The sequence below is a fragment of the Bubalus kerabau genome, chromosome 2, assembly GCF_029407905.1.
Source record: "Bubalus kerabau isolate K-KA32 ecotype Philippines breed swamp buffalo chromosome 2, PCC_UOA_SB_1v2, whole genome shotgun sequence".
Lineage (NCBI taxonomy): Eukaryota > Metazoa > Chordata > Mammalia > Artiodactyla > Bovidae > Bubalus > Bubalus kerabau.
Genome location: NC_073625.1, coordinates 159,261,795 through 159,333,883, shown reverse-complemented (window position 1 = coordinate 159,333,883; position 72,089 = coordinate 159,261,795).

Sequence of the window (72,089 nt, the reverse complement as noted above, 5' to 3'; positions counted from 1 at the left end):
CCTCTGTTAATGGACATTTAGGTTGCTTCCATGTCCTGGCTATTGTAAATAGTTCTGCAAAGAACACTGGGGTATGTGTATCTTTTTGAATTATGATTTTCTCTGTGTACATGCCAGGAGTGGGATTGTGAGGTCATATGGTAGTTCTATACGTAGTCTTTTAAGGAACCTCCATACTCTTCATAGTGCCTGTATCAATTTTCATTCCCACCAACAATTAAGAGGGTTCCCTTTTCTCCACACCTTCTCCAGCATTTATTGTTTGTGATTTTTTTTGATAGTGGCCATTCTCACCAGTGTGAGGTAATATCTTACTGTTGTTTTGATTTGCATTTCCCTGATAATTAGTGATGTTGAACATCTTTTCATGTGTTTGTTGGCCATCTGTATGTCTCTATGGAGAAATGTCTATTTAGGTCATCTCCCCATTTTTGATTGGGTTGTTTTTTTCTGATATTGAGCTGCATGAGCTGCTTATATACTTTAGAGATTAATTCTTGTCAGATGCTTCATTTGCACATATTTTCACCCATTCGGAGGAGTGTGTTTTCATTTTGTTTATGGTTTCCTTTGTTGTGCAAAAACCTTTGTGTAATTAGGTTCTATTTATTTTTGTTTTTATTTTGTATCTGATCAATTTTCTATTAGATTGTTCCTTTTATATGGCTTTGTACATTATAAGTTCAGAATATCAGAACTTTGTAATATGTATTGTATATATTGTTTTTCTTTTAATCTTGTTTGTATTTTTTTTCTTGCCATACGGAGTTTAAATTCTTTGTAATTAAATTTATCATATTATTTGACTTTATAAATTCTAGCCTTAATATTGTGCCTTCTGCTCCAAATGGAGAAATATTTATATATTTTCTTTTTCCTACCAGTCTCATTGCAATATAATTGACATATAACTTTGCATTAGTTTAAGGTGTACAACATAATTATTACACATATGTATACACTGTGAAATGATTACTACAGTAAATTTACATTGATCACCTCATTTCCTTTGCTCTGCAGAAGCTTTTTAGTTGATGCAGTCTCACTTGCTTGTTTTTGCTTTTATTGTCTTTGCTTTTGGTGTCAAATCCAAAAATATCATTGCCAAGACTAATGTCTAGAAGTTTACCTCTTTATCTTCTCTTACAGGAGTTTTATGATTTCAGGTCTTATGTTCAAGTCTTTAATTTGTGTTGAGTTGATCTTTGTGTAAGTTCTAGTATAGGGGCCTAGTATAGGGGCCTAATTTCATTCTTTTACATTGTTATACAGTTTTCCCAGAACGATTTATTGAAGAGACAGTCCTTTTCCCATTGTATATTTTTCACCCTTTTGTGGTAAATTATTGTCCGTATCTGTGTAGGTTAATATTTGAGCTCTCAATTCTGTTCTGTTTATCTATGTGTCTGCTTTATGCCAATATAAAATGTTTGATTACTATAGCTTTGTAATACAGTTTGAAATCAAGAAGTGGGATGCCTTCAGCTTTCATCTTCTTGCCCAAGATTGCTCTGGCTACTCAGGGTCTTTTGTGTTTCCATACAAATTTTGATTGTTTATTCTATTGCTTTAAAAAAGTACCATTGGCATTTTGATAGGGATTGTATTGAATTTGTAATATATGTTTTCTAATTTGAAGAAAATTTATCACCAGACCTTTGATATGTGGATTATATTATTGTAGGAACTCATTATTTGGATAAAATGGTTACATATTTTGATTATTATGCGTATTAGCTGGAGTCTACTCATAATGAAGAGATACAGTTCTGAAAATAATAGATGAAAACTACACAAGTAACTGCCAGCTTTGCAAAATTAGAACAGCAGGCTTAGTAATCATCTGAAAAAAATACTGGAAAAGAAATTTATTCTTTGTATTTGTAGAGTCAAGGTTGGAAAAAATATTGATAGTCATATAATCTAAGTTCTCATTCAAAACAGAAAGCTTCTGATTTTATTGTTAGTTTATTCTAACTTTATTTGGTAGAGGTTCTTCTGTAATTCTTATCTGTGGCATCTATATTTGCTATCTGAAGTTCCACACAATATGTCTAATATTTTCTCTTTCACCTCATAGCTTTTAAATCTTTGAAGATAGTTTTGTAAGTTAAATTATATTTTCCATATCTTCGTTCATGTTCTTTTGTTAATTTAATCAACATATATTTGTTGAGCACTTGGTGTGTGCCAAGTAACATTCTAGATACTGAGTAAACTATCGTGAAAAATATAGCCCATGTCATCATGGAGCTTACATTCAAATAGTTTAAAATTCCTCATATTACATAACTTTTTACTCTTTATCACTTTACTGAGACTACCGTATTTGTCAATTTTCTCTTTTAGTGCTTTATCTAGAATAAACACAAGATGATATTAATATATAAATGATCTAACCAGTGTATCTGTGGTCATGATCCATGTACTCTTTGTTCACATTTTTCCACTGAAATCAATTACATTTCAACAAGTAAACTCAAATGTAGTAACATGATGGGCTTAAATTTTTAAACAGCAACATGAAAAAATATTGTCTGATGACAATTCATATTGTATCAGGAGTTTGCGTAGGAAAAAATAATTTGAGATCAGAAGTCATAAAATGAGGGAAGTGTTACACTGCAGAACTTTCTGGAATACTTTTTAGCAAACCAATCTGTAACAGAGCTAGTGTCTATCTTCATGTACATACATACAGCCTAGGACAGTTACTGGAGGGGACTTGTAAATTGGATGTCTTCTTACCTTACAGCTGACTTGCTTTCTGTCCATGTTGTATGTGTCATTTATATAGCATCATGTTGTTTGAAGTTGTAGCTTTGCATTAAAATAATCCACACAGGTAGGATAGGAACCTGAAGTCTTATCTATTAAAAATTAGAGTGATAATGATTGAGAACTTATGAATGTGATGTCTTCAGTGACTTGAGTATGAATGCTTATCAATCAATAAATAATGGGCAATTATAATAGGAATGGAATGTCCTATTCCATATTCCAACTAGGGCTGTGATTATGTATTCAATTGCAAATTTTTTCTTATATTTTTTCCTCTCATTATGGTATTAAAATTAAATCTTAAAAGTCATTAGTTTAGAATGAGTTAAAATGAGAAGGTCATTGGATAAGAATTTAAATGCCTGCTGCCTGTCTCTGAGGAGGAAGATAGAGGGCAGTTAACCATAATTGGCAGTTCACTGACTTAGGCAGTGGCTTTTTTGTAATATGAAACTTCCCTGGGAAACAACTGAAAGCTCTCACATGTCCACACAGATTCATGAAGTGCTGATGGGATCTGCTCATATTTCCATAGAAATATAGTATAATAAAGCAAGCAGTCCTTAGTATTCCTTCAAGAGGCTATTTTTCATCTCTTGAGGCAGCAACTCTTTTAAATTTCTTATGAAACAAGCAAAAAAAATTTCCTCTATAAAGCTGAATAGGCAGTGGTTTTGTTCAACTATGCAGTTATATAAATGTCCATACCACACACATTTTATATTTTATGTGCCAAAGTAAGTTATCCTGAAACCATTTGAGTTTGTTTTACAAGGAATAAAATTGCACATTCTCTTAGTAATAGAATTTTAGTAAGAATATATTGCTACTTTTTATAGTTTTAAACCTATAACATTAGGATGATCACTTTACTATTTATTCTCCTTTCTTTATAATTGTAGTAAAATTATGTTGTCCAATTGTTGATTTTTTAAATTTAAGTAGTTACTTTTTACAATGGCTTGCCTTATTTATTCATTTATTTACCCATTGATTTATTTAATAATTATTTATTGAATACTTACGTGCCTAGAATAGTGTTAGGCACCATGGATACAATGGAAATTTTCAAATAGGAATACATAGAACAGAAAAGTATGCAAGATTGTAGAATGCACTGGTAACAGATGGAGTAGTTAAGATCTGGAGCTAAAGATTTTAACAGAAGCCGGATCTTGAAGCTGCAACTGAGAATTTGTGCTTCATCTTGAGGGCAATGGGGAACTCTTAGGACTTAATCAAAAGATTGCCATAATTAGGACTATATTATAATCCATAATAATGGATTGGAAAGAAACTGGAAGTACAGCAACTAGTTAGGAGGCTGTTATAATAATTCAAGCAAAGATGATGATGTTTACAGTAGGAAGAGGCAACTTGTAGATAAGTCTGTTTGTCAGAGAGTGTGTAGAGTTACAAGGGAAGAGAATCTGAAATTCTTAGCGAAATAACATTTGATATTTGGGCTGATAAGAGAGAATGCAAAATGAAGACTAAAAAGAGTGGCTAGAGACATGAGAGTAAAACTGGGAGATTGTTTTGAGGGAGCTCAAATCTAAATGATGCACACATTACTTATGTGCCTGGAGATAAAAGAGTTTTGATATTTGTATTGGGCTTCCCTAGTGGCTCAAACTGTAAAGAACCTGCCTGCAGCGCAGGAAATGTGATTTCGATCCCTGGGTTGAAAAGATCCCTTGGAGAAGAGAATGACTATCCGTTCCAATATTCTTGCCTGGAGAATCCCATAGACAGGGGAGCCTGGAGAGATGTAGTCATTGGGGTCACATAGAGTCAGACATTCCTACTCTTTACATTCTCTTTCATCAACCCAAATTTCAAATGCTGTTTTGCGAGGAATTTGTTTCTCTTCCCTACTAACTTTACATGTATTCTCTGATGAGCAAACTCATTTATAAATTGCCTCTTCCTACTGTAAACATCATCATCTTTGCTTAATATTTATATTAGGTGAAAATAAATGAACGGTTCCCTTTTTAAAACAAAAGCATAGCATCTAATAAATTATCACTACTCCTTTGTCAATTGTCAATAGGTGGATAGGTTTTTCAGGAAAGGGAATTGGAGAAAACCTAGCAAACCTCCTTGATGGGAGACTCTCTAAGAGACGTGTTGGGATTTGTCCGGGTAATTAAGCTAATCTATCAGCATCATTATGCTATTTCAGAGATGCAGTGATGATAAATGTAAATGGGATAGTTCCAGAGACTCTCTATAATTAATTACCATCTTCAAGTTAACTTCAGACATTTATTAACAACATTTAGATTTCGTTTGAACAGTCTATCACAATCCTTTTAAGTAGGAGGCTTCTAAAGCCTAGCAGTTGTTTTCATTTGCTGCCAAATAAATATGACCGTGAACTCTGCAAGTCAGAGAAGCTAGCAGCACTTCTGCTTCCCCAAATGTTCCCTCAACTTCAGGAAAAGCAACAAAATTCAAAATGGACTACTTTTAATTCAGATCTTTATTTCAAAGAGCATTTTAAATATCATCTTTACATTTTTCAATAACATCTAATCGGTACAATCAGATTGTGATTTTTACAGTGTATGTATAATGAACTTCTTACAAGAATCCTATGAGGTCGGTGTTTGCTGTATCTCCAGTTAACCACTAAAGGGCCAGAAGCTGCAAATTGTTCCCTTTACACATCTACAAGTGCAAGGACTGGTTTTCAAACTGGTATTCAAATGCTCTAGTCTTTGGTCATTGGACTTTTCTAATGGTTTAAAATGTGCTTGTTTGTCTTGTGGATCCAGATTCCTGTCTATAAAAAGCCTTTTTGTGACAGCTCCTGTCCTCATTGCAGGGCTTCTGACATGCCTTCTCAGATTCTTATAGCTCCATAAAGCTAATTTAAATTATGTGCCAGCAATGAGCCAGCCTCTTTGAGGAACTGACACTCTAATGGAGGGGAAGATGGACAGATGAAAAAAATTAATTTGATATTTGGATGATTATTTAGGAATGTTTATGCTTATTGGATACAGTTTAGTGTAGTCTAGAAATTTTCTGAAAAATATTATACTTCTGTCATCGCTTTTTAAAATAACATTTAATTTTGAAATGATTTTAGACCTAAAAAAGTTGCAAAAAATGGATCAGAAAGTTCCTATATTCTCTCACCCATGTTAACATCTTACATAACCATAGTACATTAGTTGAAACCAGGAAGCTGATTACTATTAAGTAAACTATAGACTTCAGTTTTGCACCATTTTTCTCACCAACATCCTTTTTCTGTTCTGTAATCCAGACCCACATCCCACAGTGCATATACTTATTCGGTTTTGTCAGTTTCCTCTGATCTTTGACATTTCTTCAGTCTTTTCTGTCTTTCATCATCTTGATATTACAGAAAGTACTGATCAGTTAATTTGTAGGATATCCTTCAGTTTGGGTTTGTGTAATGTTTCTCATGATTTGATTAATGTATTTTTGGCAAGAACACCACTGAAGTGATATTTTGCCCTTCTCAGTGAATCACATCAAGGAGTGCATAATGCCATCGTGTCTTATGATGATATTGACTTTGTTTACTTAGTTAAGGTGGTGTCTGTCAAGTTTCTCCCACTTAAAGTTGCTGCTTTCCCCTTTATAACAATAAATGTCTTGGGGGGAGGGACACCTTGAGACTATGTAAATATCCTATTTCTCCTGAAACTTTCATCTATTAATTTTAGCATCCATTGGTAGACATTTCTTGAAACAATATCACCTTATCCCTGTGTTGTGAAAGAGGAGAGTGAAAAAGTTGGCTTAAAGCTCAACATTCAGAAAACTAAGATCATGGCATCCAGTCCCATCACCTCATGGCCAACAGATGGAGAAACAGTGGCAGACTTTATTTTTTGGGGCTCCAAAATCACGGCAGATGTTGACTGCAGCCATGAAATAAAAAGATGTTTACTCCGTGGAAGAAAAGTTATGACCAACCTAGATAGCATATTAAAAAGCAGAGATACTACTTTGCCAACAAAGGTCCATCTAGTCAAGGCTATGGTTTTTCCAGTGGTCGTGTATGGATGTGAGAGTTGGACTCTAAAGAAAGCTGAGTGCAGAAGAATTGATGCTTTTGAACTGTGGTGTTGGAGAAGACTCTTGCGAGTCCCTTGGACTGCAAGGAGATCCAACCAGTCCATCCTAAAAGAGATCAGTCCTGGGTATTCATTGGTAGGTCTAATGTTGAAGCTGAAACTCCAATACTTTGGCCACCTGATGCAAAGAACTGACTCATTTGAAAAGACCCTGATGCTGGGTAAGATTGCAGGCCAGAGGAGAAGGGGATGAACGAAGATGAGATGGTTGGATGGCATCACCAACTCAGTGGACATAGGTTTGGGTAGACTCAGGGAGTTGGTGATGGACAGGGAGGCCTGGGTGTGCTGCAGTTCATGGGGTTGCAAAGAGTCAGACATGACTGAGCAACTGAACTAAACTGAACTGATCCCTATGTCGGTTTCAGATAATTTTATATTACTCCTCTACATTTATTAATTAGAATTCTTCTGTATGGAACAGTGGCTTTATTTATTTATTCTGTTATTTATATTTATCACTATAGCTTCATGAGTATATGTTTTATGCTATAAGTTATCTAAAATCATTGTTATTTATTTTATTAATCATGTCATTCTAGCTTTGGTCATTGGAGCTTTTTCAGGTTAATTTATGTGTCTTTTTGATATGCTCTCATTCCTTTCCTTTTAAAGCACTTTTTACTTCCTGAAACCACAAAATGCTTCAGGCTCATTTTTCATTTTTTCCTGCTTCAATCTTGGAATCAACCCATTTTAAAGAGCTCTGGTTTCTTTTGGGGGGAATGATATTTAAAAACCAGGATCTGAGTGACAGGTATATGTCATTGTTCCTAGGCCCTCTCAGTGGATAAAGCTTAGGAATAAATATATATATGCACACATCTATATTTCTTTTTGTATCTATCCATTGAATAGACAAGCAAGCAAACACAAGTTTATATTGATACCTTGATCACCTGGTGGGCTGAAATTGATTATAAAGCTTTTGTAATTGAAGTCCAAGTTTTCCAGCTCTAAGAACACTAGTCCCTAAGTGAAGAATTTGTTTTGTTTCCAAATTTTCCAGAAACCAGCTGAATCACCTTGATTGCTCCTTTTCTGCCTCCTGACTTGTGAAAGTAGAATAACAATGCCCACCCTACCTAAGCTCCCAGTTGGTTGTAGGGATTTAATAAAAGTTTCCATTTTGTCTCAGTTTCTCTATTGGTGTTGTTCTGCTTTCCTTCATGGCCAGTCTTCTCCCTTGCCTCCAGTCTTCCTCCTCAGAAAGCTCTTCACACTGTAGTTAGAATGACCAATCAGAAATGAAAACTGGGTCTCATTGCTATTCTTATTTAAACTTTCACTGATTTTTTATCTGCTAAAAAGTAAGTTCTAAGGACATGACATGGCAAACAAGACCTGCTATGGTCTGATACTTTCCTATGAGTCTCTTATTATTTTCTATCCTCTTATTCTATGGTCTAATATTACAAGGTTTCTTGATATCATCTTACCTTACCAACAGAAGTTTTTCTTCCAGCTCTTTACTTTTGTGATACTATTTGATCAAGTTTGGATCAGGATGTTCTTGACTGTTTCTCCTAGCTAACTCTTCTGTAAATTTCAAACATCAATCTGAGGTCATATGCCCATCCAGCTTGTCATGTGCTTGGTACCTAATACTTGATCAATACTTGATGGGCTTCATGAGTTGTCTTCTTTTTCTATTACTGCTTCCTTATTATTTCTGATGTCTTAGATTTCAGACCTCTGTAGTTTGTTTGCTACCACCATTAAGCACCTAAAATTGCTTTTAATAAGGTACTAATCACCAAATTCACAGACACTTTTTAGACCTTATCTAACTTAATATATTCATTGTGACTGCAATGCAAAGAGTCATAACAGTGATGAATGATGGAAGTGGCTTAGTTGGGAGAAAATCAGTACTGTGAAAAAGGGTTGGAGAGGTAAACCAGGGCCACTTGTTGTAAAAGTGAATAGGCCATGTTAAGGAGATGAAATCAATGGAGAGTCCTGCAAAAGTTTAAATAAGGAAGGCTGTATTTTAGAAACATAATTATGAACAAATTTGTCAAGAAAGCATATCAAAATGGATTAGGGCAATCCTGGAAGGAAGAGAAATTAGGTTGTTGCATAATTCTCAAATAATAACATGGTTTAAATGAACTATGGTAGCGGAAATATGGGGGAAAATGGAAGCCTTCAAAAGATATAGTAGATAGAATCACCATGATTTGATGGTGAATTGGAAGTGGAGGATGAATGGGAAGAAGTAATAATAGATTTTTAGTTTCCCATTAACTAATAGAGGAATATCTGCAGTTGGGATTTAGGAGTAGGAATAGCTTTGAGAGAAGAAGATGATGAGTTTATTTGGAAATATTGAATTCATAATGCCTGTGAAACATCTAAATGGAACTGTCTCCCTGGCAGCCTCATATGTGTCAAAAGCCTGAAATACACATGTGGGCAAGAGATGCAGGTTTTGAAATCACTATTATGTTGATGGTAAATGAATCCATGATTGTAGATAAGATATCCTAGGATGTCTGTAAAGTGAAAAGTGATCGAACACTTTTCATTGCCTTTCCCTTTTCACCTTAGTGAATGGAACTACCATTCATCCATTAACACAGCTGGAAACCTTGGGGTCATCTCAACTACATCCTCTCTTTCACCTGTCCGACTCATGCTTAAGTCACTCTCAGGCTTATGTCCTCTTTATTCTGACTATCTCTGCCTTTGCTTGGCCTTTTAGAATTTCCCTTATGGGCTAGTTATTATTATTATTACTGATCTTCAGGCTGTGAGCTTAACCTCTTCAAACCGTCTATGTTATACACTGTATGCTCCCAGAATCTATACATTGTTTATAAAAATTTTCATGAATGAATGAAGGTATTTTTTAAAAGTATAAAGTGCTAAAGAAATAGAAAGTAATAGACTTGAATGGAGGGTGAAATCTCCATTCTCTTTAGAAACACTATTCTCTAATAATTTATAAGTGAGACTAAACAAAAATTAGTATTTATTTCCTTTGTGGGAACTTAAACCACTTATCACTGGTAGAAGGAAAACTATCTCTCAGAGTAATTTTCAAGAAACATAATTATTATGTGGGGTGTAATATGAGAAGCAATCTGGATAAGGGAATAAAAGTTGTCATCTTAAGGCAAGAGAAACAAAGAAAGAAAGTCAGAGAAGACCTATTAGAGTAATTTTGTATCTCACCTCAGCTTTCTGACATCATCTTAAAGGTTCTAAGTCAAGGAGTTATGATGGTCAGCAGCCAATTCGTCTCCTCTTTAGCTCACAGCCACTAATATATGGTAGGGAGTCTGCTGTATACCACTTTACCACAAATCAGTACCTGTGATGACATACATGGTCATCTTTTGATGATATTAATGGCTCATGGCTTTAAGAGAATGGATTAAATAATAAATGTAAATATTTTTAGGTATTGAGGTGGTCAAAAAGTTCATCTGGGTTTTTCTGAAAAACCTGAACAAATTTTTTGGCCATCCCAATACTTAACATTATGCTTAGAGAAGGCCAAGGATGAGGAGATAAACTTTAAAATGGTATACCTAAATCCTTTTGAGACTTCGTTGAAAAGCAGGACCAAGAAAAAGAAAAGGGCAAAGAAAATATCTAAACTGATTTTTATTTGAATATGGGCTTGTTTAGCGAGTGGTGAGCGGCAGCTGCAAGCACTGAAGCAGCGAGCGGCCAAAAGGAGATATCCCACGCCCAAGGTTAGAAGCAGTGGCCATGAGGAAATACCCCATGTGCAAGGTAGGAGAAACCTCAGTGAAATGGTAGGTGCTGAGAGAGGGCATCAGAGGGCAGACAGACTAAAACCACAATCACAGAAAACTAACCAATCTAATCACATGGACCACAGACTTGTCTAACTCAATGAAACTAAGCCATGCCGTGTAGGGCCACCAAGACGGACGGGTCATAGTGGAGAGTTCTGACAAAATGTGGTCCACTGGAGAAGGGAATGGCAAACCACTCCAGCATTCTTGCCTTGAAAACCCCATGAAAAGCATGAAAAGGCAAAAACATAAGACACTGAAACATGAACTCTCCAGGTCGGCAGATGCCCAATATGCTACAGGAGATCAGTGGAGAAATAACTCCAGAAAGAATAAAGAGATGGAGCCAAAGCAAAAACAACACCCAGTTGTGGATGTGACTGGTGATAGAAGCAAGGTCCGATGCTGTAAAGAGCAATATTGCATAGGAACCTGGAATGTCAGGTCCATGAATCAAGGCAAATTGGAAGTAGTCAAACAGGAGATGGCAAGAGTGAACATTGACATTTTAGGAATCAGTGAACTAAAATGGACTGGAATGTGTGAATTTAACTCAGATGACCATTTTATCTACTACTGTAGACAAGAATCCCTTAGAAGAAATGGAGTAGCCATCATAGACAACAAAAGAGTCTGAAATGCAGTACTCGGATGCAATCTCAAAAATGACAGAATGAACTCTGTTCACTACCAAGGCAAACCATTCAGTATCGTGGTAATCCAAGTCTATGCCCCGAACAGTAATGCAGGAGCTGAAGTTGAATGGTTCTATGAAGACCTACAAGACCTTTTAGAACTAACACCCAAAAAAGATGTCCTTTTCATGATAGGGGACTGGAATGCAAAAGTAGGAAGTCAAGAAACACCTGGAGTAACAGGCAAATTTGGCCTTGGAGTACAGAATGAAACGGCAAAGCATAATAGAATTTTGCCAAGAGAATGCACTGGTCATAGCAAACACCCTCTTCCAACAACACAAGAGAAGACTCTATACATGGACATCACCAGATGGTCAACACTGAAATAAGGTTAATTATATTCTTTGCAGCCAAAGATGTAGAAGCTCTATACAGTCAGCAGAAACAAAATCAGGAGCTGACTATGGCTCAGATCATGAACTCCTTATTGTCAAATTCAGACTTAAATTGAATAAAGTAGGGAAAACCACTAGACCATTCAGGTATGACCTAAGTCAAATCCCTTATGATTACAAGGTGGAAGTGAGACAGATTTAAGGGACTAGATCTGATAGAGTGCCTGATGAACTATGGGTGGAGGTTTGTGACATTGTACGGGAGACAGGGATCAAGACTATTCCCGAGAAGAAGAAAGGCAAAAAAGCAAAATGGCTGTCTGAGGAGGCCTTACAAATAGCTGTGAAAGGAAGAGAAGTGAAAAGCAAAGGAGAAAAGGAAAGAACACCCATTGAATGCAGAATTTGAATGCAGAATTCCAAAGAATAGCAAAGAGAGATAAGAAAGCCTTCCTCAGTGATCAGTGCAAAGAAGCAGAGGAAAACAACAGAATGGGAAAGACTAGAGATCTCTTCAAGAAAATTAGAGATACCAAGGGAACATTTCATGTAAAGATAGGCACAATGAAGGGCAGAAATGATACGGACCTAACAGAAGCAAAAGATATTAAGAAGAGGTGGCAAGAATACACAGAAGAACTATAGGAAAAAAGATTGTCATGACCCAGATAACCATGATAGTGTGATCATGCACCTAGAGCCAGACATCCTGGAATGTGAAGTCAAGTGGGCCTTAGGAAGCATCACTACGAACAAAGCTAATGGAGGTGATGGAATTCCAGTTGAGCTATTTCAAATCCTAAAAGATGGTGCTCTGAGTGTGCTGTACTCAATATGCCAGCAAATTTGGAAAACTCGGCAGTGGCCACAGGACTGGAAAAGGCCCGTTTTCATTTCAATCCCAAAGAAAGGCAATGTCAAAGAATGCTCAAACTATCCACAATTGCTCTCAGCTCACACACTAGCAAAAAATGCTCAAAATTCTCCAAGCGAGGTTTCAACAATATGTGAACTGTGAACTTCCAGATGTTCAAGCTGGTTTTAGAAAAGGCAGAGGAACCAGAGATCAAATTGCCAACATCCGCTGAATCATCAAAAAAGCAAGGGAGTTCCAGAAAAATATCTATTTCTGCTTTATTGACTATGCCAAAGCCTTTAACTGTGTGGATCACAATAAACTGCGGAAAATTCTGAAAGACATGGGAATACCAGACCACCTGATCTGCCTCTTGAGAAATCTGTATGCAGGTCAAGAAGCAACAGTTAGAACTGGACACGGAACAACAGACTGGTTCCAAATAGGAAAAGGAATACGTCAAGGCTGTATATTGTCACCCTGCTTTTAACTCCTATGCAGAGTACATCATGAGGAACAATGGGCTGGAAGAAGCACAAGCTGGAATCAAGATTGCTGGGAGAAATATTGGTAACCTCAGATGTGCAGATGACACCACCCTTATGGCAGAAAGTGAAGAACTAAAGAGCCTCTTGATGAAAGTGAGAGAGGGGAGTGAAAAAGTTGGCTTAAAACTCAACATTCAGAAAACTAAGGTCATGTTTTAAGCATCTGATCCCATCACTTCATGGCAAATAGATGGGGAAACAGTGGCTGACTTTATTTTGGGGGGCTCCAAAATCACTGCAGATTGTGACTCCAGCCATGAAATTAAAAAACACTTGCTTCTTGGAAGCAAAGTTATGACCAACCTAGACAGCATATTAAAAAGCAGAGACATTACTTTGCCAACAAAGGTCTGTCTAGTCAAGGCTATGGTTTTTCCAGTAGTCATGTATGGATGTGAGAGTTGGACTGTAAAGAAGGCTGAGCACTGAATGCTCATTATGCTCAGCACATAATGCTTTTGAACTGTGGAGTTGGAGAAGTCTCTTGAGAGTCCCTTGGACTGCAAGGAGATCCACCCAGTCAATCCTAAAGGAGATCAGTCTGGGTGTTCATTGGAAGGACTGATGCTGAAGCTGAAACTCCAATACTTTGGCCACCTCATGCGAAGAACTGACTCGTTTGAAAAGACCCTGATGCTGGGAAAGATTGAAGGCAGGAGGAGAAGAGATGACAGAGGATGAGATGGTTGCATGGCATCACCAATTCAATGGACATGAGTTTGGGTAAACTCCGGGAGTTGGTGATGGACAAGGAAGCCCGGCGTGCTGCAGTCCATGGGGTTGCAAAGAGTCGAACATGACTAAGTGACTGAACTGAACTGAACTGAAAATTTCTTAGCTAATTGAATAGAGTTTCATTTTTCTTGCTACTGTACTCTTTTTGTGTGTGTGTCCAAAGCCCAGAGACAATTTTTTGTTGTTGTTGTTTTACTGAGAATCATTTTGATTCCATCAGAGAGAGAACATGGGAAATCAGTAGAATACAGACATTTAATTTTGTCTCTGAATGGCAACTTTTCTTATAAATACACTGGGTTCTACAACCTAAGACTCGCCAACCGCCACATTAGAGTTGTGAATTTGGAGTAAAGAACCCTAATGGTTTCCAAAAAAGTACTATTCATTCTCTCAATGAATAGCCTATGTTTATTGAGAAAAAAGTATGCATCAGATACTATTACTGATGGAGGAATACAGCAATGAACACAGCAATGAGTAAAGCAAAGTCCCTGCCCTTCAATATCTTGTATTCTACAGTGTGAGTTTGACGAAAAGGAAGTTAACAAATACAGGTTATAATGTCAGATAGTGATAGGTGCCATGATGAAAAGAAAACTAGCTTCTTACATAAAGAGTAAAAGGGGAATTGTTTTTGGAATGGAGTCAATGTAATTCCTAATGGAACACCTAAGGCCATTTAAAAGTCTCTTAAGTGTTTTAATCTACCTACATGGAGGGGATATCCATTTGTTGGTGGCACTATATTTGGCAATCTATGTAAAAATGAGGTAGCTTATAATGTGCATTCTAAGATAGCTGGTCCCTGATTTTTCAGAGACCTTGTGATTTTCCTTTTTGACCTAAACATATCATAAAAGGAGATTAATTTATTCCTTGTATCTTGGAAAATTTCTCAAAGAGTTCATGATAACTACATAAATTACTCATGGAGTTATGTCATTTTTATTAGTAGTAGGAAAAAGACTTTAGCCCAAGGATTAAAATGCTAAGTGCACCCTTAGGGAAAGAAGGGCTAAGGCAGGAAGGACAGTTGTCCCTGCATTGACAGTTCCAGAATGAGAGGAGGCTGAGTAGAGAATTCTGAATTCAGTATGCATATTCAGTTTGGCTACATTTTCCAGCATGTTACATTTGTAATCATTTAAAAGCCATACTGAGGAAGTTTTAGGACTCAGAGTTGTCCAATTTTCTTTTTAATGGGATTATATCCTTCCACAGAGTATAGCGGCAGTGCTGTTCAATAGAAAGATAATGTGAGCCTGGGCCTTATAAGTAATTTTCAGTTTTCTAGTAGCCACATTAAAAAGGTAAAAAAAAAAAAAAAAAACAGATAAAATTAATTTTATAACATTTTGTATAAGCCAACATATACAACATATTAGCATTTCAGTTCAGAATCAATATAAAAATTATTGGGTATATTTTACAGTAACAGCACATAATTTAAGTAGCCACACTTCAAGTGCTCTGTAGCTACAAGTGGCTGGTGGCTACCCTACTGGATGGCACGTGGCTAGAAGTGTATAATAAGTACAGCTGAGGTTTGAATTTCTTTATTAGCTCTAATAATTTCTTTTATGGTTGATTCTTTGTGATATCCTACATATAGAAACAAGACATCTGTGAATAGAGATGATTTTACTTCTTCCATTTCAATATGGGTACATTTTATTTCTTTTTCTTGCCAAATTGCTCTATCTAGGACTTCAAAGATGATGTTGAATAGTAGCGGCAAAAGTGAGCATTCTTGTCTTATTCCTGATCTAAGGGAGAAAGCTTTCAGTCTTTCAACATTTAATATGATGTTATCTGTGGCAAAATCAAGCAATATAAAGGATTCTCACTAGTTTAAATTAGGAAGTGAAGGTTTTTGAATAATATTAGGCTATCTCATGAACCACAAAAGAAATGGATAATGAAGAATCAAGAAATACATTACCTTACAGAGCATATCTGAACAATTGTCATTTAAAATGACTCGGTTCTAACACTGTTCTGTTTCTGGGTTCCTTTATTATGAATATCATAGTCCTGAGAAAGAAAAAAGAATATGATTGGTTCAGTTCACATCAGGGGTCCACTGCTGGACCTTTCAGATAAAGTAAGCTGAATATAGGGTGATGTAGCAAGGCGGAGCTATTAGTGGTCCAGCCCTTCTTGCCCGGAACTGTTCTCAGAGAAGGAAGAATTACTGTGGGCTAACAATTTTCGGCCTCATAGAACAAGATCCATTGGAAATACTAACATAGAAACATAATGTTTGCATTGCCAAATTCATACTTCACGTTTTATTTACTATACCATTAGTGTTTGTCTCTTCATCTATGTTGTCAAGAGCACTAAAAATGGTGGCATTTTTTTACTGAAGTCTCTTAGCATTGACTTAATATACTTAGTATATTATATACTTAATATCCTCTGAAAGTGTTGAACTAGTTAATAATTCAAGTGGAAACTCCATTTAAAAATAGATGCAAGAAGCCAAAGAACTGGCACAATTGTAAAGAATAATAATTTTAAAAAAGCTCAGGATATAACAAGTGTAAAGTTTGAAATACTATATAAATAATAATTCTATTATTAAAAATAATTCTAAAAGAAGAGATGTTTGAGATATTGGAGTAGATTCTTATTTCCTCCTTATCCTGCTAAATATTTTTAGTAATGATTATGCAACTTGACATTATAGTTATATTGATTTATGTATTTATTTTACTCCACTAGCAATTAAGCTCTATACCAGTAAAACCTGTTGGTTATTGTCATAACCTTTGTGCCTAGAACAGTGTTGGGCACACAGCAGGAACTCAATAAGTGTTTATTAAATGACCTAAGTAGTGAAAGCAAACATTAAACTCGCTGACTACTTTCTTGTTGCCTAGACCAAATAAAAATGATGTATGGAGACTTAGATCTGAAAATGACTTTGGGAATTTTTACTTCATTTCTTTTTTTAATTCTACAACTGAAATCGGTGAGATCTGTGTAAATATATCCTTGACTTAGGAGACTACAGGAAAAGATATAGAGTCAAATTCAGCAAGTCTCTTATGATTGGATTTCCTTCAAGAATGCAGATGTACTATGCTAATGTCAAGTGAATCATAAGACATCTATCTATTCATTGGCAAGAAAACTGTATAACCACTACTTCTCTGGCTACAACTCCCCACAAAGCACAATTCTGCTCCCAAACCTTCTGAAGTTCTGGATATAAATGTAAAACATAAATATAAAATGTTCATTGAAAGTTAAAATTCAAAGCATCTGAACTGTACTCAATAAAGACTTCAAATATATATTGAAATGTTGAATATATACATCAGTATTTTATTTGCCTAGATTTTATTCAATACAACATTATGCAAAACTTCTGAAAGATCAAGACATTAGCCTGAACATTGGGCCCTCCTAGACAAACTGGGCTTATCTTTCCATCTCCTAATTTAGTTACATCTGCAAAATCCCTTTTACTAGGTAAGATAATATATCCACAGGTTTCAGGGATTAGGATGTGGCCATCTTTGGCAGTTGGGGGGAATTATACTGTATATTTCACATCTCTACAGGACACAAGTCTACAAGTTAACCTCTTCCTCTAAAATTTTTTATATGGCTCAGTCAATAGAAAGTCTAGTCCAGTACTGGATTTAAGAACACTTAGTAATCTCTTTCAGAGAAGGGAATGGCAACCCACTCCAGTATTCTTGCCTGGAGAATCCCAGGGACAGAGGAGCCTGGTGGGCTGCCGTCTATAGGGTCGCATGGAGTCAGACACAACTGAAGCGACTTAGCAGCAGCAGCAGTAATCTCTTTCATGTATTTCTGATTTTCAGATAATTTTAAAGGCATTAGAATCAATTTTTTTAAAAGGGGAAGTCTGCACAAATCGCTGAAAACAACAAAAAATGCATTTTTGGAGGTTAAGACTATCAGAAGAGGAACTCTGGCTTTAATTTACTAAATAATTTTGTTAGATAATTTTGTTTGGAAGTTCTCATGGAATTCTGCTATGGAGATTTTGTAGCTGCCTTTGTTTCACTCAACTTCAAAAGACTTGGTAAATGAACAAAAACAGTGAGTAGTGCCTATACTGGAGAAGGAAATGGCAACCCACTCCAGTGTTCTTGCCTGGAGAATCCCAGGGACGGGGGAGCCTGGTGGGCTGCCGTCTATGGGGTTGCACAGAGTCGGACACGACTGAAGCGACTTGGCAGCAGCAGCAGCAGCAGCAGCAGTGCCTATACAATCCCATGTCCCACACCATCTGAAAAATTATCAGCATATTACAAAGAGAATATTCATAACAGTTGCTCAAAATCATAAAAGGAACAAATCATACCAGATATTTTTAAAATGCTTTCTATTTTTGAAAGACTATTTTTAAAAAGAGATTTATTTTTAGAGTTAAGAAGTTGTGATAAGAAGATCCACTATCAGTTAAAGGGTTCATAAATATTCAATGCTGGATGAAAATTTAGCAATTATTTTGGAAAACTACTATTCAATTTATAGAATATGTGACTTTATTTGTGACCTGAATGTTGGCCTTGATTTATATGGTTTATTAACTAATTATTAGAATATAAGCCATTTGTTAGGGGGAAATGCCTGTATTTGCACACATACATATTTTTAAACTGAAATTAAGTTATTATGAAAAATGGGCATTTTATAGTGAAGTTTTTTGGATGATAACAATAAAAACCTCCCAAGGCAGCAATGTATCCTAGTTTGTATCTATATATGTTGATTTATTTCATTTGTTGTTAATTTCAGTCTTGAGGATACGACTACATGTTATATCTACTTACTAGTAATTTTCAGCTGATGCTTGTTCTAGTGATCCCAGGTCTGAGCTTTGCTGCTTTCTCTGATTCTACTGGAAATTAGAAGTAGACAGTGACCTTAGGTTGGATCTAGGATAGCAGAAGGAACCAAGGAAATTAGTCTCTCTCTCTTTTTTATGATCTTCCACATTCCAGTCTGCAGGATTGTGTGCCCAGTCTTTATGTGTGCTTCTAAAAATTTTGTTAGTGCTGCTGAATATTGTTGTTTATTCACTCAGTCATTTTCAACTCTTTTGCAGCCCCATGGACTGTAGCCCACCAGGCTGCCCTGTCCATAGGATTTCCCAGACAAGAATACTGGAATGGGTTGCCATTTCCTTCTCTGGGGGATCTTCCTGACTCATGGATTGAATCCTGGTCTCCTGTATTGAAGGTGGATTTTTTACCACTGAGCCGCTAGGGCTGAATATTAGATACTCTGAATCCCCCAACATTCCTACAATAAATAGTTTGTTAGCAGTGTAAATGTTTGGGAAGCCATGAAGTAAGCACACAGGGCACTGGTTTTACAGGCATTTGTTCATTTCAGCTGATGAATATTTAATCCTATTGAACACTTGGAAAAAATGCAAAAGCTTTGCTAAAAATCCAATTTTAACAATTAGGGCTTCTTATACATTCTTTCTCTGGAAGTCTTTGAATTTATTATATTGAATGGCTAAGGAGGGAAAATAGGTTTTAAGTCTGTTACTGGAAATTACTTGAGAGTTTTTTGAAGGGTGGTGAACAATAAGTCTAATTGCCCTTGTCTCTCTGTGGGAACAAGAGCCTCTTGGGTCTGCTACTGGTGACTGGCAAAAAGTGCTCTAATGTTCTTATTTTATTCCCAAGACTCTGATAGTGATGGTAATGGAGAGTCTTTGTTATGAACAGACTAAATGACAACTTTTTTAATCATCAAAATTCTTTCTCTTACAAGAATCTTACAAATCCATTAGTCAAAATTACCAAGATGGTGGACATATAATGATAATGATATTTTATAGAGTGGAGGTTGGAGGGGAGTGCTTTCTCTCCTCCAAGATATCCTTGAGCAGTTACCCTATTCAACCACACGAATGTGTGTGCAGTAGTTTGGCCTTCTCTGTTTCACATTTCATTATTCTACACTCTGGTGCTCTAGTCAAGTGATCATCACCTCCAAAATTCCTGTCTTTTTCAATGGTACTCAGAATAATCTCACCCATTTAGTCCTTTAGGTCATGATCTGTTCTCATTTAAAGAATAAAGAATGGTGAGAAAGAAGTAAATGTTTTTCAATACTTATAGGAAATGGAAAAGCATTGAAAGAAAGTAAACAAGGGAATGGCAACTTAGCTGATTTGAAACTTATCTGTTGCATTAAAATTCAGTCTGTTGTGTTGGAATAATTATTTCCATTCACTTATAAAAGATAAGGGAAGATGAGGGAGTAAATGAGAAAGCCCAGAGAACTGAAGAGATCCTGAAAGCACTGGATGGATAAAAGAAGGTCCAGCTTGATCTTGTTCTGAGTCTGTATATTTGCATTCTACAACTTCTAAATCTTTTCTCAAAATGCTTAAGCAATAGAAGAAAGTGCTGGAGGGTCCAAATGGAAGAAAAGAAGGAAAACTAGATGCCTAGTTCAGAGTTGGTTCAGTTCAGTTCGTTGTTCAGTCATGTCCAATTCTATGCAACCGCATGGATTGCAGCACACCAGGCTTCCTTGTCCATCACCAACTCCCAGAGTTCATTTAAATTCATGTCCATTGAGGTGGTGATATCATCCATCTCATCCTCTGTCATCCCCTTCTCCTCCTGCCTTCAATCTTTCACAGCACCAGGGTCTTTTTCAATTAGTCAGTTCTTCACAACAGGTGGCCAAAGTATTGGAGTTTCAGCTTCAGCATCAGTCCTTCCAATGAACATTCAGAACTGATTTCCTTTAGGATTGATTGGTTGGATCTCCTTGCAGTCCAAGGGGCTCTCAAGAGTCTTCTTCAACACCACAGTTCAAAAGCATCAATTCTTCGGTGCTCAGCCTTCTTTATAGTCCAACTCTCACATCCATACATGAACACTGGAAAAACCATAACCTTGACTAGATGGATCTTTGTTGGCAAAGTAATGTCTCTGCTTTTTAATATGCTGTCTAGGTTGGTCATAACTTTCCTTCCAAGGAGCAAGCGTCTTTTAATTTCATGGCTGCAATCACCATCATATCACTCCACAGTGATTTTGGAGCCCCCCAAAATAAAGTCAGCCACTGTTTCCACTGTTTCCCCATCTATTTGCCATGAAGTGATGGGACCAGATGCTATGATCTTAGTTTTCTGAATGTTGAGCTTTAAGCCAACTTTTTCAGTCTCCTCTCTCACTTTCATCAAGAAGCTCTTTAGTTCTTCCTCACTTTCTGCCATAAGGGTGGTGTCATCTGCACATCTGAGGTTATTGATATTTCTCCTGGCAATCTTGATTCCAGCTTGTGCTTCTTCCAGCCCAGCATTTCTCATGATGTACTCTGCATAGAAGTTAAACAAGCAGGGTGACAATATACAGCCTTGACGTACTCCTTTTCCTATCTGGAACCAGTCTGTTGTTCCATGTCCAGTTCTAACTGTTGCTTCCTGACCTTCATATAGGTTTCTCAAGAGGCAGGTCAAGTGGTCTGGTATTCCCATCTCTTTCAGAATTTTCCACAGTTTATTGTGATCCACACAGTCAAAGGCTTTGGCATAGTTAATAAAGCAGAAATAAATGTTTTTCTGGAACTCTCTTGCTTTTTTGATGATCCAGCAGATGTTGGAAATTTCACCCATTACTATCAGTAAATGGAAGCCCAAATTACTAGAAATAAGGATTCAAAGAATAAACAGTAAAGTTTTTTTTTTTTATAGCCAAGGGTATTCTGAGTGGTACATCTATATCATACTTTTTTATGGATTTGTCTCTTTTTTGTTGTTTCTCTTTATCTAATATCTGCTCTTTATTTCTTTCTCTTTTCATTCTTAAATATTAAAAAAAACCTTTCCATTCTCATGAAAAATATATTACCAGAGGATTTCAGAGACATCCACAAAATCTCTATGAAGCACACATATTCTTTTAATATATGCTTTAATTATTAAATCAACTAAGTCTCAGTTCATTAAAGGTTCTTTGAAAATGTACATGTTCACAGCTATATGGATAATTGGATAAAGAATTAATAATGTGTAAGAAGAATTCAGTTTGATGGAATGTAGAACTGTAAAATAAAGGCATCAGACACTGGAGAATAAGAGACGATAAAAGAAGCAAAGCTGTAAAGGTCAGAACGGACTGTGAGATGAAGTAATGATAGGTTATTGAGCCTGTGTAAATCTGCAGAGGAAAAGCTCTGGCTGTCTAGTGTGGGAGGCAATGTTTTCTGCATCTGTCACTCAAAAGTAATGTAAATGTTTACATCACGACAAATGCTGAACTCATTTATATTACTAACATGATCTTCCCCTGTGTATTTCTATTTTGCACTTATATTCTTTACAAAGAAAATAAAGAACTGTGTTCTCTCTTTGCCATTCAATGTCTTCTATGTCTCCCTTTACTCAAGGTAGGAATTAGTTTTTTCTAGCACTTTGGGGTGTATGTATATATAATCCTCATGGGGGGAGACCAGGGAACTGCAGGAGCAGTCAGGTTTTTGCCTTTGGCAGATAAAATGGCAGGGAGACACTCAGCAGTTACACTTCTGTCTCTGCGGAGCTGCCTCACATTCCAATCCATTCTCTCTCCCTGTGTTTTGATTTTTAAATTGGAGATTTGAGGGCACAGAATAACAAGGATGTTGGGTTTCCCAACTCTACAGGGCTTTGGCCATCTGGTCCTTCATCATCTGGGTATTTAATTCCAAAAAATGAGACTGAGAAGGATCCTTAAAAAAGTCACCTTTTAAATTTGCATATCACCTCTCTCTCATCTATTTCTCAGTTAATGTGAAGCTCTAGGCAAAACCATCTTTTAGTTTTTTCAGTGGCAAGAAAGAAATGACTTTATTGAACTCAATCACTGACATTTCTACACTGTGGAAAGTCACTGTGTGTTTTTAAATGTAGGTGGTGAACATGAAAAGAAAACAGAGAAAATACTCATGATTCCTCCTTTTTCTTTAACTTGCAATATCATGTTTGCTGCCCTCACCAGTGCTAAATTGAGAATAAAATTATCAGGAGGAAAGGGAAGGGATTCTTCAAGTAAAAGTTATTTTTGTTTAAAATGATGCTGTATTTGAAAATGTATTTGACCCTAAAACTCATTAAGCATAATATAAAAATGGATTAGCCATGGAAACCACTTTCCAAGTCTAAAGTTCATTTTTAAAAAAAAATCAAAATTGTACAAAATTATTGCAAAAGTAATATATCTGGTAGCAGAACATGATTATATTGAAAAAGTAAGAAATATTGAAGAACAAGGATCAAGAATCTCCTGAAACATGTTTATCTACATATGAAAGTGAAAGTCACTCAATTGTTTCCAACTCTGTGACCCCATGGACTATACAGTCCATGGAATACTCCAGGCCAGAATACTGGGGTGGGTAGCCTTTCCCTTCTCCAGGGGATCTGCCCAACCCAGGGATTGAGCCGAGGTCTTCTGCATTGCAGGCAGATTCTTTACCAGCTGAGCCACAAGGGAAATGCTTATAGCCACATTAATTGAAATACTAATTATATACCAGCTAAATCTCAATTTTGTCTTAATAGATAAATACATGATTCAGCTAATTGATGTTTCAAAGCACTTTTAATAAAACACTGGCTATTCTGCTGGCTATATCTAATTTTCTGTCATTTTCAAATAAGTTGATAAATATAAAAGAATTACTAGCATAAAAATATGAAAGAGTCCTATCTGGACAGAAAATAATTTTATTTTACTAAATTTAGAGTGAAAAGTGGGAGAGAAGAATCATCTAATAAGTCTTCTCAGTCTTTACTGGGTATACAAATCTCTGGGGATCTTGTTAAAGATTCTGATTCCATCTGGGGTGGTCCTGAGATTCTGAATTTCTGACAGACTCCAGCTTATGTCATCACTTCTGGTCTCTGGACCATGATTTGAGTGTCAAGAGAATCAAAAAATTAAGATGTTTATGTAATACCACCCATCTGAAGAAGAACTGTCAGAGAAGGCGATGGCACCCCACTCCAGTACTCTTGCCTGGAAAATCCCATGGATGCAGGAGCCTGGTGGACTGCAGTCCATGGGATCGCTAAGAGTCGGACACGACTGAAGAGACTTAGCAAGCAAGCAAGCAAAAAGAAGAACTGTAATACAAATAGGTAAATGCTACAACTTGTTTTATAGTAACTAAGAGTAGTTTAGAAATTCTTCTGTTATAAAAACATTAAAAATTATTACCTAGATAGTTATTTGGATCAATTTTGCATTGATTTCTCTCCTTAACAACTAGAATACTTTGTTCTTTATGAACACTGACAGTGAAGACAGAGCAAGCAGCCACCTAGTGTGTTATATTAGGATTTTGGAGATCTGAATCTAATTCATATGTATATTAATTATTGACTGAATAAATTGGTTGAATTATCTAAAAAAAGAAGATTTTCTTCTACTCCAGACTAGAGGATATGATATAAAGCAATGGTTCTTAAACTGGAATGATTTTTGTCCCCCAAGGGACAGTAGGCAATGTCTAAAGATGATTTTGGTTGTCACAACTTGGGGGGTGGGTGCTATGGGATACGGAGCTTTGCTACTGGCGCCTCCTAGGTACAGACCAAGGATTCTGCTGAACATCCTCTAGTGCACAGAAAAGCAGCTCACAACAAGTAACCATCAGCCAAAATGTCAGTAGTACCAGAGGAGAAGAGAGGTATGACTGTTTCTCCTGGTTAAGGTGTTCAGGTATTTGAGGATGAAAGATGAACCTAAATGAAATAAGTAGTAAATAACTGTTGAGCAGTGTTGTACATAAGGAAGTAGGAACAAGATAGTGGATGAAATCCACTTGCCATACTACTGTCAGATCAATTTGTGAAAGAGACAAATTCCAGACAGCTCTGGAAGAAAAGTGGACAGGGCTTAGTTTAGAAAAGACCAGTGGAAAGGTGGCAATCCTAAGTGTAGCCAAAGCTTCTTGTATTAAAAAAACAAAACAAAACAAAACAAAAAAACTTCCTTGCAGTGCTGTTTCCAATGGTGAAAATGAGAATGCAATGTAAATGTTTAACAAGAGGGTGAATAGTTAAATAAATGATGGAATCCATCCCCCGCCCCCAAAAAAAGCAAATTAGCAGGTAAAAGAAAGCAAACTGGCAGATGTGATAAAAAAGAAACAGACTCATAGAGAATAAACTAGTGGCTACCAGTGGGGAGAGGAGAAGGGGGAAGATCATGATAGGAGTAGTGGACTAAAATGTACAAATCGCTATGTGGAAAATAAACTACAAGAATATATTGTACAGCACAGGGAAAATAACCAATGTTTTATAATAACTATACACTGTGAATAGTATGCTGTCCACCTGAAACTTATATTATACATCATCTGTATCTCAAGAAAAAAAGAGTTCCCTTTTCTCCCTTTTCCTCATACCCTCTCCAGCGTTTACTGTTTGTTCATTTTTTGATGATGGCCATTCTGACTAGTGTGAGGTGGTATCTCATTGTAGTTTTGATGTACATCTCTCTAATAATGAGTGGCATTAAACATTTTTTCATGTGTTTATTAACCATCTGTATGGCTTCTTCTGAGAAATGTCTGTTTAGGTCTTCTGTCTATTTTTTTTAATTGGGTTGTTTTTCTGATATTGAGCTGCATGAGCTGCTTGTATATTTTGAAGATTAATTTTTTGTCAGTGGTTTTGTTTGCAATTATTTTCTCCCATTCTGAGGGTTGTCTTTTCATCTTGTTTGTAGTTACGTTTGCTGTGCAGAAGCTTTTAAATTTAATTAGGTCCCATTTTTTAACTTTTGTTTTTATTTCCATTACTCTAGGAGGTGGGTCAAAGAGGATCTTGCTGAGATTTATGTAAGAGTGTTCTGCCTACATTTTCCTCTAAGAGTTTAAAGTTTCTGACCTTACATTTAGATCTTTAATCCATTTTGAGCTTATTTTTGTGTGTAGTGCTAGGAAGTGTTATAACTTCATTCTTTCACATGTGGACACAGCAGAGGAAGGAGAGGGTGGGACGAATTGAGAGTAGCATTGACATATATACTATCATATGTAAAATAGTTAGTGGGAAGGTGCTGTAACAACACAGGGAGCTCAGACCAGTGCTCTGTGATAACCTAGAGGGGTGGGATGGGGGTGCAGTGGGAGGGAGGCTCAAGAGGAAGGGCAGATAAATATATATATAAATAGTGTACATATATATATATACACACACACACACACACACACACACACACACACACTTATGGCTGATCACATTTTGTATGGCAGAAACCAACATAACATTGTAAAGCAATTTTCCTTCAATTAAAAGTAAAAATCATAAAAATGAACAAACAAAAGGACTACTGGAACAAAAGATTTACTTTTTCTAACAAAGTAAAGATGCTTCTCATCTTCAAAACTGAAATTGTTAGCTTACTTGCTGCTGCTGCTAAGTCGCTTCAGTCGTGTCCAACTCTGTGCTACCCCATAGATGGCAGCCCACCAGGCATCCTGTGCCCAGGATTCTCCAGGCAAGAATACTAGAGCGGTTGCCATTTCCTTCTCCAGTGCATGCATGCATGCATGCTAAGTCGCTTCACTCGTGTCTGACTCTGTGCGACCCTATGGATAGCAGCCCACCGGGCTCCTCGGTCCACAGGATTCTCCAGATAAGAATACTGGAGTGGGTTGCCATTTCCTTCTCCAGCTTACTTGATAGGGCAGTTTTGGAAATAAGTTTGTATATAATTTTTTACTTGAAGGCAATTGAAGCCCCAACTTAATAAGCATGCAGTTACTGACTACAAGTGTCCATTAACACTCAAAGCATCTAATAATATTGCAGTTTGACTATACAGTCCACAGAATTCTTCATGCCAGAATATGGAGTGGGTAGCCATTTCCTTCTCCAGAGGATCTTCTCAATCCAGGTACTGAACTCAGGTCTCCCACATTGCAGGATTAATTTTTCAGTTTAGTCAGAAAAAGAAAGTTGCGTCCGACTCTTTGCGATCCCAGGGACAGTAGCCTATCAGGCTCCTCTGTCCGTGGGGTTTCCCAAGCAAGAATACTCAGTGGGTTGCCATTCCCTTCTCCAGGAGATCTTCCCAACCCAGGAATCAAACCCAGGTCTCCTGCTTTACAGGCAGATTCTTCACCACCTGAATATAGCAGGGAAGCCCTGTTTTACTCAGAGTAAAACCCGAATTCCTTAGAATGAACACTGAAGCTCCACACCATTGCCCACCCACCCCCCACTCTACCTGTCTGACTTTATCTCCAATTATAATCCCCCGTTCTATGCTATCTCTGTTCCAGCCTCACTGATGTCCTTGCTCTTCTGTCTGGAAACATCTAACCCTGATATCTACGTGGCTTACTCCCCCATCTCCATGAAATCTTGGCTTGAAAATCTTAGTAGACCTCCTCTGACCATTCTATTAAAAATTACAGCCCCCTCCTCTCCTACCCCACATTCTTACTTTCTTTCTGTACTTTTTAAATAGTACTTATCATCTTTTAATGTTGTAAACTTTTAAAATTTATTTATTTTTTGTTTATTATTTGTTTTGAGCTGAAATCTAGAAAGAATATACTTTTGAAAAGAAAATAACTTTTGGTATTTTCTTAAGTTTTTGTGTTCTTAATTTTTGCTCAGTTTTGATAATCTGAGAAAAATTAAACTCTTTAATGTACCAGCTTGTAGCTCCAACAATAATCACTAATAATTGTTATAATATTCAAATAACAAATATTTATTGCTTGAATTATACTTTTGTACTTACTATTTAAAATGTCATATTATTGTAATACACAAACCATACATATAATACATTCTTGCATTCCTGAAATAATCAAATGATTTTAGATTGGTTAATAGAATAATCACCAAATACATATTAAACTCTCCCAAATCCCTATCTGTAGCTCAGTGACCTCTACTGAACATGAATGTTAGTCACCCAGTCATCTCCTACTCTTTGTGACTCCAGGGCTGTAGCCCGCCAGGCTCCTCTGTTCATGGAATTCTCCAGGTAAGCTTACTGGAGTGGGTAGCCATTCCCTTTTCCAGGGGATTTTCCTGACCCAGCGATTGACGCTGGGTCTCCCGCATTGCAGGCAGATTCTTTACCATCTGAGCCACCAGAGAAGCCCCATTGAACACTAAATCTACATAAATGACAGCTTCCATTAAACATCTTAATATATTGAACACTAGACCTATACATTAAGCTGTTTGATGGATGCTGTCGTTTGGAACCTCAAACTCCATACCAGATTCCCAACTACTTTATTTTTCCCCTTGCCACAATAAACTTCTTTCAATACCTTGACCGAGACATGGTCTTCTTGATCAGAGACCTTTGCCTGGAACACTCTCCTGCTTACCCTGCAGGTCTCATCTTCAATTCAGCCTGATTTTCCTGGACTTAGTTAGGTGGGCCACTGTTTCCATAGTGTCCTTTTAGCATTCATCACAGCTTACCTCGCTATTTGTTGAATGTAAGCTCTCAGCAAGAGCAGGTACTCCATGAGTCTGTGTCTAGTGCTTAGCGTATTAGTGCAGAGTAGGTGCTCATTATATATTTGATCAGCTTAAAACAATGGAGAAACAGTAACACAAATGCAGTGAAACATATTTTCAGAGATATTTAATGATGTGGGCAGATGGTCAGATATGACAAGTTAAAAGTATTACACTATTAGATTACATATAATGCAATTTCAGTTTTGTAAAATAAGAAATATGCAAATTTTTACACCAAAAAAGGTTAGAAATATACCAAAATGTTTTGTTGGCAAAAAGACTATGGGATTAAAAAAAAAAAAAACTCTTCATTTTTCATAGTGAATTTATATTCAGTTTACAATCAGAAAAAAAAATTACTGTAAAAGGGAAATCAATATTCTTTTCTGTATTGCTAAAAAAAAAAGATTAAAAAAACATTATTTTACAATTCCTTTTAGTTATTTTTGGTGGAAGGTTTTGACATTTTTATATTCTTTGTGACACATAAAACATTTTTCAAACTGTATCCAGCAATCCTAAACTAATATAGTGCCTCCTAGATTTGGAGAATACTAGGTTTGGAGAACACCCATGAATACTAATGTAATTCTGTATTACATTATGTATCATATGTAATTCTGTATGTACTGTAACTCCATCCTATCAGCTGTCTGGTTTTTTAGAAAGAACTGTTTCTCTTCTAAATAATTACTTCTGAAAATAGGTTTTTTTTTTTTTAACCAGTTAGGACCTCAAAGATTTAGCAGTCTTTAACAGGCTAAAGAATGCAAGAATACAAAATTTTAAAGAATGTAAATTTCCTTATACTTTTGTAGAAAAGATGTGATACTATTAAAGAGCTACAGATTACCATTAAATGTGAATTACTTCACAGAGAAATAATGCACAAAATATGTCCATTTTGCTACTTCATAGTTTAGTGAGTTTGGTTGGTCTATTAATATTCAGCCCTCTCTGTTTTACATCTTAATTGCATACTAAATATTATTCTGAAGTGAAAAATATAAACATTGTTCATTGAGATGAATTTTAACTTGTTTATTTCACATAAGCTTATACAATTCCTTCAGATTCTGCAAAATACTCTGAAAGTAAAAAAGAAAAATGAATGAAATATGATCCCTGTCTTTGAGGTGCTCACAGTCTATTGAAGGAGAAATATTACAAAAATATATATGATAAACAGCACAAAAAAACCACTGGAGAGAACAAAAGTACTTAAGGCTCAATAGGATCTTAGTAAAAGCTCCTCTGTCAATGGGATTTTCCAGGCAAGAGTACTGGAGTGGGGTGCCATCGCCTTCTCCAAAAAAGGTCATTAAAGTCTGTATCTTTTACTTCTTTTCTGGTTCCAGCCATCATTTCTTACCTTGTTTGGTGCGACAGCCCCCACCTGGTCACCATGCTTCTATCCCTGCCTTCCTGTAGTCTATTCTCAACACAATGGCCAGAAGTTACTTTCAAAAATATATTAGACAATGTCCCTCTTTTGCTCAAAACTCTCCATTGGCTCCCCTTTTGTTTAAGAAAAATACCAAAGTCTTTCCAAGTCCCTTCTGTTTGACTTCTCCTTACCAACCCCAAATTGCCTCTTTATTTTCATCTCTTTTGTGCTCCCCTTTGTTGAATCTCCTGTAGTCATGTTAATCATTTGATGTTTTCCAAGTCTATCAGTATATTTACACTTGGGGACTTACACTTGCCTTCCCTCTGCTGGTAGCCCTTGACCCAGCGCAATTCCCTCCTTACTTCTTTTAAATCTTGATCACCTGTTACCTTCTCTGTGCTGCCTACCCTGGCCAGACCATCTAGAATTACAACTTGTGCATTTAAACACTCGCATTTCCCACATCCTGTCCTCATTTTTCTCATTTGTATTTCAATTAGCACTCTCTAACATGCTTATTTTCTCTCTCCCTCAGTCACAGATTATTTTGTTCAATAACATATTGAATACACTTAAAGAAGGATCTTACATATATTAAATGTCAGTAAATTATGAAGTAATGACTGAATCTTGTTTTCATTCTAGTACAATCTTAGTTTTTACAAATGCAGATTTTGTAATGATTCTTCTTGAATTCATTTGAACTTTTTCTTTATATTTTCTGTTAAAAATTGTGTCTTTTGTAACTAAATAACTTTTCAGTTAAAAAGAGAGAAAAAAATTTCTTTTTAGGAAATGTTTTCAATCAATTCATGCAGTCAGTAAAATAAAAGCTGGTTTCTAGCTGAAAAATCCTGCCTAAGAGTTTGGCAGTTATTTGTTGGTATAATTATATGTTACTACTAAAGTAATAAAATTTCATTTTTTAAAACTGGTGAATTCTTCAGACAAAATAATTTTGGACTAGCCTCAGCTAATTGTTCTGCATTCAAGATAATTACAATAATATTAAAAGAAATCATATAAAATGGAATGTTATAAAACTGTAGTCTTCAGTTTCATAAACCTATGACATTCTAGAAATCTTTGGTTGCTGATGGAAGGACTAATAAGAGACTTTAGTTTCACTAATAGCTAAAGCATGTTCTGTTGGAAAGACACATTAGAGACACATTAATTACATGAGGCAACTGGAGCACCATTATTTCACTACAACATTTCAGTGACCTTAAAAAAGGAAAATGGAAACTATGTACTAGTCGCCAAACTCTGTGACATTAAACGGTTTCTGCAATGCCTGGAAAAATTAATGAGTGCATAAGTGTTCAATAGTCGTATAAATTTGGTCCCTTCTGCAATTTTCAGTATGCTGCATCTACTAAACAACTGACAGAGTGGGAAACTTGAATTGACTTGCATATTTTGTGGCAGGGGGATTGCCTTGAGCTATTTACACGTTGGGTAGTTCCAAATTATATAAAATGAAATGTATTTGCAAAGCAGTTGGGCAGAAAAATAGTTTAGTTTCTTACCATGAATATATGATCCCGAGCTTACAACAAGGAATCAGAATTCATTTTCAAGACAACCATAGCTCTTTCTCTCAGTGACACTTAAAGAAGTTAACATTGTTAAGGAAAAAAAAGACATGATGACAATAAAGATCTATTTGGAATTTTGAAAGATCTAGAGCTCCTCCCACTCTTCCCTGGAGAAATTACCCAACTGCTAATGTGCTTTGCAGAGGAATCTTCCAAAGTTCCTGAAGCCTAATTAGCTTTATTAAAAATACACTTCCAACTTGTTTGGAGTGGTAGGTTTACTGTGTGGAAAGTGATACAAACAATTATCAAATGAAAACAAGTAAATTTATCATCAAAGATGTTAGAATTAATCCAAAGAATAGATTAGTAAATTGGTCTTTCTTCTCAAATTGCCTAACAGGTGGGAGGTTTCAGTTGGTGTCTTTTATGAACTCTTGGTTTGAAATGAAGAATGTGAGCTTCTTTCCACCCCCAATTATTTTATGTTCAATTTAATTTTCAGTTCTCAAAGATATTTCAAAGTGAGATACTGTTCTTTCCTTTCTTCTCTCAAAGTTTCATCAATTAGCATTTGACATGTGTATGAAATGATAAGCATTAGCTAGGAACAAAGCAGGAAAGCAATTTGCCTTTTACAGCTATATATTTGAAAAATTAATTAGTGCTTATAAATTCTTCCCAACTCCTTTTTTTTCCCTAAAAAATGAGTTCTGTTCTGAAATTGTGAGATTAAAGACTATGGAAAGGTTTGGCTGAATTGATTCAACTTAGCATTTGGCCTCCTGTTTCCATCGTTGCTAACTAAATGAACTCGGGCTGGAGATGAGTTACTATATGCAACATGCTATGAAATATTTAAGATATTCTAAACTGGAAAGACCCTATACAGTAGGAAGATCCTGTCAGAAGAAACGGAGGATCAAATGCCAATTCTCCCACTTTTTGTGTGGCATTGAATAAACAACTTATCTTTTCTGCATCTCAGTTTCCTCATTGTAGCATGGATGTGATTTAACATTTGAAATGACTGTAAGGATTATGGAATATCATTGCATGGTGCTCTCTCATATTAGGACTTCATCTTGATCGCTTCCTCTACATCATTTTGTCCTCCAGAGGACCAGTACTGACTATTTGATGCAGAGATCAAGGACATGTAACAGCTACTCTCTAGTGTAGTTTTCAGATAAAGAGTATAATGTTGGTGTCTGATAAACATGCAAGATGTGCAGTTTTTATATGGTTACAGCTTTGAAAACTATTTCTTTTGTCTCTATGGGATTATTTTTATATAAATCTGAGTTCATTTGAGGAAAGATTTCAAAAAGCAACTGGGATATTCTTGGGTTGAAGGTATTCAAAGTTCTAAGTAAATCTTAAAAACAGAGTAATTTTCTTCCTTCAGATATCAGTGATGGGAAAGGTTGGTTGGATGACTTCGATGAATATGAAATAGCTTAAATGAAAATATGAGGAGAAAACACCATCATACATATGTATTCTAGTTTACTTATAAATGTTAGCATTCCCTAGCTTCATAAAGAATAAATCCTCTAAACTGAGAGTAAGTCAGCACAAAATCCAAGCAACCAATACCACTGCTTCATTAATATCATAATTCTCCCATTCTTCCTGTATGTTCAGAAGTCCTGCATACAATCCCAAAGTAAAGCAAACAAAAACAAAAAGCAAACTAACCTCCAGTGTAAATAATGAAAAAATAAAACCCAATATCAACACCAACTACAACAAAAAGCCAAGTCCAAACCATAGCTAGTAGATATTTGGAAATAATTGAGATCATTGACATCACCATGTTTCAGTAGTATGAAGACTCAGTTCATATGTAATTAGACAATATTAGGAGAAAATAGGAAGAATAAAACTCTAAATGCCAAAACTTTAATTTCTAAGACCCTTCTACTATGACTTTAGTATACTACTGAAAGTTTTGATCATTTAATATTCATTCCTTAATTTAAAATTGTGTTTATTGAGAACTGTTATTTAAAATTCTTCCATACTTCCTAATAAGTCAACTGCCATTTTAAAGACTATCTTTACTCTTATATCAGCCTACAAAAAGAAGAAATCTAGTTGAACCAATGAGGGAAATCTGGTTTCAGAGTTCAAGTTATATAAATTAAGGAATCAAGTTGCTAAATGGTAGGACCAGCTTCAAACCCTAATTTTAAACCTAGTGTTCATTTCACTCCACTGTGGTTTCTTCCAATAATAACTACCTTGCTTACTATATAGGATTATTGTAAGCATCAAATAAAATAGTGTGTTTAATTTAAAGCATTTTATAAAACTGTGAAGTTCTGTGTATGTATGTTAAATATATATGTGATCTCTCTGTTTTAGGGAGATTTGATGAGAAACTAAGCCACATATTGTCTTATTGAAAGACTTGATTTTTAGGATCAGTTGGGAAGAGGTTAAAATATGGTCTCTCTAAGATGTTATTTTAAACCTTGGAAAGGGATTCATGGTTGTGCCTTTGTTATTTTCCTTGTTTATAACATAAGTTATGGCAGTTGATTTCCTCTTTGTGATTTATATCTCAGGCCTAAATTCTCAGAGCTCCCTTCTCTGAATACCCTATTTAATATGGTCTTTTGGTTTAGACTACTCCCTACCATATTCCCCAGTTGCAACATTTTAATACCACGTTATTATTTAACTTACTGATCCTTGCTATTGTTGTTTGCTTGCTTATTGTCTTCTTCTGGGGATATTGTCTTTTTTCACATCTCTAACCCTTGATATATAGTTGTTATGTTGACTCAAATAGTAAAAAATCTGCATACAATGCAGGAGACCTGGGTTCAATCTCTGGGTCAGGGAGATGCCCTGGAAAAGGAAACCCACTCCAGTGTTCTTGCCTGGAGAATTCCATGGACAGAGGAGTCTGGCGAGCTACAGTCCATGTGGTCACAAAGAGTTGGACATGACTGAGAGACTCACACACAACAAATATTTGTTGGAAGAATATTAGGCTGTTGAGACCTCGGTTCCATTTTGAGGTTGGCCACCAACTAGCCGTGTAATGTAACAAGTTACTTAACTCTTGTGGACCTTAGAATTCTCATCTTTTAAAATAATAGCAAAACTGTGGAATCCACAGAGTTTTCAGATACATTATTTTCTTAAAATAAGGAAATGAGAAAGTGTGACTAAAAAAGAATTTAAATTCTTTACAATTCTAAAATTTAATGTATCTAAGTTTTTGATGTATAGCTGATATTCAGTTGTTCTACATGTAATCACATAGAAATATGTGCAGATATGTATAAAAACATATAGTATTTGGAACACTTATACAGTGTTTCTTTTCTTCTGCCTTCTAGTCATATTACTTATGACCTAGGCATTCTGTGACTATTATACCTGTATATTTGCTAAACAGTGCAAAATTTTTAAGCTTCACAATATGATATTTTTTAAAGTATTTTTTTCTTAGAGTTTTAGTTAGAAACTTGATGAGTATTATGATCAATGATCAACAACGTAAGCCATGACTTGGAGTCTATTCAGATAGTAATCATCCACTCCTCACTGTTTCTTTCAATCAGAATCATTTGCATATCACCCTCCCTCCCTTTTTCTTTTTTCCTAAAATAGCAAGTTAGGCTTCTGTAAGGATAACACTGTGTTGAACACTAATTTAAAAAGTGAAGAACACAAGATTTTTGATGATGACCCTATTGATAAGATTGCTAAAATACATTTCATTATTGAGTTAAGGAATCATGCTCTAGAAGACCAGAAAGACCAGAGAGGAAACTCAGTGAATATAATTTCATTCAATATTTATTTTCAAGTTTCCTTAGGATTTAGAATGTTATCAAATAGTTTTTGGAGTAAACGTAACTGTTTTTCCTATAGCTGTTGCAACTGTTTATCTAAAGTCCTTGGAGAGGTTAGTTGAGCAGCAAATTGTATTTTTGTTTTCAGTCATTTCTTAATTAAATTTTTTTTTTTTACAATTTATGCCTCTTCAAATATACATTTTAAGTGTAAAAATTTAGGATAATCATAATTCTTGTTTCATCACAGATTTACATCAGTGGTCTGTGGTTTAAGGCGGAGGTCCCTAACCTCCACAATCTGATGTCTGATAATCTGAGGTGGAGCTGATGTAAAAGTAGTAGAAATAAAGTGCACAATACATGTAACGTGCTTGTATCATCCACCAGCCGTTCCTGTCCACTTCCCCTTCCATGGAAAAACTGTCTTTCACAAAACTGGTCCCTGGTGCCAAAAAAGTCAGGACTACTAATTTAAGATATTTATTTATTTATTTTACTTGATTGTCTGTATTTACTTTTTTTTATTTTTTTTTTATTTTTAAACTTTACATAACTGTATTAGATTTGCCAAATATCAAAATGAATCCGCCACAGGTATACATGTGTTCCCCATCCTGAACCCTCCTCCCTCCTCCCTCCCCATTCCATCCCTCTGGGTCGTCCCAGTGCACCAGCCCCAAGCATCCAGTATCGTGCATTTACTTATTTTAAAATAAACATCTAAGAACCCATCATCCGATACAAAAACTAGTACCCTACACTGTCCAAAATGATCTCAAACCTGCTTGTATCATAAATTTATGTAATTTCTCTACCCAAATACTCTGTTATCCTGATTTTTATCGTTCCCATATATCTCAGTCTCATCCACTACCCTTAGTCTGTAAGCTATGTCTTGATAAAATGAATGATCTTTTATATTTCTTTGGTTCCAAGCATCAGAAATTGAGGCTAGTTAATCAGAATTCACTAGAATTAATTAGATTTAAGAGAATTTAATGAAATTAAATAGAATTAACTGGAAGAATTAACTTTTAGTCAATTTGAAAAAAATATTGTTTTGGATATGAGAGCTTAAGCAATGGAATAAGAGGTCAGGTATCAATCTTTAAAGGATAGGAACTAAAGAGCAATTGCAGGAATATGCTTTGTTGGAGAGGTTAGGGCAGAAATCACTCCAGAGCTTTCCAGTGTGTTATTGATCTGGCTTGAATCTTCTACCACCCTTCCCAGGAAAAAGAGAAAAAACATCTTAATGAAGTGTCCCACCAGCTTGTATCCAATGGAAGAACAGATCTCCTGATGCAAATTTAGGTTATTCTATAAAGGAGTTGAACACTGGGGCCAAAGGTAACACAAGTTCATACCAGAAATACTTTCTTCACTCCAGACTTTGGAGCTAGCTATTTTAATACACATTTATAATCACCAGCTGAATTTAACATTGCAATCTTTGACCTAGAGCTCAGGTCCCCTTATTTCATGTCTATTCATGTTGAACTATATGTAGTTACCTATATTTAGTTGTGATCTTAAACACTGGACATTTCACATGGTTTAACTAAATACAGTTGCATAAGGAGCAGATTATGTGCAGAGTACGTCATGAGAAATGCTGGGCTGGATGAAGCACAAGCTGGAGTCAAGATTGCTGGGAGAAATACCAATAATCTCAGATATGCAGATGACACCACCCTTATGGCAGAAAGTGAGGAAGAACTAAAGAGCCCCTTGATGAAAATGAAAGAGGAGAGTGAGAAAGTTAGCTTAAAGCTCAACATTCAGAACGCTAAGATCATGGCATCTGGTCCCATCACTTCATGGCAAATAGATGGGGAAACAGTGGAAACAGTGGCAGACTTTATTTTGAGGGGCTCCAAAATCACTGCAGATGGTGACTACAGGTTTGTCTAGTCAAGGCTGTGGTTTTTCTAGTAGTCATGTATGGATATTAGAGTTGGACTGTAAAGAAAGCTGAGTGCCAAAGAGTTGATGCTTTTGAACTGTGGTGTTAGAGAAGACTCTTGAGAGTCCCTTGGTCTGCAAGGAGATCCAACTAGTCCATCCTAAAGGATCAGTCCTGGGTGTTCATTGGAAGGACTGATGCTGAGGCTGAAACTCCAATACTTTGGCCACCTGATGTGAAGAGCTGACTCATTTGAAAAGACCCTGATGCTGGGAAAGATTGAGGGCAGGAGGAGAAGGGGATGACAGAGGATAAGATGTTGGATGGCATCACCGACTCAATGGACATGAGTTTGGGTGGACTCTGGGAGTTGGTGATGGACAAGGAGGCCTGGCGTGTTGCAGTCCATGGAGTGGCAAAGTGTTGGACACGACTGAGTGACTGAACTGAAATGAACTGAACTGAAGGAGCAGAAGTGACTCTCACACAAAGGGCTTCCTCTTTGTAGTTACTATAAGAAGAACTGATTGTTATTTTTTTTAATATTTGAATTTGTAAATTCTATAGTTAGTCTTTCCATCATATACACAGAAAACAACCTCAAATAGTTTTCTAAGAGATAATAAGATAGCATGAGTTAATAGACAGAAATATTTGGTTGTTAAGTGCTCATAATATTATAATTTACAATGTGTGTGATCTCAGGGAATTTGCTTAACTTCTCTGAGACTTGGTTTCTTTATCTATTAAATGGGGACAGCTATTGTTTCTTGTTTTGCACTTTCTTGCTTATTGAATGGAAGATATGCAATTTTTTTGTTTTTCTTTTATGATTTTTTTTTTTTTTTTAAACATCAAACCCATTTTGTATTGGGATATAGCTGATTAACAATGTCATGATAGTTTCAGGTGAACAGTGAAGGGACTCAGTCATACACATACATGTATACATTCTGCCCCAAACATCCCTCCCATCCAGGCTGGCACATAACATTGAGCAGTGTTCCTTGTACTATACAGTATGTTCTTGTTGGTTATCAATTTTAAATAAAGCAATGTGTACATGACCTTCCCAAAGTCCTTAACTATCCCTTCCCATCAGCAACCATGAGTTCGTTTTCTAAATCTGTGAGTCTCTGTTTTGTAAGTAAGTTTATTTGTATCATTTCTTTTTAGATTCCACACATAAGAAATGTCATATATTTATCCTTCTCTATCTGACTTATATCATTGGTATGACACTCTCTAGGTCCATTCAATCAATGCAAAGAAACAGAGGAAAACAATAGAATGGGAAAGAATAGAGATCTCGTCAAGAAAATTAGAGATACCAAGGGAACATTTCATGCAATTTCAGGTCAGTCGCTCAGTCGTGTCCACCTTTTGCGACCCCATGAATTGCAACACGCCAAGCCCAGAGATCAAATTGAAAACATCTGCTGGATCATGGAAAAAGCAAGAGAGTTCCAGAAAAACATCTATTTCTGCTTTATTGACTATGTCAAAGCCTTTGACTGTGTGGATCACAATAAACTGTGGAAAATTCTGAAAGAGATGGGAATACCAGACCACCTGACCTGCCTCTTGAGAAATTTGTATGCAGGTCAGGAAGCAACAGTCAGAATTGGACATGGACCAACAGACTAGTTCCAAATAGGAAAAGGAGTACGTCAAGGCTGTATATTGTCACCCTGTTTATTTAACTTATATGCAGAGTACATCATGAGAAACGCTGGACTGGAAGAAACACAAGCTGGAATCAAGATTGCTGGGAGAAATATCAATAACCTCAGATATGCAGATGACACCACCCTTATGGCAGAAAGTGAAGAGGAACTCAAAAGCCTCTTGATGAAAGTGAAAGTGGAGAGTGAAAAAGTTGGCTTAAAGCTCAACATTCAGAAAATGAAGATCATGGCATCTGGTCCCACCACTTCATGGGAAATAGATGGGGAAACAGTGGAAACAGTGTCAGACTTTATTTTTCTGGGCTCCAAAATCACTGCAGATGGTGACTGCAGCCATGAAATTAAAAGATGCTTACTCCTTGGAAGGAAAGTTATGACCAACCTAGATAGCATATTCAAAAGCAGAGACATTACTTTGCCAACAAAGGTCCGTCTAGTCAAGGCTATGGTTTTTCCTGTGGTCATGTATGGATGTGAGAGTTGGACTGTGAAGAAGGCTGAGTGCCGAAGAATTGATGCTTTTGAAGTGTGGTGTTGGAGAAGACTCTTGAGAGTCCCTTGGACTGCAAGGAGATCCAAGCAGTCCATTCTGAAGGAGATCAGCCCTGGGATTTCTTTGGAAGGAATGATGCTAAAGCTGAGACTCCAATACTTTGGCCACCTCATGCGAAGTGTTGACTCATTGGAAAAGACTCTGATGCTGGGAGGGATTGGGGGCAGGAGGAGAAGGGGACGACAGAGGATGAGATGGCTGGATGGCATCACTGACTCGATGCATGTGAGTCGGAGTGAACTCTGGGAGTTGGTGATGAATAGGGAGGCCTGGCGTGCTGCGATTCATGGGGTTGCAAAGAGTCGGACATGACTGAGCGACTGATCTGATCTGATCTGAAGCCTCCCTGTCCATCACCAGCTCCTGGAGTTCACTCAACCTCACGTCCAACGAGTCAGTGATGCCATCCAGCCATCTCATCCTCTGTCGTCCCCTTCTGTTCCTGCCCCAAATCCCTTCGAGCATCAGAGTCTTATCCAATGAGTCAACTCTTCTCAAGAGGTGACCAAAGTACTGGAGTTTCAGCTTTAGTATCATTCCTTCCAAAGAACACCCAGGACTGACCTCCTTTAGAATGGACTGGTTGGATCTCCTTGCAGTCCAAGGGACTCTCAAGAGTCTTCTCCAACACCACAGTTCAAAAGCATCAATTCTTCGGCACTCAGCTTTCTTCACAGTCCAACTCTCACATCCATACAAGGAAGAACTGTACAAAAAAGATCTTCACAACCCAGGTAATCACAATGGTGTGATCACTCACCTAGAGCCAGACATCCTGGAATGTGAAGTCAAGTGAGCCTTAGGAAGCATCACTATGAACAAAGCTAATGGAGGTGATGGAACTCCAGTTGAGCTATTTCAAATCCTAAAAGATGAGCTGAGAAAATGCTGCACTCAGTATGTCAGCAAATTTGGAAAGCTCAGCAGTGGCCACAGGATTAGAAAAGGTCAGTTTTCATTCCAATCCCAAAGAAAGGCAATGCCAAAGAATGAGCACGATTGCCCTCATCTCACACTATAGTAAAGTAATGCTCAAAATTCTCCAAGCCAGGTTTCAACTGTACGTGAACCGTGAACCTCCAGGTGTTCAAGCTGATTTTAGAAAAGGCAGAGGAACCAGAGATCAAATTGCCAACATCTGCTGGATCATCTAAAAAAGCAAGAGAATTCCAGAAAAACATCTCTTTCTGTTTTATTGACTATGCCAAAGCCTTTGACTATGTGGATCACAATAAACTGTGGAAAATTCTGAAAGAGATGGGAATACCAGACCACCTGACCTGCCTCTTGAGAAACATGTACGCAGATCAGGAACCAACAGTTAGAACTGGACATGGAACAACAGACTGGTTCCAAATAGGAAGAGGAGTATGTCAAGGCTGTATATTGTCACCCTGCTTATTTAATTTATATGCAGAGTACATCATGAGAATCACTGGGCTGGAAGAAGCACAAGCTGGGATCAAGATTGCCGGGAGAAATATCAATAACCTCAGATATGCAGATGACACCACCGTTTTGGCAGAAAGCAAAGAACTAAAGAGCCTCTGATGAAAGTGAAAGAGGAGAGTGAAAAAGTTGGCTTAAAGCTCAACATTCAGAAAATGAAGATCATGGCATCCGGTCCCATCACTTCATGGCAAACAGATGGAGAAACAGTGTCAGACTTTATTTTTCTGGGCTCCAAAATCACTGCAGATGTTGACTGTAGCTATGAAATAAAAAGACACTTACTTCTTGGAATAAAAGTTATAAGCAACCTAGATAGCATATTCAAAAGCAGAGACATTACTTTGCCAACAAAGGTCCTTCTAGTCAAGCTATGGTTTTTCCAGTAGTCATGTATGGATGTGAGAGTTGGACTGTAAAGAAAGCTGAGCACCGAAGAATTGATGCTTTTGAACTGTGGTGTTGGAGAAGACTCTTGAGAGTCTCTTGGACTGCAAGGAGATCCAACCAGTCCATCCTGAAGGAGATTGGTCCTGAGTGTTCATTGAAAGGATTGATGCTGAAGCTGAAACTCCAATACTTTGACCACATGATGCTAAGAGCTGACTCATTTGAAAAGACCCTGAAGCTGGGGAAGTTTGAGGGTAGGAGGAGAAGGAGACAACAGAGGATGAGATGGTTGGATGTCATCACGGATTCAATGGACATGAGTTTGGGTAGTCTCCTGGAGTTGGTGATGGACAGGGAGGCCTGGTGTGCTACAGTTCATGGGGTCACTAAGAGTTAGACACGACTGAGTGACTGAACTGAACTGAACTGAGGTCCATCCATGTGGCTGCAAATGGCAGTATTTCATTCATTGTAATGACTGAGTAATATTCCATTTTACTTCTCTGCTTTATCCATTCCTTCTTTATCCGTTACATACCACACCTTTATCCATTTCTCTGCCAATGGATATTTAGGTTGTTTCCATGTCCTGGCTGTTGTAAACAGTGTTTCAGTGAACTTTGGGGTGCATGTATCTTTTCAGGCCTTTTTTCTCTGGATATATGCCCAGGAGTGGGATTGCAGGGCCATATGGCAGCTCTATTTTTAGTTTTTTAAGGAATCTCCACACTGTTCTCCATAGTGGCTCTACCAATTTACATGCTAACGTAGTGCAGGAGGGTTCCCTTCTCTCCACACCCTTTCCAGCATTTGTATTTATAATGCTTAGCATAGAGCCTGGCACCAAGAAAGCATGGAATTAATGTTAGTTGTTGCCATTGAGTAGTGACACTTATAACTGCCACAATTCAAAAATTCCCATATTAAAGCTTCAATCAGCTCAGGTAATCTAGGATAGAAAATAGAATTTATTTGGGGGAGCATTCTCTTTTCTTCAGATGAGTCCATTTTGGTTGAGACTATAAACTACAAACACTGCTTTGGAGAATCCTCCTTCTGACTCAGAATTTAAATATTTTGTTAAACAAGGAGAATGGTTCTATTCACAGGTAAGTACCCTTGCAAAATTAGGGAAATATGTACACCTGTGTGAAACATTTTAGCGGCAATGTTTTTCTAGTTGAAATTTTATAAGGGACCAGTTCTGAAAATTATTGATTGTGCTTGGGAGGTGGGTCTGTGCTCTGTCCAAGTAATGGCCTTAGGAGATGAGGGCCAGAGACCCCATTACTTTATTAATCCCATACATCTTTCATTTTTCCTCACATGTGAAATATTTTTTCTTGTCTTTGCTTCAAAAAATTGCTTCAACAATTCTTAACTGTAACATAGGAATAACATGGTATTGTATAATTCACGAAATAGTTGTAAAATCATTATCTCATTGCAATAAGGCAATGAATGTAGTGGCATCTTTGCACCATAAATCACTTTATACAACTAAGGTACTATTATTATTTTAATTATATTTGTGCTGTTTAGGTCAAAGACAATATAAAGTAGTAAAGAGCATGAATTCCAGAGCCACAGTGCTTGAATTCAACTCTGTAACCTTGGGCAAGTAACTGCAACTTTAAGTGGCTTATTTTCCTCACCTAAAAATTGAGTATAATAATAACGCCTTTCTTGTGTGATTGTTCCTAGAATTACATGAGTTCATATATGAAAAGCAGTTAGAAAAATGCCTGGCACAAAATAAATGACATAAAATAATAATAAATTACATGTAAGACTTATAGCTCAAATCACCCTAGTTTGCCTTATTTATAAGTTGTTCTGTAATCATGCCGTTGAGTGAATTATTCATATCTTTGTGTCTTGTTTTTGCATCTGGATTATGGGGTCCTTTGGGGGTGATGTGTTGTCTGCACTTTGTTATGTCCCAAAGGGACCAATTCTCTCTCACGTGAATTAGATCCCTCTTCTAGTCTTTTCCACTTGCATATTTGTTTCTCTCAGTTATTTTGTATTTTGGCAGAAGAGTATGGAGAGCTGCTGGATTACATTAAAAATACTTTTGGTATCAATTCCCAGTTCAGTTTCTTTGCATGGAGAATAATAGCTAGGGATGGTGGGCCAATATGAAAAGGTACTCAAATTTGGTTCTATTAGGACAAAGTTGGCCATTACTTTCACAGATGAGATTACTAGAACATTTTTTTGAAGTCCATTCTCAAACTGTCACTGTGAGGAAGACTCAGTTCATGGCAAAAACAAACAAGACATACAGTCTGTCTGTCTCTCACTCCCTCATACAAACACGTGCGCACACACACACACATAACCAAGGACAATAAGACATATAACTGGTTTATCAAAAAATTATTCCCAAATAATTACCCAAAAATCTGGCCTGAAGCTTTTGTCATTAATGAGGTACATCATCAAGCTGGAAAGTTGTATATTAACATTTTTAGCTTATTTAATAACACTTAAATGTTTAGATTTATGACAAGTCAGCCTCCATTTTTACTCTTTTATTGTGTTAAAATGGTTTAATTCTTTAATGACAGATAAATGGATTATGCTTAATGTAGATATAATTTTTGGGGAACTGATTTTAGGAAGAAATGTCATGTTATTACATCTGTATTTTGGAGTTTCATAAGTATTAATGTTTCTTTTTACAATGAATTCATTCATCTAACAAATGTTTATTGAGTTCCAACCATGTCCAGGCATTCTTATAGGTACTGAAGTCACAGCAGTAAACAGAATAGATAAAAAGTCTTTGCTTTGTAGGTGCTTGTGTTCTGGTGGGGAAGAAGATAATCAATAAAAGACAGGTAAATATATTATGAGATCATTTAGTAATAAGTGCTATGGAGAAAAATTAGGCAGTTAAAGAGAATATAGTGCTGACAGTGGGTGTTGCTGGATTATATAGTAGCCAGGGAAGACTTCATGGAAAGATGTCATTTGAGCAGAAGCCTGAAGGAAATGAGGGAAAACTGCAGATACCTGGGCAAAGAGCATTCCAGGAAGAGGCAGTGGTGAGGTCAAAGGTCCTGAGATGAGAGTACAAGAGGTGTATTTAAGGAACAGGTTACTGGAGAAGAGTAGGTAAGGGGGAGATAGGTAGGAATTGTGGTCTGAAAGGGGTAGTGAGCAATAAGGCTCTGATGGTCTTGGTTGTCGCTGTTGTTCAGTCACTAAGTTGTGTCCGACTCTTTGCGACACCATTGACCACAGCATGCCTAGTTTTCCTGTCCTTCACTGTCTCCTGGAGTTTGCGCAAACTCATGTACATTGAGTTAGTGATGCCACCCAACCATCTCCTCCTCTGCCCTCAACCTTTCCCAGCATCAAGGTCTTTTCCAGTGAGTCAGCTCTTCACATCAGGTGGCTGGAGTATTGGAGCTTCAGCTTCAGCATCAGTCCTTCCAATGAATATTCAGGGTTGATTTCCTCTAAGATTGGTTGGCTCTCCTTGCTGTCCAAGGGACTCTCAAGAGTCTTCCCCAGCACCACAATTTGAAAGCATCAATTTTTAGGCACTCAGCCTTCTTTATAGTCCAACTCTCTGAGGGGTATCGTCTGCATATCTGAGGTTGTTGACATTTCTTTGTTGATAGCCTTGGTAGGGCATTCTAAAGATTTTGGCCTTTATTCCAATTCCAAGTGAGATGAAATGCTACTGGTGTTTTGAGCAGAGGAGTGCTAAGATCTGACTCAGGTTTAAACAAATATTTCTGGCTAATATTGCATACATTGAAAGAGGCGAAATCTGCAGGCTGAACAATCTGAATGGTGGAATTGGGTAGGCCTGCGTGCTGCGATTCATGGGGTCGCAAAGAGTCGGACATGACTGAGCGACTGATCTGATCTGATCTGATCTGATCAATCTGGAAACATTCTCCAAACAAGAATCATCATTTTTAAACAAGCATTAAGGATAAGCAAAATCTTTCTTAAAGAGTAAACATTTAGAATTAGAGTATGAGCTATGGCTCCTCAGGTTATTCATGTTACACCAACATCCTTATCAAAAATAATATTTTACCTCAAGGAGAAAAGATGCTAGATGTAAAAGGTCTGAAATAAAGGTTCCTGGTGTTCTAAAGCACAGTAATAATATACCAAATCAAATAAATTATCACATTTAATTTTTCTGATGAAACAACAAACTCTGTATACTCTAGGCTTTTAGAGAATGGATATGTTCTATCATATAAGCAAAGAAACAAAATATTAATGAAAGCATTTTAAATATGGATTTTGTAAAAACATAATTGTGAATTTGGGACAGATTTAAATGCAAAATTAAAATGACTGTCCTGTGGTCTTTATAATGTCAATATCACAATGTAAAAAAGATTCAAGTCAATAAAGAGTGAGTCACTGGTAGTTGTACATGTAACTTTGGTTTACTTTGTTGATGAAACTGAATCAATATAAAAGACTTCTCACCAAAATCAGAATTCCCTTTTCCTTCCTATGTTCATCCCAATCCTTTCTTTTTGGATCTTGAGAATAAATATTACTTGTATTTAGTGCTGACATATTCATTTACCATATGTCATAAAAACTGAAGTCTCTTGAGCAGATTTCAACTTCTCTAGTATGATCTAGAGATTATGGCTCATTGATTCTAAGTTGTTGTCCATTTTGTGTAAAAACTGTGATGATATTTAAAAGAATAATGCACTAAATAAACAGGAGTCCTAATTACGTGCCCTTATATTGGATACTGACCTGTAATTCTTTAGGTATACATCTGCTTAGCTAAGCAAGCAGATTACCATTTGTCTTGAAAATATAGAATGATTTTAGATGCATACTCTTTCTCATATTTAATAGCATTTAATTGTTTCCCATTGTGCATCCATGAGCCAAGAAATAAACGTTTATTAAATTTTCTGTCAGGCACAATGCTGGGTGCTTAAGAGAAAAAAAGAGGATTCAAAGGTTTTGCTCTTAGGGTTATTGTATAATATGGAGGAAATATTTTTCTGGTAAGATTTTAGGTTTTTCTCTTTCCTATTTCTAAATGATAAACATGTTTATCATTTAGAAACTCTGTTGAAGAATTAAATATAATTAGTGTGAATAAGAACCCACTTTTACTCAGAGCCATGCTAGGTGCCAGTTATAAAGACAGGAGATTCCTGTTCTCATGAAGGTTACCATGACTGGATAGAGAACCACACTGTAGTTTGCAAGTAGCTGACTGATTCTACTGTAAGAGCTCAGAAAGGGGCGGGATCGTAATGGCCTTGGTTTGGTCAGGAGTCATGAAGACATGGTTCTGAAACTATGGCTTGAGGTATGGGAAGTATGTATAATGCAGAAAATGTGTTTTCAGAAATTCAGTCTATTGAGAATCAGAAACTATGGTTTACACATGGATGTAGTAAAAATTGATGGGGTTATATAAGCCCTATAATGAGTAATAAGTGGCTTGATATTGCTCCTGCTACTGTTGCTGCTAAGTCACTTCAGTCATGTCCGACTCTGTGCGACCCCATAGACAGCAGCCCACCAGGCTCCCCTGTCCCTGGGATTCTCCAGGCAAGAACACTGGAGTGGGTTGCCATTTCCTTCTCCAATGCAGGAAAGTAGAAAGTGAAAGTGAAGTTGCTCAGTCGTGTCTGACTCTTAGCGACCCCATGGACTGTAGCCCACCAGGCTCCTCTGACCATGGGATTTTCCAGGCAGGAGTACTGGAGTGGGGTGCCATTGCCTTCTCTGTGATATTGCTCTTACCCCCTCCCAACCCCCCAGTCTGGGAGTGAACTGATTGCTGAATGATACTTTTCTGGTACCAAATAAATATAGTTATTTTGTCATCAGGGAGTCATGGCAGAAGTTTTCACTCTTAGCTTTTGTCATTTTCTTACGCCTTAAAAATGTGGAGCACAAGTTATCCTGACGGCTTTTCATTTAATAACACTTTGTAGAAGCACTTTGCCCCAAGCTACCTCTAAGTTACAGAACATAGTTCCAGGCAACCCACTTCTGGCAGAAACTGGAGAGAAGCCAAGAGAAAAATCAATTATAATTATTCTGAAGTGAAGGTTCACAGTGTTCTGTTCACATTTTTATCTATGAGCTCCCTGAGAACACTGACAATGTCTTACTCACCTTTGATTCTCTTGGTGCCCAGCACTATGTCCAGCAAATAATATGACATAAATATTTGCTAAATAAATGCACAATAAAGTAACTTTCAACATCTGTGTCAGGAAATCCAAACATTTGTTCTTTTACTTACTGATTATATCTGATATTTTCCTCCCATGTAGTTCAAAGTGTATGAAATCTACAGACTTTTTTCTTTTTTTTTAATTGGAGGATAATTGCTTTACAGTGTATTGGTTTCTGCTCTACAACAATGTGAATCAGTCATAATTATATATATGTGTGTGTATATGTGTAGATATATATACATACATATATCGCCTCCCACCCTCCTGCTCCCATCCCACCTCTTTTGTGTGTCCAACAAAGTAAATGCTGAAATAAAAGATTGGTTTAAAATTTCAGATTTCTTCCCTGCATGCACTGAAATATACTAAGGTGGCTGGATGTTCTGTAAACAGATTCATTCTTTCAGGGCAGTTGCTAAAAGAGACAGAACTTTGCCTGAAGTTTTCCTTTAGAATATCTTGGAACGTCTTTTGGAAGTGACCTTTGGAGTCATGAAGTTGGAACATTCACAGGGAACTCCACCAGAGAGCCCTTAGGTTCTGACAGACACATAGCTTTCTAGCTTCAAGAAGCATCCAGGGCTGCTGCTTTAAGGTGGCTATCTTTGTTATTTATGAGAGTAGCTGACTTCTCAGAGGTTATGCCTACACCTTCCTTAAGAAGAATTTCGGTCACTAAAATTATCTTTGTACAAGAATGCCAACTGGTCAGAGTCATGAAATAACATATTAGTAAGCAGAAGTCCCTATGGGGATTTCTAATATTTCAGAAAATGGAATACATAAAATACACTTTAAGCTTAAACTATGTAAAAGCAATTTACCCCACTGAAGACTGAGAAAAATTTTCAGGTTTCTGCATTCCTTCAGGATCCTGAAACATCTAATTCATTATCATTTTACTTATGTATGCATAAAGAAAGTGCAGGTGGTTACACTGAATCCATAATAATTCTGTGAGGCAACCACAAAAAATATTATTTTAAAAAATAATTGCCGTAAGCTATTTACATTTTCCTCCAGAAATATGTAACTGCTTAACTTTTACCATATTAGTTGAGATAATATACATTCCTAGTTGACAGATTATTGAATAAGCCTGGATGTTAAAAGAAAGACCATATTTCTATGTTCTTCCATGCTTCCTGCCTTCTACTCAAAAACCGTGTAAAGACTTGAGGATACATTATAGGAAAAAAGTCATATAGAAAGATTATGTCTGAACAGTGAGAAAAATGAACAGCGAATAAAGTTTAAAAAGAAAAGTAACGTCTGCAAAAAGAGCTTGCTCACTTGGGGTGACCATAGAGAAAACAGTAACTGAAAGCCCAGCTACTCAATATAGCATGTTGTTTCTTTTTTTTTTTTTATGGTTCCTATATTATTTTATTTTATTTTTTTTACTTTACAATATTGTATTGGTTTTGCCATACTTTCAGCTAATTTTTTGTTGGATAATGAGAATGAGCTTGCTCTCGGCAGAAATGTATAGATAGTGATTCTTTTCACCTAGATTAAGGGAAGGTCTTTCCTGAGAGAGTTTGCATGTGTTTTGCCTGGAGTTCTATGATCAGCATTGGTCCTAGAATGTAACTTGTATTAGACCCTCTACTAGTTAAACTTCAATGACTAGCTGAGTCCTGTAAATATGAACCTAGGCCTGTGAAGTTTCATTCTTCAATTGTTTTCCTTTGATCCCTGGAATTTTTTCTTTTCATAAGTTCACCTATGCATTTAGGACTTTCCTGGTGGCTCAGATGGTAAAGCGTCTGTCTACAATGCGGGAGACCCGGGTTTGATCCCTGGGTCAGGAAGATCTCCTGGAGAAGGAAATGGCAATCCACTCCAGTATTGTTGCCTGGAAAATCCCATGGACAGAGGAGCTTAGTAGGCTACAGTCCATGGGGTCACAAAGAGTCAGACATGACCGAGCAACTTCACTTTTCATGCATTTAAAAGCATAACAATTACATTTTATTCACTACATTTATTTACCTCTTCTATATTTTTTCTGGAAAGGAACATTAATGCTTTTTATTTCATATATAAATGTTTCAGTATGCTTTATCATTTTATTCTGGGGCCTTGTCTTCTCATTTGTAGTTTAAGATTCTCAGATATTGAAAAAACATTCTGAATTCTACTAAGCCCTTAGTTTTATACATGAATTGTTTCTTGTGCTCCTCTGAAGTTTACAAATCCATTTATATTTAACTTGCTAGAGTATATGCATTTTTTACGGTTAGTAAATATCTTAATAAATGCTTTATAAATGCTTTGCATGGACATATGTTATTCTGTTCACTTTGGTTTGGTCATGTATTTTCTTAAAGGTCCTAGATTTCATATGCGTGCAGATGGAGTTACTATATGAACATTGGCAAACTCAGTGGGTAAAAATTTCCAGGTACCCCTCAAAAGTCACATCTCTAAGTCTGTGGAAATGTAAGGAAAGTCATTTGATGGCATATACTATGGTTTTTCCAGTGGTCATGTGTGGATGTGAGAGTTGGACTGTGAAGAAAGCTGAGCGCCGAAGAATTGATGCTTTTGAAGTGTGGTGTTGGAGAAGACTCTAGAGAGTCCCTTGGACTGCAAGGAGATCCAACCAGTCCATTCTAAAGGAGATCAGCCCTGGGTGTTCTTTGGAAGTAATGATGCTAAAGCTGAAATTGCAGTACTTTGGCCACCTCATGCGAAGAGTTGACTCATTGGAAAAGACTCTGATGCTGGGAGGGATTGGGGGCAGGAAGAGAAGGGGACAACAGAGGATGAGATGGCTGGATGGCATCACCGACTCGATGGATGTGAGTCTGAATGAACTCCGGGAGTTGGTGATGGACAGGGAGGCCTGGCGTGCTGCGATTCATGGGGTCGCAAAGAGTCGGACACGACTGAGTGACTGAACTGAACTGAACTGAACCATGATGACAGCTATCTATAGGGAAGTGTCCTAGGAGTAACTCATCCTTCATTTTTATTTGGAGTGAACTCACAGGAAAGATGTAAATGATACTAGACTGAAAAAGGATTAATTTTCATCTCTGAGAAATGAACTAAGATTAATGTAAACTCATAACAAGCAATAAAAGTATCTTAGATTGAAAAGTGATGATGATTTTATTGAATAATGGATCCAAAAAATGGAGACCAGAGAGGGTTTATCTGGCATGCTATAGAAGAAAGAATGCTCTAACAGAATGATGTTATATCTGCTTTTACCAGAGGCAAGGACTTTAGTCTGTTAAAACATGACTGGAATAACTAGTCCCTTATATATCTTGGGGCTTCCCGGGTGTCTCAGATGGTAAAGAATCCACCTGCAATACAGGAGACCCAGATTTGATCCCTGGATGGAAAAGATACCCTGAAGAAGGGAATGGCTATCCCCTCCAGTATTCTTGCTTGGAGAATGCCATGGGTAGAAGAACCTGCAGGTTATAGTCCTTGGGGTTGCAAAGAGTCAGACACAACTGAGTGACTATCACTTTCACTGCTTTGACTTTTATATATCTATGATTTTCAAAGGTGATGTGACCTAATATATTCTCTAAATTAAAAAATGTAACCCCCTATTTATTTATATATATAACACATACATATGTGTGTGTATACATACACACACATATGTGTGTAAACTAAACATTCTAAACACAAATGAATTTGTCCTTATTGTTCCAGAGTCTCCATTAGGCCTCGGAGAATATTGAAGTGTGAACACCATTTACCTTTCATTGAAAGGGCTTGTTTTATGAGATCTTATGTCTGCTTTTCTTTTTTGAATGGGAGTTAGCTGTTTGTGTCTCTTTTCTGTGTTAGCAATGGTTTCTTGCTTCTGGCATTGTGACTCCTTTTAACAATCCCCTCTGCTTTTAATTTGCTATTTATAATCACCTGTGGCTTGTTTCAAACCAGGTAATCCCAATTAAACTGTGTTCAAAATCTGAAAACAGGTTTGAGTGAATAATTTTCTTTTTTCCTGAAATTGTTAAGATTGATTCAATTTGCCAGCTTTATAACATCAATGGTAAATTTGCCACACTGAGGTCCAGACTCTAAATGACAGGGCTGTAAAACCCAGGCTGAAATTTCCTCTTGTCTTACTCATTATGTTACTTTTTATGGCATTTGTTTTAAATTCAACAACAGTTTGAGAAACAAGCAAAGACTACAATAAACCCAAAACAATCAAGATGATAGTTTTGCTGAATAAATATGCTGTCTGCATCAATCATGATGAACAATGTAAACCTGACATCATTCATCCTGTTTTACTATTTGGCAGAGCTGATAATTTTTAAAATTTTTCTTAAATTTTATGACAGTTTTGTTGATGTGGGGATACAAAAACTGCAAGCCTAGGTGTTGAAAATAAAAGCTTTTGAAATGTGAAGTGTGCAGTATTGAGATAGTTATAATTCCTGAAGTTTCTTCATAAACATTTATTTCTTATTATCTTGGAGGCCCATGTTTCAATTTTTAATTTAAATCCGAGTATATTCAATGCTTTGAATTCAGTTCTGGGCTTAACTAATGAAAGAAGTGAGAGTTGAGCACCGTGTTTCGCAGGCTTGGCTGCACATTAGAATGACCTAATGAGCTTTTAAAATTCTTAATACCCCAGACCAGTTAAATCTGAGTATTCTGGGATGTGAAGCAGGCGAAAGTGCTTTCTAAAGTGCACTAATTGATTTTATCATGAAACCAGAGAACCGTGGCTTAGTGATAAAGCCTTGTAGGATTAGTGCCATCAGAGGGCCTGACAGGTGCCATTGTAAACACACATCTCGGAGTCCAGCTAGGCCATTCAATATGTTCTTTTTTAAATATAATTTTATTTACTTAATTTACTTATTTGGCTGAGCCAGGTCTTCGTTGCTGTGTGTGGGTTTTCTCTGGTTACAGTGAGCAGGTGCTATCCTTCCTTGCAGTGTCTGGGCTTCTCATCATGGTGGCTTCTCTTGTGGGGCATGGGCTTTGAGCATGCAGGCTTCAGTAGTTACGGCACATGGGCTCAATTGTTCCATAGTATGTAGAATCTTCCCAGACCAGGGGTTGAACCTGTGTCCCCTGCATTGGCAGGCAGATTCTTATCCACTGTACCACCAGGGAAGTCCTTTAGTATATTCTTGTTTAACTCCTCATATAATATTATGGATGTCTGTTCTAAAACCTTTATAAATCGTCTGTATCATATCATTTCACCCTGTATGTTTTTACTCTTAGCAGATGATTAAACTTCCTACCCCCGCCTCAAAAAAAGGCAGTCACCTGGTATGAAATTGTTTAATTTTTCCTCATTATCTGTGACCTCCTGGATCGCTCCTTCTTTCTCAGTTACCACCTTGACTGCATCTCTTTGTCTTCTAGGACTTTGCTCAGGTTAATCCCCCATCCTTTTGTCTCCACTCCTGTTTCGATGTTCTGTTCCTTGGCCAGCCTTCCTCTCAAGCTGCACCCCCTCGCCCAATTCTCTCATTCTCTTCTCCTCCAGATCACTCGAATGTCTAATCTGTAGTCAACATCTCAGCGTCCTCAAAATGAACACTAGTCAGGTTTCCACTCTCACACTCTACCAATAAGACACTCCCAAAAGTCACCATCGCTGACTTCCAATGGTCAGTTCCAATAATCTCTTTCACTCTTCTCACTGGTCCTCTCTTGCTGAAACTTGACCTCTCCACCTCTCCATTGCTTTTTACATACTCTCAATCCCTAACTGCCACAATCTCTTTTCTCAATCAACTTCTTTCTTTTTCTCTGCCTGTATCTCAAGTATTTGTGTGCTATGGGGTTCTACTCTCTGCTAATTTCTAGTCTCTTTCTGCATGCTCTCCTTGAGTAATTCCGGCCAATCTTTTGTCTTTGGCTAATATGTACATATTGTTGGCTGATAACCCAACCTGTTTCCTATGTGCTGGGCTACAGACATTGCAAAAATCTCAAAAATCTGTACACCAGGAACCAACCACTGCCACCTCTGTGAAAAGAAATCCCAAACAAACAAAATAAAGTAAAACCAATAAATGCAACAAAGAGATGCCTTCCTTCTCTCTCTTATTTGTGTCATAATTTCCCCAGTCACCTAATCCCCAAACTGCTGCATTTCTAGTCAGTGAGATTTTCTAACACTTTAATGGTCTTTTATTTATTTATATATTTTAAAAATTATGTATTTACTTATTTCGTATTGGCTGCACTGGGTCTTTGTTGCTGCCCAAGGGTTTTTCTCTAGTTGTGGTGTGTAGGTTTTTTATTGTGGTGGTTTCTCTTGTGGACCATGGTCTGCCTCTAGACATGAGGGCTTCAGTAGTTGTGGCATGCAGGCTTAGATGCCTTACGGCATGTGGGATCGTCCCAGACCAGGGATCATATTCAGGTCCCCTTCATTGGCAGGCAGATTCTTAACCACTGGACTACCAGGAAAGCCCCATTAATGATCGTTTAAATCCGTCTCTTTCTCTCTACTCTAATGCCTGAGCTAAAGGAACTCATCTTCTCCCACACAAATTACTAAGGTCTCTCTCTATAGTGCCACCAGGATGATTTAAAAAATAGAAAGACAAATTTTATCGTATTATGTTTTTGCTTGAAAATTGTCAGTGGCTGTCTGTTGCTTTCTAAGCTTCATCATACTCTTCCCAGCAGCATTGACCCTTCCTTTCTCATGTATTCTACCTATCCTTTGCAAGCTTCTTGCTGGCAGAGCCCTCAGCCCCTCCCACCTCATACTCTAATCATCCCCAGGCCCCTCTCCTGGTTCTACAGCACACTGACCCCTCGGGCAGCCCTCCCTGCTACTGCTTCTTAGCTCTAGATTTCCTACTTACTCTTTAAGATTCAGACCAAGTGTCATTCCTTCTGTGAAGTTTCCCCCGCCCCAACGTCATTCTTCTATTTCTGCCTATATTATGGAGTTAGTCACTTCCTAATTTGGGTTCATGCCAACAGGATAATAGAATTCATTACATTGTTTTGTAATTATTTTATCTTAAATTTCACTTGTGAGAATAAGTGTGTTTTCCTTGTATTGATTAAACCACAGATAATGAGAAACTCCACTTTGATTACTAACCCCAATTCCAATCTCTTTCCAAAAGTAACCTTGCTTATTTTTTAATATGTAAGTTTGTAGATAATTGGCATATAATTTGCATACATACATAAAAAATACAGAGTTAATTTTAAAAGCTTTCTTGAAATCTAATTGATTTAAGATAAATTACACATATTTAAAGTATTTGATTACTTTTGATACCTATGTATATCTGTAAAACTGTCCAAGTTTCCTCCTGTCACTTTCTAATTGCTCTCCCAGCATTTTCTGACCCCCAATAGCCAGTCAAACACTGTGTTGTTTTCTGTCGTTGGGTGCATTCACACTAAGTCGCTTCAGTCGTGTTGGACTCTTTGTGACCCTATAGACTGTAGCCAGACAGACTGCTTTGTCCATGGGATTCTCCAGGCCAAACTACTGGAGTGGGTTGCTATACCCTCCTCCAGGGGATTTGCCTGACCCAGGGGTCGAACCCATGTCTCTGATGTCTCCTACATTGGCAGGCAGGTTCTTCACTACTAGTGCCACCTGGGAATCCCCTTTCTGTCATTATGTTTACATTTTCTAAAATTTTATATGAATGGACTCATACAATATGTAGTATTTTCTTTGCTAGCTACTTTTACTCAGCAAAATTATTCTGAGATTCATCCATATTGTTGTATTCTTTTTTATTGCTGAGTAATAGTCCATCATATAGATGTTTATCTATTAACATGTTAATGGACATTGGATTACCTTTGGCTTTGGCTATTACAAACAAAGCTGCTGTGAATATTTGTATACAAGTGTGTAGGAGCACATGTTTTATTTCTCCTGAATAAATACCAAGGAGTAGATTGGCTGGGTCATGTGGTCATACCAGTCTTTTTAAGTACATTTTACATATAATCTTCAGACTTTTTAGTTGTGTTGAGTGAAAGGAATATGTAAATTACATGTACTACATTTTTCTGGGTGTGGAAGTTGAACCCCAAGTTCAGTTTATATATCTGTGGTATTATAGAAAGATACTTGGTCTTTGTCTGTGGTTCTTGGCACAGACATCCTAAAACCTTGAATTTCTTGAGTAAATAGGAGTGGAGAAAGTGCCTTCTCTGCTGAAGAGATGACTACTGCTGAGCCCATAAGTAGTTGCCAGATGGGAGCTGGTTGCCAGATCCGAGACTTAAATCTAAGACTTAATTAGAAGCCTTTAACATTCAGTCTCATCCTTCCCCCCACTATCTGGAAAGGGAAGAGAGAGAAGATTGCTAGTTGTCGATCATGCCTACATGACGAATCCTCCGTAGAAAATCCTAAAGGTGTGATTCAGAGGGTCCCTAGGCTGGTGAATACTTTGAGAAGCTAGAAGGTGGTCACTTAAAGAGGATAGGACAATTCAGTGCCCTCCCTCCATACCTTGCCCTGTGCATCTCTTCCATGTCGCTGCTCCTGACTTGTATGCTTTATAACAAACCAATAGAGGTAAAGAAGTGTTTTCCCAAGTTCTGTGAGTCATTCTGGTGAATTATTGAACTGAAGTGGAACCTCTGTAGTCAGCTGGGAAGAAATATGAGTAGCTGGGTACTTCATTTATGGCTGGCATCTGAGCTGGGAGCAGACTTGTGAAACTAAAAACTTAATGTATGGAAAGAAAGTGTTAGTCTCTCACTTGTGTCTGACTCTTTGCAACCCCATGAACTATAGCCCACCAGGCTCCTTGGTCCATGGAATTCTCTAAGCAAGAATACTGGAGTGGGTAGCCATTCTCTTCTCCAGGGGATCATCCTCACTCAGGGATTGAACCAGGGTCTCCTGAATTGCAGGCAGATTCCTTACTGTCTGAGCCACCAGGGAAGCCCCTAATGTATGGGATCTGATTTAACTCCAGGTAGTTAGTCTTATGGAGTGGCTCATTGGTAAAGAATCCACTTTTAATGCAGGAGACGTGGGTTCAATCCCTGGGTTGGAGAGATCCCCAGGAGAAAGAAATGGCAGACTACTCCAGTGTTCTTGCCTGGGAAATCCCAGGGACAAAAGAGCCTGGCAGGCTATAGTCCATGGGGTCACAAAAGAATCGGACTTGACTTAATGACTAAACAACAACAACGTAAGTCTTATGTGGATTATTACTCAGCCACAGAAAGAAAAGAAACTGGATCATTTGTAGAGTCATAGATGGACCTAGAGTCTGTCGTACATAGGGAAGTAAGTCAGAAAGAGAAAAACAAATATCATATATTAATGCACATACATGGAATCTATAAAAACGATACTGAGGAACCTATTTGCAGGGCAGGAATAGAGATGCAGGTGTAGAGAATAGACATGTGAACATGGGGTGGGGGTGGGGTTAATTGGAGGTAGGGATTGACATATAATATACATACTACCATGTGTATGGAGAAGGAAATGGCAACCCACTCCAGTGTTCTTGCCTGGAGAATCCCAGGGACGGAGAAGCCTGGTAGGCTGCAGTCCATGGGGTCCCACAGAGTCGAACACGACTGAAGTGATGCAGCAACAGCAACAACAACCATGTGTAAAATAGTAACTAGTAGTAACCTGCTATGAAGCACAGGGTGCTCAGTTCAGTGCTCTGTGATTACTTAGGAGAGTGGGGTGGGGGTGGGGGTGGGAGGGAGGTCCAAGAGGGAGGAGATATATGTATTTGTTGTTGCTCAGTTTCTTTGCGACCCGTGGACTGCAGCACGCCAGGCCTCCCTGCCCTCCACCATATTCTGGAGCTTGCTTAAACCATGTCCATTGAGTCAGTGATGCCATCCAACCATCTTATCTTTTGTCGTCCCCTTCTCATCATGCCTTCAATATTTCCCAGCATTAGGGTCTTTTCTAATGAGTCAGCTCTTCACTTCAGGTGGCCAGAGTATTGGAATTTCAACTTCAGCATCAATCCTTCCTATGAATATGCAAGATTGATTTCCTTTAGGATTGACTGGTTTGATCTCCTTGTAGTCCAAGAGACTGTCAAGAGTCTTCTCCAATACCACAGCTCAAAAGCATCAGTTCTTCAGCGTTCAGCCTTCTTTATGGTCCAGCTCTCACATCCATACATGACTACTGGAGAAACCATAGCTTCGACTAGACAGACCTTTGTCGGCAAAGTAATGTCTCTGCTTCTTAATACGCTGTCTAGGTTTGTCACAGCTTTTCTTCCAAGGAGTAAGCGTCTTTTAATTTCATGGCTGCAGTCACCATCTGCAGTGATTTTGGAGCCCAGGAAAATAAAGTCTCTCACTGTTTCCACACTTTCCCCATCTGTTTGCCATGAAGGGATGGGACTGGATGCCATGATCTTAGTTTTTTGATTTTTCAGTTTTAAGGCAACTTTTTCACTCTCCTCTTTCACCTTCATCAAGAAGCTCTTTTATCCATATAGTTAATTTGGTTCATTGTACAACAGAAACTAACACAACATTGTAAAGCAACTATACCTCAGTTATAAAAGAACTGAATTAAATTGTTGGATACCAGTTGTTGTTAGACAATCAGAGAATTGATTGGTATTAGGAGGGAAGCCCCTGCAACATCTCTTTAGTTCTGTGAGATTATCCAAATATCTACTGAAAGCTCTGATTCGTAGCTGAAGTTCCTCTGCTTGGTTTCTTAGTCCCATGCTTATGCCTAGAATTGGCAAATGCATTAAGAGAAAAAGTGGCTTACTGAATGTCAGTTCATTTCTCTGGAGATGCCCTTTTCTTTCTGATCTGAGCCTCCCTCATACTGGTTCTCGTCTTTCCTTTTTCCAACAGATATGGATTTTTTGTTGTTTGTTTTACATCTAGATATATAGTACAAATATTAGTCTGCTTCAACCTATTCCATCAGAGCCAAAAGTAGAAAACATTATAGCAAAGTGTCATCATGTTTTATTAAATAAAAATGCTTGCTAATCTGGTTATTTTTATATAGAAGAACTCTACCAGATGCTACCAATGCAGCAATTTCTTAAGTAGACCCAATTCTGCCTTTATAGAACTTCAAGTAGGAGCAGCAGATGTTAAATAATGACATGGATAAGTACAGAGTTATAAACTATGATACATGATAAGACAATATAATAGCTAAAATGATGAATTTTTTCCATAAGCAGGTCTCTGCTTAAATGTCATGTTATAGGTGTGGCCTTCCTTGCCCATCTTACCTCCAGCATATCTTAGCCTCCTTACTCTGTGCCCTCTGCAATCATTTGATAGATTGCTCTATTTTCTAAATTGAATAAATTGAAGTATAGTTGATTTTTTTTTAATTTTTAATTTTTTGGCATCCTCTATCCCCTCCATTCCTCCAACGCCCCAGTGGGCTGAAGTATAGTTGGTTTACAATGTGGTGTCAATGGTGTACAGCCCAGTGATTCAGATATATATAAATATGCATATATATATATATACACACACACACACATATATATGTATATACATATATATATATCCTTTTCAGTTTAATATATATATTTATATTCTTTTTCAGAGTCTTTTCCCTTGTAGTTTATTGCAAAAATCTGAATATAGTTGTGGTATGCAGGAGGCCCTTGTTAGTTACTGATTTTAGATATTGTAGTGTGTATACATTAATCCCATCTGATTAACTAATATATCCCCCCTCTTCCCCTTTGGCAACCATAAGTTTGTTTTTTATGTCTGTGAGTCTATTCAGTTCAGTTCAGTTCAGTTTCAGTCGTATCCAACTCTTTGCGACCCTATGAATCACAGCACGCAAGGCCTCCCTGTCCATCATCAACTCCCAGAGTTCACACAAACTCATGTCCATCGAGTCAGTGATGCCATCCAGCCATCTCATCCTCTGTCATCCCCTTCTCCTCCTGCCCCCAATCCCTCCCAGCATCAGGGTCTTTTCCAATGAGTCAACTCTTCACATGAGGTGGCCAAAGTATTGGAGTTTCAGCTTCAGCATCAGTCCTTCCAATGAACACCCAGGACTGATCTCCTTTAGGATGGACTGGTTAGATCTCCTTGCAGTCCAAGGGACTCTCAAGAATCTTCTCCAATACCACAGTTCAAAAGCATCAATTCTTTGGCACTCAGCTTTCTTCACAGTCCAACTCTCACATCCATACATGACCCCTGGAAAAACCATAGCCTTAAGTCCATAGATGGATCTTTGTTAGCAAAGTAATATCTGCTTTTCAATATGCTGTCCAGGTTGGTCACCACTTTCCTTCCAAGGAGTAAGCATCTTTTAATTTCATGGCTGCAGTCACCATCTGCAGTGATTTTGGAACCCAAAAAACTAAAGTCTGACACTGTTTCCACTGTTTCCCCATCTATTTCCCATGATGTGATGGGACCGGATGCCATGATCTTCGTTTTCTGAATGTTGAGCTTTAAGCCAACTTTTTCACTCTCCTCTTTCACTTTCATCAAGCAGCTTTTGAGTTCCTCTTCACTTTCTGCCATAAGGGTGGTGTCATCTGCATATCTGAGGTGATTGATATTTCTCCCAGCAATCTTGATTCCAGCTTGTGCTTCTTCCAGCCCAGCGGTTCTCATGATGTACTCTGCATAGAAGTTAAATAAGCAGGGTGACAGTATACAGCCTTGATGTACTCCTTTTCCTAGTTGGAACCAGTCTGTTGTTCCATGTCCAGTTCTAACTGTTGCTTCCTGACCTGCATATAGGTTTCTCAAGAGGCAGGTCAGGTGGTCTGGTATTCCCATCTCTTTCAGAATTTTCCACAGTTTCTTGTGATCCACACAGTCAAAGGCTTTGACATAGTCAATAAAGCAGAAATAGATGTTTTTCTGGAACTCTCTTGCTTTTTCGATGATCCAGCAGATGTTGGCAATTTGGTCTCTGGTTCCTCTGCTTTTTCTAAAACCAGCTTGAGCATCTGGAAGTTCACAGTTCATGTATTACTGAAGCCTGGCTTGGAAAATTTTGAGCATTACTTTACTAGCATGTGCTGCTAAGCTGCTAAGTCACTTCAGTCGTGTCCGACTCTGTGCAACCCCATAGACGGCAGCCTACCAGGCTCCCCTGTCCCTGGGATTCTCCAGGCAAGAACACTGGAGTGGGTTGCCATTTCCTTCTCCAATGCATGAAAGTGAAAAGTGAAAGGGAAGCCGCTCAGTCGTGTCCAACCCTCAGCGACCCCATGGACTGCAGCCTTCCAGGCTCCTTCGTCCATGGGATTTTCCAGGCAAGAGTACTGGAGTGGGGTGCCATTTCCTTCTCCATACTAGCATGTGAGATGAGTGCAATTGTGCGGTAGTTTGAGCATTCTTTGGCATTGCCTTTCTTTGGGATTGGAATGAAAACTGACCTTTTCTAGTCCTGTGGCCACTGCTGAGTTTTCCAAATTTGCTGGCATATTCAGTGCAGCACTTTCACAGCATCATCTTTCAGGATTTGGAATAGGTCAACTGGAATTCCATCACCTCCACTAGCTTTGTTCGTAGTGATGCTTTCTAAGGCCCACTTGACTTCACCTTCCAGGATGTCTGGCTCTGGTGAGTGATCACACCATCGTGATTATCTTGGTTGTGAAGCTCTTTTTTGTACAGTTCTTCTGTGTATTCTTTCCACCTCTTCTTAATATCTTCTGCTTCTGTTAGGTCCATACCATTTCTGTCCTTTATCGAGCCCATCTTTGCATGAAATGTCCCCTTGGTATCTCTAATTTTCTTGAAGAGATCTCTAGTCTTTCCCATTCTGTTGTTTTCCTCTATTTCTTTGCATTCATCGCTGAAGAAGGCTCTCTTATCTCTCCTTGCTATTCTTTGGAACTCTGCATTCAGATCCTTATATCTTTCCTTTTCTCCATTGCTTTTCACTTCTCTTCTTTTCACTGCTATTTGTAAGGCCTCCCCAGACAGCCATTTTGCTTTTTTGCACTTCTTTTCCATGGGGATGATCTTGATCCCTGTCTCCTGTACAATGTCACGAACCTCTGTCCATAGTTCATCAGGCACTGTATCAGATCTAGGCCCTTAAATCTATTTCTCACTTCTACTGTATAATCATAAGGGATTTGATTTAGGTCATACCTGAATGGTCTAGTGGTTTTCCCCACTTTCTTCACTTTCAGTCTGAATTTGGCAATAAGGAGTTCATGATCTGAGCCACAGTCAGCTCCCAGTCTTGTTTTTGCTGACCGTATAGAGCTTCTCCATCTTTGGCTGCAAAGAATATAATCAGTCTGATTTCGGTGTTGACCATCTGGTGATGTCCATGTGTAGAGTCTTCTCTTGTGCTGTTGGAAGAGGGTGTTTGCTATGACCAGTGCGTTCTCTTGGCAAAACTCTATTAGCCTTTGCCCTGCTTCATTCCGTATTCCAAGGCCAAATTTGCCTGTTACTCCGGGTGTTTCTTGACTTCCTACTTTTGCATTCCAGTCCCGTATAATGAAAAGGACATCTTTCTTGGGTGTTAGTTCTAAAAGGTTTTGTAGATCTTTATAGAACCGTTCAACTTCAGCTTCAGCGTTACTGGTTGGGGCATAGACTTGGATTTTTGTGATATTGAATGGTTTGCCTTGGAAACGAACAGAGATCATTCTGTCGTTTTTGAGATTGCATCCAAGTACTGCATTTCGGGCTCTTTTGTTGACCATGATGGCTACTCCATTTCTTTTAAGGGATTCCTGCCCACAGTAGTAGATACAATGGTCATCTGAGTTAAATTCACCCATTCTAGTCCATTTTAGTTTGCTGATTCCTACAATGTTGGTGTTCACTCTTGCCATCCCCTGTTTGACCACTTCAAATTTGCATTGATTCATGGACCTGACATTCCAGGTTCCTATGCAATATTGCTCTTTACATCATCAGACCTTGCTTCTATCACCAGTCACATCCACAACTGGGTCTTGTTTTGCTTTGGCCCCATCCCTTCATTCTCTCTGGAGTTATTTCTCCACTGATCTCCAGTAGCATATTGGGCACCTACTGGCCTGGGGAGTTCCCCTTTCAGTATCCTATCATTTTGCCTTTTCATACTGTTCATGACGTTCTCAAGGCAAGAATACTGAAGTGGTTTTCCATTCCCTCCTCCAGTGGACCACATTCTGTCAGATCTCTCCACCATGACCCGTCCACCTTGGATGGCCCCACATGGCATGGCTTAGTTTCACTGAGTTAGACAAGGCTGCAGTCGTGTAATCAGATTGGCTAGTTTTCTGTGATTGTGGTTTCAGTGTGTCTGCCCTCTGACGCCCTTTCACAACACCCACCATCTTACTTGGGTTTCTCTTACCTTGGAGGAGGGGTATTTCCTCACAGGGCCACCCCTCCTGACCTTGAACGTGGAGTAGCTCCTCTCGGCCCTCCTGCCCCAGTGCAGCTGCCACTCCTTGGACGTGGGGTTGCTCCTCTCGGCCGCCTCCACTGACCTCAGGCCTATTACTGTTTCATAAATAAGTTCATTTGTATCTCTTTTTTTTTCAGATTACACATATAACCAAAATCATATGGTATTTGTCTTTGTCTGGTTACTTCACCTTAGTATGATAATCTCTTGATCCATCCATGTTACTGCCAATGGCTTTTTGTTGTTCAGTGGCCCAGTCATGTCCTACTCTTTGTAACCCCATGGATTGCAGCACACCAGGCCTCCCTGTCCCTCACCATCTCCTGGAATTTGCCCAAGTTCATGTTCTTTAATTGGTGATGCTGTCCAGCCATCTCATCCTCTGATGCCCTCTTCTCCTTCTGCCCTCAATCTTTCCCAGTATCAGGGACTTTGCCAAAGAGTCATCTGTTTGCATCAGATGACCAAAATGTTAGAGCTCAGCTTCAGCATCAGTCCATCCAGTGAATATTCAGGGGTGATCTCCCTTAAGATTGACTAGTTTGATCTCCTTGCTGTCCAAGGAACTTTCAGGAGTCTTCTCCAGCACCACAGTTTGAAAGCATCAATTCTCTGGCATTCTGCCTTCTTTATGGTCCAGCTCTCACAACTCTACGTGACCACTGGGAAGACGATAGCCTTGAATATACGGACCTTTGTTGGCAGAGTAATGTTTCTGCTTTTCAACAGACTGTCTAGGCTTATCATCACTTTCCTGCCATAAAGCAATTGTCTTCTGATTTCTTGGCTGCAGTCACTGTCTGCAGTGATTTTGGAGCCCAAGAAGGAAATCTGTCACTACTTCCCCCATTTCCCATTCTATTTGCCATGCAATAATGGGGCTGGATGCCATGATCTTAGTTGTTTTTTGTTTTTGTTCTTGTTTTTATATTTAGTCTTAAGCTAGCTCTTTCACTCTCCTCCTTAATCCTCATCAAGAGGCTGTTTAGTTCCTCTTCACTTTCTGCCTTTAGAGTGTCATCCACCTATCTGAGGTTGTTGATGTTTCTCCTGCCTATCTTGATTCCGGCTTGTAACTCATCCAGCCCAGCATTTCTCATGATGTGTTCAGTGTATAGGTTAAACAAACAGGGTGACAGCAGAAAGCAGCCATACTACTTTCTCAATCTTGAACCAGTCAGTTGTTCCATACAGGGTTCTAACTGTTGTTTCTTAACATGCATACAGGTTTCTCAGGATACAAGTAGATGGTCTGGTATTCCCATCTCTCCAAGTGCTTTCCATAGTTTCTCATGATCCACACAGTCAAAGACTTTAGCACTGTTGATGAAACAGACAGATTTTTTTTTTAATTCCCTTGCTTTCTCTATAATTCGGCAAATGTCGGCAATTTGACCTCTAGTTAAATGGCAACCCACTCCAGTACTCTTGCCTGGAAAATCCCATGGATGGAGGAGCGTGGTAGGCTACAGTCCATGGGGTTGCAAAGAGTTGGACAGAACTGAGCGACTTCACTTTTCACTTCACTTTTCTCTTCCTTTTCTAAACCCAGCTTGGACATCTGGAAGTTCTTGGTTTGCATAGTGCTGAAGCCTAGTATATTTAAGCATGACCTAACTAGCATAGGAGATGAGTGTGATTGTCTGATGGTTAGCACATTCTTTAGTATTGCCCTTCTTTGGAATTGGGATGAGGATTTACCTTTTCCAGTCCAGTGGCCACTGCTGGGTCTTCCAGATTTGCTGACATAATGAATGCAAAATCTTGATGGCATCATCCTTTAGGGATCTGAATAGTTCTGCTGGAATTTCACCAAATGCACTAGCCTTATTAACAGCAGTGCTTCTTAAGGCCCACTTGACTTCACACTCCAGAATGTTTGGCTCTAGGTGACTAACCACACCATGATAGTAATCCAGTTCATTAAGATCTTTTTTATATAGTTCTTCCATGTATTCTTTCCATCTCATCTCATCTTGATCTCTTCAGCATCTACTAGGTCTTTATCATTTGTGTTTTATTATGCCCATATTTGGGCAGAATGCTCCCTTCATGTTTCCAGTTTTCCTGAAGATAATGTAAATGGCATTTTCTCATTGTTTTTTATGGCTGAGTAATATTCCATTGTATATACATACCACATCTTCTTTAACCATTCAGCTGTAGATGGTCATTAGGTTACTTCCATGTCTTGACTATTAAATAGTGTTGCAGTAAACACTGGGTACATGTATCTTTTCAAATTAAATTTTTCTCTGGATATGTGCCCAGGAGTGGGACTGCAGTTTCATGTGGTTTAGTTGCTAAGTCAAGTCCGACTCTTGTGACCCCATGGTTTGTAGCCTGACAGGCTCCTCTGTACATGGGATTTTCCAGGCAAGAATACTAGAATGGGTTGCTATTTCCTTGCAGTTTCATACTGCAACTCTATTTTTTTTTTTTAAAAAAGCTAAAAATCTTTCTATTTATTTTTGATCATTTGTCTCCCCTACTAAAATGAGACTTCCCTCAATGGAAAAAAAATCTGTTCATGTTTTTTCACTGATGTACCTATAGCTTTCTGTGCATGGTAGATGCTCAATTTTTTTAAAATGTTGAATGCATGACTTTCTACTACATGTGGTTCACTTTGGTAAGAATTTTTTGTGCATGTAGTTTTTGCTTACCCTTTTGTAACGGGTTGAATATTGGCCAACCATATACATCAAGTTTTAATCCCTTGAACCTGTTAAGTGTTAATTTATAAGGAAAAGGGGTCTTATAAAATGTCATTAAATTAAGGATTTTGAAATGGGAATATTATTCTGGATTATCCCAGTGGGCCCTAGACCCAATCACAAGTGTCCTTAGAAGAGAGGCAAAGAGAGATCATGTGTCAAATCTGAGATTACAGAAAAGGAGAAGGAAGTGTGACCATGAAGGTAGAGTTTGGAGTGATATGGCCACAAGTCACAAAATGCTGGCAGCTAGTAGGAGGTGAAAGAGAAAGGAATGGGTTGTCTCCTAGCGCTTCCAGAGGAAGAATGGCCCTGGCAACACCTCAGTTTTGAACCCATGAAACTGATTTTGGACTACTGGCCACCAGAATTAGGACAGAATAAGTTTCTGCTTTACAAGTAATTAAGTTTGGTTATATGATTTCCCAGTCCTGAAACAAATTAGAAACAAAAAACAAGTAGGAAGAACATCTAAGCCAAAGATAGATGTATACACTGAGTAGTGAAATGAGATGTTCTGGCAATAAAAGAGGAGACCAAACAAAATCCATTCAGTTGTCTTCAGAGTCACTGTACTACAGCAATTCCTAATTGATGTTCTTAACTCTGAGGGATAGATATAAGTATATTTATACTATGTATAATATGTATATTTCCTTTTATAAATGCTTCCATCAAATAATGGCTGAAATTAGAGCAGTTTTTACTTGAAAAGCTTAACTTTCAGTCACTTTAGAATTTCACTTTTGCTGAGCTTAGTTCTCCAGGAAGCATTTACCTAGAAAAAATATTTTTATATGTAACCAATATTTTATATGTAACCACCCTTTGAGAGTTTTAAAAGCCAAGGACTCCACATGATTCAGTAGACTCTTGAGTTGGGTATTGTTCCAATAAGTGTTGAATTACTAAGTGAAGGTAATAGATTTTATACCATCACAAGGCCCTCCATTGCTAGGAAAAGCTGAACTTGTATCATCAGAAGTAATTTTTAGGCTTTTTCCCTACTGGGAATGTAATAAATTATTGTTAAATATATAAATATGCAATCCTACTGAAATTTTCTATGGATATAACATTGAGCCCTGAAGGTTAGCTATAAAAGATTTGGGGTAGCTTAATTTCCTACTGCTTAAAGTAATTCAGAAGGTATCCTAATAACAGTAGGAGCTACAAAGATTCAGTTCTTTTGCCACTTGCAACAGCCCATGTAACAAAAGAGATGCTTACTTCATTTTCAGCCCCAGGTAATATCATTCAAAACAAATTGTGGTTTCCTATCTCTACTGGTTTAGGAATTCAGATTTAAGCTAACCATTATATAACATTCCTTTGGTGACTGTTAGTGGTCCAAGATTGGGACAAGATCTTATTTGTCCAGTCAAATTGAAGAGAACCTTTATTATTTGGTTGAAAGATAGGCTCTCCATTTTTCCTGATGGATATGAATAAAGAAGCACCATCTGCCAGAAGCCATCATCTGACGAAGAAGGAAGTGTGTCAAGGTCAATACACAGAGGAAGAAAGAGCTCAATGGATTTCAGAGATGTTACATTGTGGCCTATGTGCACATAAAACAACCACTTCCCCTACCTTTGGACTTTCTGACAGCGAGAACATACCTTTTATTATTGTTTAAACCAAAATCATTCTCATATAAATAATGTAGGTGAAGATGTAGAGACAATATATTTAAACATTTTTTCAAGGTGATTAGCTATGGAGTACAATACAGAGATAATGTGGGTGGTTGAATGCTAAAAGGAAGAAGAAAATGTTGGATGAGGCATAGAAAATCTTTACTGAGAAAGTTCCATGAGCTGATGAGATGAGTGATATCCAAATTACATGGGAATAGGAAAGATGATTTCTCAATTATAGTAAGTGAGTAAAAGCATAGACGGAGATGCAGGAGGCTAGACATATTTATTAGAGAAATTAAATACCTTCTATTTTCTCAGCAAAGTTAGATAGCATGTCTGCTGGAAGATTGAGCTGGCATGGAATACTGGTTTTTAGGAGCTGAAGAAGTCATGAAACAGTAATTAAAGAGACTGGGTATATTAGGTTGCATTAATGTTACCAATTCTTCACTGCTTCATATAGTCACACTCTTTGTCCTATAACGTTGCAGTTATTCCCACAGAACAGGCAGATGATATATTTACTTTCTGACTTTGGGTATAACTGTATGACTTTCTTTCACCAATAGAATAAGTTGGATGTGACTTTATGCCAGTTTTTAGTTTATATCCTAAAAGGTCTTGCACAGTGACCCTGGATCTCTTGTTTTGCTGCTAATACCTTAAGAATATATTTAGAATGGCTTGCTTATTCTAGGAGGAATATGAGACCTATGTGGAGGAGAGCTGCCACAACTGAACCATTCCAGATGGGTCTGGCCTATATTAGACAACCCCCATCTGATTTGTATATTTTGCATTTCTTTTTAGCTGCTGCTGCTAAGTCGCTTCAGTCGTGTCCGACTCTGTGCAACCCCATAGAAGGCAGCCCACCAGGCTCTGCCATCCCTGGGATTCTCCAGGTAAGAACACTGGAGTGGGTTGCCATTTCCTTTTCCAATGCATGAAAGTGAAAGTGAAGTCGCTCAGTTGTGTCCAACTCTTAGCGACCCCATGGACTGCAGACCACCAGGCTCCTCTGTCCATGGGATTTTCCAGGCAAGAGTACTGGAGTGGGGTGCCATTGCCTTCTCTGTCTTTTAGCTAGTAACAGGTAATTGATATACTGGGAAAGTAACTTTATTAGGGAACTTAATATTAAATATTAGGACTATTTGAAGGCTCAGTTAATACTGGAGATTATAAATTAATAGTGATATTAACCTGTCCTGTTAGGAAATTTCCTCCTTCAGAATGGAGCTTCAAGGTACAAGAATACGGAAGGCAGATGAATGAGTTGGAAAATAACAAGAAAAGGTGGCTGATGGATATTGAGAAATTGGCATTAGAAATAATATAGTCATGGGTATACTTAATACAATAAACTAGTGAGTATAACAAAAAATAAGTAGACTCACAGTCATAGAGAACAAACAAACTAGTGGCTACCAGTGGGGAGAGGGGAGGGAGAGGGACAAAATAGGGGTAGGAGATTAAGAAGTATGAACTATGAGGTATACAAAAGCTATAAGGATATTATCTACAAGGAAGGAAATATAACCAATATTTTACAATAACGATAAATGGAGTATATCCTTTAATATTGTGAATCACAATATTGTATACCTACAAGTTACATAACATTGTATAGCAACAATATTTCAATTAAAAATAATAAATAAGTTAGAAAAAAGAAAGTTATGATTAGAAAAAGGAAACATTTGAATAAGTGATAATGAATATAAACAGTTCAAGGTTATGACTACAGAAGAAGGTAGCTAATGTAGAAAAGAAAACCAAGGGATGAAAACATATAGGAATTGAGAGATTTAGAACAGCTAATCTGTGGGACTGTCAAGTCACTCAGGATGCTGCAGTCAGAAGCTGCAGTAGACGAGACTCACTTTGGAGGAGTGCATCGGAGAGTCTTCTGAATTTTTGTAGTTCCTGGTGCTATTTGGATACATTCCTGAATTATTTTAAGCAGTACAAATCTATGCTACCCAAAATCTTTCATAGCTAACAAGTGGCTCGATGTTATATCCACAGAAAATACCAGTAGGTTTGGGTATTTGTATATTTAACAATAATTTATTAAATTCCTAGTAGGGAAAAAAGCTTCAAAATTACTTCTGATGATACAAGTTCATCTTTTTCTAACAATGGAGGGCATTGTGATGGTATAAAATCTATTACCTTCACTTAGTAATTCAACACTTACTTGAACAATACTCAACTCAACAGTCTACTGAACCATATGGAGTCCTTGGCTTTTAAAACTCTCAGAGGGTGACTTTTAAAGGCTTTGGTTACATATAAAAATATTTTTTCTAGGTAAATGCTTCCTGGAGAACTAAGCTCGGCAAAAGTGAAATTCTAAAGTAACTGAAAGTTAAGCTTTTCAAGTAAAAACTGCTTTAATTTCAGCCATATTTGATGGAAGCATTTATAAAAGGAAATATACATATTATACATAGTATAAACATACTTATATCTATCCCTCAGAGTTAAGAACATCAATTAGGTAACTGCTGTAGTATAGTGACTCTGAAGACAACTGAATGGATTTTGTTCGGTCTCCTCTTTTATTGCCAGAACATCTCATTTCACACTCAGTGTACACATCTGTCTTTGTCAGTCCTCCTTTTCTTCCTGTTTTTTGTTTCTAATTTGTTTCAGGACTGGGAAATCATATAGCTAAACTTATTTAATTACATAGAAAGTAGAAATACTAGTCTTTAAATAAGTACCTGAAAGAATTTAATCTTATGAGATTTGTTAGAAATATTTTTCCTCTTTATGGACTTTTTAAATATATTTGCTGGTTCTGAACACTTTAAATTTCTGTTCTATGATTTCAAGATCAGCAAGTTATTACTATACTTTTTACAAAAACTTTGATTTACATTTTTTTGTTATGTGGACTCAAGATGAATAGAATTACTATTAATATTAACCAATTCAAATCTTCATATCTTAGATAAACATAGCTTATTTTATAGGCTATGAAACATGAAATAGTTTATGAAACATAAACTATTTCAAAGCTGAAGAAGGCCTTAGAGAACATTATTCCAAGGAAGATTTTTTTATCTCACTGTAAAAGATAATTTTTAAAAGAGTCATCTAAAAAGGATATTGAATATCTTGCTCCAAGAACGAGGGATATTAAAAAGTGTGATATAAATCTCACTCAATCTGGTTGTCTTGATCCTGGTTGACTAGAAATTGAATCTGGAGTTTCCTAATATTAAAACTAAGTATAGTTTTTATACTGCATTTATTTAAACTTATCTTCATAATCTTCAATAAACTGTCTTAAAGTATCATGACAATGAGTAACCAAAGAAAAAGACACCCTCAACTCACATATGAATATACTTGAAACTGTTTAATTTCAAGCATAGTTAAGGATCTACAAATGGGTCATTCAGCACTTAATATTAATGACAGAAATATGGTTCCTAAATTTAGAAGAGATAGTCACACTCGTCAAAAATAAGACTGTTTTATGTTTTAACATAGAAAGTAGTTTTAACATAATACTATAGAAGATGAGCTACTGAAGTTAGAGGAAGAAATAACCCCAGTGATGGTACAATTACACACTTAGTGAGTTTGAAATCGTTTAATCTTCTTTGGAGAAATTGAATCTTAAAAAATTTGAGTAAATTTTCCATGGTCCATGGAGAGTATTTTCTTTCTTTCTTTATTTAGTCCTCACATATCTATTGTATATCTAGTGTTCCAGGAAGAATATAAGGCTCTTGGACTACACCATTTAAAAAAAGACTTCTAAGATGTTCATAAATCTACTGGCAAAAATGAGACTACCATCCAACATCAAAACTAGACTTCTTAGGCTTGTTCTTGGTTTCTTTCCAATATATTTTGTCACACTTCATTTGCTGGTATCAAATACTTCAGAAGACCCTGATTCTATTCTGAGTACTCTAACTTTGAATAAATTATTTTCAGGTTCTTAGGACCTATTTCCCATTTTTAACCTAAAAATAAGCTGCTTGGTCTTTTTCTGGGCTACTTTAACAATAATAATATAATATGTGTGAAAAAAATTTTGAATTGTGCATATAGAGTAACCTGAAATGGAACAAAAGTTAAAAGATTTATCTAAGTTCACTCAGATAGCAGAATTTCCAGATTTCCTGACCACTGTGTCAGGGAGCTATTGTTCTTACTCTATTGCTATTGTCCTTCCTTTGGTTACTGTTTGGATAACTTTGAATGAAATCTATACAAGCAATGGCTTCTGAAGTTATTAAATAAAATGTTAGTGTATTACTCAGGGGTCACAAGAGAAATATAACCAATAAGATGTGTATATGTAGAAAGATTTATCTTATATAATTGGTTCACATGCCTACAGAGGCTTTGACAGTCCAAAATCTGTCAGGGGAGGTGGCTGGCAGGCTGGATACTCAGGAAAAAGTGGCAATTAGAATCCAAATGCAGTATACCATAAAACCATAAACATCCTGTGTTGAAGATAAATTCTGAAGGCAGTCTTATTAAGAGTTTTCTCTTTCCTGGGGATGTCAGCCTTTTATTCTATTCAGATCTTCAGCTGATTAGATGAGCCCCAATCCCCCAACATTATGGAAAGCAATCTGCTGTACTCAGAGTTCCTAATTTAAACATAATTCTCATCCCCAAATGTCCACAAAGAAACGTCCCAGAATAGTTTTTGACCAGATATCTGGGCACTGTGGTCTAGGCAAATTGACACAAAAAATCAACCATGGTTATAAACATGAATTAATCAGTCATCAATACATGTTTATAACTAGATTCTGGTCTAACTTACTTTGGAATAAATAAAGAAGAAATTACATTTTCCATCCAGGTCAGTTTTTCACACCAAAATTAATTATTTTTAATAGATTATTTATAATATGTTTTATGGGTATCATATTCTAATAGTTCATCTTGGACCCTGAATTTAAACTAATTAGAATTTTATTTAAAATGAGAAAACAGGGCTTCCCTGGTGGCTCAGCAGTAAAGAATCTAATTGCCAATGCAGGAGATGCAGATTTGATCCCTGGGTCAGGAAGATCTCCTGGAGTAGGAAATAGCAACCCATTCCAGTATTCTTGTCTGG